Source organism: Cannabis sativa, chromosome 2 (genome assembly GCF_029168945.1).
Source record: "Cannabis sativa cultivar Pink pepper isolate KNU-18-1 chromosome 2, ASM2916894v1, whole genome shotgun sequence".
In the NCBI taxonomy this organism is placed as follows: Eukaryota; Viridiplantae; Streptophyta; class Magnoliopsida; order Rosales; family Cannabaceae; genus Cannabis; species Cannabis sativa.
Genome location: NC_083602.1, coordinates 62,773,298 through 62,845,386, shown reverse-complemented (window position 1 = coordinate 62,845,386; position 72,089 = coordinate 62,773,298). Strand labels below are relative to the sequence as shown.

At 33.7% G+C, this 72,089-nt stretch overlaps 1 protein-coding gene across 1 annotated transcript; it reads left to right on the top strand.

Moving 5' to 3' along the window:
• Positions 1–16,075: 16,075 nt before the first annotated feature.
• On the top strand, positions 16,076–34,619 carry LOC133034433 (uncharacterized). The gene is made up of 5 exons (XM_061109520.1): positions 16,076–16,153; positions 16,241–16,302; positions 31,185–31,527; positions 31,603–34,028; positions 34,364–34,619. Exons 1-5 carry the CDS (start codon positions 16,076–16,078, stop codon positions 34,617–34,619), a joined length of 3,165 nt encoding a protein of 1,054 aa, XP_060965503.1.
• Positions 34,620–72,089: the final 37,470 nt, after the last annotated feature.

Here is a 72,089-nt window from a genome sequence, read left to right as displayed (position 1 = left end):
CGTTAATTAATAATATTTTATATTATTTATTAATTTAAAAATGTATTATTTTTGACATATACCAAATTCGATATTAATTTACATTAATAATAATATAACACATTTTATAGTGGTTAAGGTATTCCTAAGCATTACTCAATTTAGTATTAGTTTAATTACTCAATTTAGTATTAGTTTAATATACATATTCTATTATTCTTTGTCAATTTTTTTATTAGTATTTACTGTTTTATTAATTGATTATACTACTCGTACATGATGACGGTAGAAAAGTATAATATAACCCCAAAAATGCTAATAGACCATAAGCTGATTAGGTGAGAACATTTGCTTAATGAAGGTTTTTTACATGGTATTTTCTACTTGTAATAAAAAGAAATTTAAAAACATTTATATAATTCTCATTGTAGAGATTGATAAGCTAAAGAGCAAGAAAGAAAAACAGAGGAAAGAAAATGAAGCCTTGACTCAACAGAGTAGGCATTGCTTTATTTATATGTATTCAGTAAGTACATTCAAGAAGAATACAGTTAAGCAAGAAAACAGAAATCAACTAACTCTAACAAACTAATTAACAGACACGTATTAGTTATTTAGGTGACATCACTAAGTAGTTTGTTAACATCCCCCCTCAAACGAAAAGGTGTAGGAGACATCTTGAGTTTGGCAACCAGGTAGTTGAATCTGTCTGTTGAAAGAGACTTAGTCAAGGCATCAGCTATTTGGTCCACGGCAGGCACGTATCTAACAGATAGTTCTTTGGCAAGAATGAGATCACGAACAAAGTGTAGGTCGATCTCTATGTGCTTGGACCTAGCATGAAATACTGGATTTGCTGCAATAGCAGCAGCACTTTGATTGTCTACCCATAATATTGGGCAGTGAGTTTGTGAAACATGAAGTTCAGATAGTAGGGAAACCAGCCACTTAATCTCTGCTGCTGCATTTGCTAGAGCTCTAAACTCACTTTCAGAGCTTGAACGGGCCACCACATTTTGCTTTTTAGCAGACCATGACACTAGATTTCCTCCAAAGAACATTACATAACCACCAGTGCTTTTCCTATCATCAATGCATGATGCCCAATCCGCATCAGAGTACCCCTGAATTGTTAAAGAAGAAGCTGGTGAGAAGTGTAAGCCGTGAGTAATGGTGCCCTTGAGATATCGCATAAGTCTTTTACATGCTTCCCAATGAATTGTAGTGGGAGCATGAATGAATTGACTTAGCTTGTTGATAATGTATGCAACATCAGGTCTTGTAAGAGTAAGATATTGAAGGGCACCAAGTGTACTTCTATATAAAGTTGTGTCAGCAAATGGTTCTCCTTCAGTTAAGGACAACTTGGTACTGGCACTTGTGGGATTCAAACATGGCTTTGCTCCTTCCATCTTTAGCTTTATAAGAAGATCAGTTATATATTTCGTTTGAGAAAGATACATCCCAGTTGTGTCTCTGAAAATCTCAACACCCAAAAAATAGTGAACATTTCCAAGATCTTTGAGCTTGAATGACTGATGTAGTTGGCTGATGAATTTGGTAATATGACTGTCATTTGGTCCTGTAACAAGGAAGTCATCAACATATACTAGCAAAATAATCAGTTGAGTACCCGAGCCATATGTGAAGAGTGAGTTGTCAGATTTTGAGACTTGAAAACCCCACTTTGTAAGAGTGTCTTTGAGAGTTTGGTTCCATGCTCGAGGAGCCTGTTTTAGACCGTAGAGAGCCTTATGCAAAAGGCATACATGATGCGGTTTGTTGGGGTCAACAAAACCTTCTGGCTGTGTCATAAAAACAGTTTCCTGTAATGTCCCATTAAGAAATGCATTGCTAATGTCCAATTGCTTGACAGACCAGTTGAGAGAGACAGCAAGTGTGAGTATTATTCTGACAGTAGCCGGTTTTACAACTGGTGAAAATGTCTCTTCATAATCAATGCCGGGTGTTTGTAAAAAACCTCTTGCTACAAGTCTAGATTTGAGTCGATCTAGGCTACCATCAGCATTGAGTTTAACTTTGTGTAGCCATTTATTGCTGATAATCGGCATGCCTGGTTTGTAAGGAACAAGAGACCAGGTACCTGCTCTTTTTAATGCAGCATATTCATCTTGCATTGTTTTGAACCATTGGGGGCTTTTGATTGCAGCAGCAATATTCTTTGGCTCAGAGGGAATGAGAGCTTCAGGAAGAGGAAATTTAGTGGCTAAGTATGATTTTGGTTTAGTTATCCCATTTTGACTTCTGGTTTTCATAGGATGAGTCCTAATATTTATGGTAGATGGTGAGGGAGGGACATTGGTGGCATTGCATGGTTGCAACACCTGTGTAGAAGGTTGAGTGGATATATCAGGTGGCATGGTTTGGTTATTTGTGATTGGTATAGGTGGCTGGGGAGAGTCATTTGTGGTTTCTATTGGTTGAATGGTTGGTGGAGTTGATATATGTGGTGGGATAGTGGTGGAACTGGTGTTGATGTTTCTGGTTTGTGGGAGGCTGTCAACCGTGTGTAGGACAGTTGTTGGATTGTGGAGAACTCGGGTTGATGGAGCAGTGGGAGCATGCACATTAGAGGAAATATTAGGATTAGATTGAGAGCCATGGGAAGTGTGAAAAGTAAATGAAGGAGATGAGTGAGAATCATGTACCTGCTGGTTGTCAGCTACTGGAGACTCAAGTTGGGCTGGATAATTTGTTTCATTGAAGGAAACATGTCGAGAAATGATGATTCTCCCATCAGGGTGTTCACACAAGTACCCTCTGTGGTGAGTTGAATAACCCAAGAACAAGCAAGGTTGAGATCTCAGTTCCAGTTTATGATGATTATATGGCCTCATGTGTGGAAAGCAACAGCAGCCAAACGGTTTCAAGATATTATAGTCAGGTTTTTTCTTGAAGAGACATTCATAAGGACTAATATTTCCTATCACAGGGGTAGGTAGTTTGTTGATAGTGAAAACTGCAGACGACATTGCATGCCACCAATATTCCATAGATAAGCCAGCTTGAGCCAATAGAGTGAGGCCGGTTTCAGTGATGTGTCTGTGCTTTCTCTCAGCACGGCCATTTTGTTCACTAGTTCTTGGACAGGGGTGTTGGAAATGGATTCCTTGATCAATTAGAAATCGAGCAAATGGTCTATATTCTCCTCCCCAATCAGCCTGAATACTTTTGATTGGAACTTGAAATTGCTTCTCCACAAGGCTCTTGAACTTTATAAACACATCAAAAGCTTGATTTCGTGTGGTTAGTGGGAATATCCAGCAGTATCTACTGTAATCGTCTAAAAAATGCACATAATATTTGAATCCTTCCTTAGATTCAATGTGGGAGGGACCCCACAAATCGGTATGAATGAGAGCCAGAGGTTGATTGGCTCGACTAGTGGATTGTGTAAAAGGGAGTTTGTGGCTCTTCCCTTGGTGACAAGCATTACAGAAGTGCAAATTTTTTAAAGAACCAGTATATGATATGAGTGGGAGAATTTTGGTAAGGGTATTTAATGCAGGATGGCCTAGTTTACAATGCCAATTGTTAATGTCATTGATCTTGGTAGTATGAAACACTTGATTCGAATACTTGGTAAAAGAATCACATGTATTTTTATTAATATCAGTGACATTACAAGAGGGTACAGGGGTACTGGTGTGACAATTACAAGTACAAACATTGTTTACATCAGAATTTTTGTCCAGAGTAGTAAGATTGCATTCAAGTGTGGTGTTGGGAACTTCACCAAGTTGATATAGGCCATCCTTAGTTCTCCCTTTGAGAAGCACTGTCCCTGTTTGTTTGTCCTTAACAAAACAACATGATTTGTGAAACTCAAGAAACACATCATTATCCGTAGTTAATTGAGAAACACTTACAAGGTTCTTAGTCATGTGAGGAACATTGAGAACAAAATTCAATTGAACTGGTTTAGAGGGTAATGCAGAGGGAAATGAAGTATGACCAATGTGAGTTATTAGTAATTGCTTACCATTTCCTACTGCAATGGTTTCTGGTCCATTGTAAGTGGCTGCCATATCCAAGTTGGAGGTGTCGACAGAGACATGGTTAGTAGCACCCGTGTCGATATACCAGCAGTCATCATCTCCAATTTCAGGGAACATAGTGGTTGTAGCAGCCTGTGGATCATATGGAAAATCAGTTTCAACCAAAAAGGCTTAAGTTGGAGGATTACCATATTTGGGAGTGACCCAATTCTTGTCAAAGCGATAGTGACACACGGCTGCGGTGTGACCAGTTCGAAGACACACTTGACAGAGAAGTCTAGCACCAGGAGGTCTGCCATTGTATCTATTTCGATTGTTGTCGTGTGCAGGGCCACGGGGATTAGCATTAGGATGCCTGTATGGACCATTTCTTGCTGCAAGATTCGCTTGCATTTTTACAGAGAGATCTGTAACAGATTGATGATGCTCAATTCGTGTCTCATGTGAGAGGAGAAGTGCCTGAACCTCTTCAAATGAAAGAAAGTCGCTTCTTGAAGTAATTCCAGAGACCACTGGATCGAATTCTGGTCCAAGGCCATTAAGTAGCTGCAAGATTAAATCTTGAGTGGATACTGGTGAACCTGCAATCAAGAGAGCATCAGCAATAGATTGAGCTTTATCAACATATTCTGATATCGTAAGGTTGTTCTTAAGGAGATGGGAGAATTGGCCTTTGAGCTGTAACAGACGGGCCTTTGTTTGGCTTGAGAAGCGTTGTTCCAACGCACGCCAGACGGAGAAGGATGTGTGGAAATTTGCTACAGATGCAAGAACAGGTTCTGTCATGGACGCACGAAGCCATGAGAGTAGAAGCTGATCCTTCTTCTTCCATTGAGTATATTCAGGGTTCAAGCCACCAGTCACAAGATTCATTGGAGGAGACACGTCGGAGAAGAGAATTTGGTCGAGGTCATGGCCGATGACCGTGGGGACAACTTGAGATTTCCAAGAAAGGAAATTGTTGCGGTCAAGTTTCAGAGTGAGAGAAGCAGTAAGTGAATTTGAGAAAGGATTCCAGTTGTGATTCAGAGTAGCAGCAGGAGCTGTATGAGGATCGGAGGTTGAAGACTCCATTGACGTAAGTCAGTTGACGATGATACCATGTAGAGATTGATAAGCTAAAGAGCAAGAGAGAAAAACAGAGGAAAGAAAATGAAGCCTTGACTCAACAGAGTAGGCATTGCTTTATTTATATGTATTCAGTAAGTACATTCAAGAAGAATACAGTTAAGCAAGAAAACAGAAATCAACTAACTCTAACAAACTAATTAACAGACACGAATTAGTTATTTAGGTGACATCACTAAGTAGTTTGTTAACACTCATGAACCATTCTTTGTTGAATATGAGAATCCCACAAATCTAACATTAATTAGTTAATTCGGTATAATGGAATTAAATCATAATAATAACAAACATAAATATGAAGTGACAATTTCAGGTGGAAACAACACCATTAAGATTCTTTAGCATATAAACAAGAATGTGCCATTTAAATAATGAAGCAAAAGAGTTAATGGAATGGAAGGCCCCATTTCATTTATGTCATTTCTGTATTTGGTGCCAAATAATGTTCTTTTTACGTCACTACCAGCCCTTTTAATTTCATTTAATTATTTCACGGATAATAACTAGAATAATTCATGGATATTTGTGGCTGCTACTAGATAGATATTGATGTTTTATTTATTTATTTATTTATTTCAGGACCATTTTTATAATTATAGAGATGACAATGACACTACGAGGATAACACAAATTTATTGGGTAGTGGTGAGATTAGATAATCCTTCTTTCAATTAATATGTTGTTCTTGGATTTAATCGGAAAGTGAATAGTGTTACACATCTTGTGGCTGAAAATTTTAACAATTTAAGTGTCCCATCTTTCTTAATTTCAACACTTTTGCCTTCTTCATATAATTGACTTGACATCATTACAAGAGATAATGGCTAGTAATTTCAATTATGATTTAATTAGTCTCTATTTTGTTTATAGTCTCAAGTGCTAATCTCTCTCTTTTAGATGATGTATTTAACGGTTGTACCTCAGTTTTTGTTAAATAATAAATTAGAACATGTATTTTTAAAATAGTACAAAATAGCACTGTGAGTTAATTTTTTTTTTGGCAAAATAAAACTAAATAATAACCTAATTTAGATGTGTTATGACAAAACTGAATACAATTTTACATCTATTCATGATAGAAATTTTTTTCAAGTTGATTATATCAAAAAAAGTATTAAAAATTGAGTTCAGGACACTATTTTGTATCATTTGAAAAATAAAGGGTCCAATTTGTCATTTAACAAGATTGAGAGTCCATTCGGTAACTCTTGCAAAATACAAGGTCTAAAATAGTAACCCGTAAGAAAATAAAGTTTTAGTGCTATATTTGTTGGGGTTTTATGCCTTAAATAATATTCATTTAATATAATCTTATTTACTCATTATATGTTGCTTGGCTCACATGTTACTTTCATGATTATATGTTTAACATATAAATTTTATTAAATACTGAACATATAGTTATTCATGATTATAGTATTGTCAACACAGCAGAAAATAATCATGACTATATGCTTCAAACTATTTAGCCCCACAATTTATTAGTGCAATGAATTCACACTGACATGATAATCAGTGATGTAGTTTGCTTACACTTGGATAAGTGAAATGTTTTTTTTTTTTTTTTTTTTTTTCCAGGTAATTAGCAAAGTAAACTTGTATCAGATGTATCGACTATACATTGGACTGGACCGATATTGACAGTGGAAAAAATATCATAGATTTACCATTGTGTCTTTCCTAAGTCAATGTCACTTAGTTGATCTTAGGTCAATTGTTCTCAATCCTGAGATGATTAAGCTTTAACTTAATTATACTATACTAGGTAACGTAGCCGCCCTTCGTGCGGCGATTTTAATTTTTTTTTTTTTTTTTGCACAGTAGTAAAAATATTTTAATATTTTTTAATTATTTATTTTATATTTATTGAGTCATTACTAATGAATAAAATTTTTTAAATTTGAAATAATAAAATAAAAACTTAAATTTAAAATGTTAAAATATCCAATTTATTAAGAATATTTAATTTAATTTTGGGGTAATGAGAATATTTAAAATTAAATACAAAACGGTTCATAGAGTAAATATTACAAAAATAAAATGATTTTTTTATTTCTCATCTATATTAATTGTTTATAAATTATTTAAATATTTTTAGCTGATATATACTATAAAATTTAGATTATTTATCATAAATATATGAATAAATATCTATTTAGTTAACTCTCACATAACTTTTTATTTTATGTATGTTAATACAAAAATTTATTTTTAGCTCTTTAAATTGAATGATAAAAAGTTAAGTCGTTGTCAACATCGTATTTTATTTACTTTCTCCATTATAAAGGTCATTCTAATCACTGTGTTTTACTTGTAGTCGTCACTACATTCAAAGCTAATATTATCACCGCTTCTCACTTATAGTTAGCAGTGTAGTTAAACACATTGTCATCATCATATCTGGCTGCATCGAAAATTGACCAAAATTAATTTAAAAAAATTAATTAATTAAACATTTGAGTCAATTTTTAATTATATGAAGAAATGTTCTTTTTATTTTCAATTATATATAGAAATTTTACATAGTATTTCAATATCTTATCTCTCAACATTATATATATATATATACATATATAATTTTTTATAATATATATTTTATTTTTCTAGTTTTTGTCAAATAAAGTTTGTTAATAGTAGGAAATAATAATAAACTATCCATCACTTGCAAACATCTAATTAATTTTTTTCTTTCAATTTAAACTTCCACAATTAAACATTTGCATAATATATTTGACCTACTGCATGCTAGTTTTTTCTTCTTCTTTTTTTTTTTTTTAAAAAAAAAAAAAGAAGACTCAAAATTAGGTCTACGATCACTTCAGTGATGCTAAAAGATTTATCGTTTTGTAGTATTGATGTTAGAAGAAAATATGTTATACATATTAAAAGTGTCATTCTTGAAAAAAAAAAAACTATATAATTATATTAAATAATTTCTTTTAGTCTGATTATAAATACATACTTAATATATATTAAATATTAGATTAATATAATTTTAATTGTATTTAAAAACAATTATATATATGTACATAGATAATGACTGTTATATCAATTTTTCTTACTCAAAAAATTATATTATTTTGTGAAGTAGTAAAGGTTAAATAATATTAATTATATGTCTCTTGAATTTTTTTATTAGAATTAAAAATGGGTACAGTAAATTTAATATAATTAATAATAAAAAAAATTTAAAAAATATATTAATTTATAGTATTTAAATTAATTTATTTACATGAGCATTTTAAAAACTTATAAATTTATAATTTACATAAATTTATATCCTATCACATTTTTATTTCTCTATTCTTATCGATCATGCAATGTATCTAATCTTAACTACAATATTAGTATGTATTTAAAAATAGTTAAGAATTCTACAAATTATTAATTTTACTTTTCATAAATTATCAAAATAAATATAAAAAATTTAGTGCTAAAGACATTAAGAATTTAAGGAATGCTAAAGACACATCAAAATTGCATTGGTAAGTATTTTTTTTAAATGTATTGTTAAGTATTAACATTTTTAATGCTTGTTTATGACAAAAATAATCAATTAAAAAATATAGAAAAATTAATAATTCAGTATCACATATTTTTATTTATTTGACATACTCTTATAGAAAAAAAAAAAAAGACAAAAAAAAGAATGCACTATAGGAACTGTAATAGATTTTTATATAGTGAACTAATCAATATGTTGATCAATTCAGACTTGGTACTCTTGTTAATAGGAAGTTTACAGGCCACATGACTAAGGCTTTAGTAAGGAAAATAAATAGAAAAACTTACATTAATCTTAACAAATTAATACGATCATCAATCAAATATAAATATATCCTTGTATCTATCTAATAATATCAATAATATATATGTATACATCATAAAAATAAAAATAATATGAACAATACTTAAATATATAAATTGAAAAAAGGAAAAAATCTAATTATAAAATAAGCATATATATATATATATATTAGTTAACGCTTTACAATATAACTCACAATAAAAATTGATATTCCTCTTTTATAATTTGTATATAATAATTAAAATTTTAGTTCTATCGAAAATTGAAAAATTTAACTTACATGATAATTGATGACAAAAAGGGAAGATCCTCTTGTTATATAAAATTGTAAAGTTTTGTCCATAAATGAGGTAGGTAAGAACAATCACATAAAAAGTGTTTGAGAGCAAAAAAATATATATATATATATATTGAAAGTTGAAAGGAAGGGGAAAGAACAATAAAAGTTATAATACACACATGTCTATATATATATTTATAATTGTCTTTTGAACTTTATAATTAACAATGAATTAATTATTGTCTTTTCAATTTTTTAATTGAACAACAATTACAGTTATCAATGAATTAATTATTGTCTTTTCAATTTTTTTAACTGAACAATTACAGTTACTAATATTATTATTATTACACGTAAATTTAGGTTTAATGGTTCTTCTATAACAGTTATGTATTGTTTTTAATAACTGAACATTCAATTTTCTATAAGGATTGGGAAAAAAACAAAAAAATACAAAAAAGGAAAAAAAATTACAAAAATACTTTGGGCCGGCCCATTAAACATTTATACAGTCCACATACAAATATTTACAAAAATACCACATGCACTAAGCCTTCAGCTGTACAGAGCGAACCGTGAAGATGAAAATACGCGCTCGTTTCAAAACCGCAAAACAACCAAAATGAAACCAAAACAAGAAAAATACAACTATTAATTCTGGCAAAATCAACTGGAAAAGAATACCTGCAATGATCTAAACTGAAAAATAACGAAAAAAAAATCAGAAAAACTGTGAAGAAACTGAAATTACACATTTGTTTTCTATTTTATTCGATCAAAATAACTCCCCCTAATATCGAAATCTATATTCATGAAATATAGATCTGTAACAAACAGATCTGGAGCTCCCACTAAATCCAAAACAATGTATGATGTGAAAATTTAAAAAAAAAAACCTCATGAATAATACATCTACGTTATATACAGTTGCATTTTGATTTATTTTTTGTTTTGGTTGCCTTATAGTTGCATTATCGTTTTATGATAGTTTATATATTATGCAAGAATTTAATTTGATGGGGACTAAGAAATAGTAGTTATACATAGTAAGTTTTGTGCAAATAGTTGCATATTAATTTTATAGTGAAATAACATATGCAAGTAGCAAAACTATAACAAAACTACAAAACAACTGTATGCAAGTGCAAATAGTTGCCTTATAGTTGCATTATCGTTTTATGATAGTTTATATATTATGCAAGAATTTAATTTGATGGGGACTAAGAAATAGTAGTTATACATAGTAAGTTTTGTGCAAATAGTTGCATATTAATTTTATAGTGAAATAACATATGCAAGTAGCAAAACTATAATAAAACTACAAAACAACTGTATGCAAGTGCAAATAGTTGCCTTATAGTTGCATTATCGTTTTATGATAGTTTATATATTATGCAAGAATTTAATTTGATGGGGACTAAGAAATAGTAGTTATACATAGTAAGTTTTGTGCAAATAGTTGCATATTAATTTTATAGTGAAATAACATATGCAAGTAGCAAAACTATAATAAAACTACAAAACAACTGTATACAAACTAAAATACAGGAAAAACTCTTTGAACATCAACATCCATGATAAATCTCATTGTTACCCATTGATGATATAAAAATGGGACCGACTGTGTTAATCTAATCTATTAGCTTTGCCACCTTTACTCATAAATCTTAATCATGTTTGTCCTAATACTTTTCTAATATTAATTTTATAACTCTACTCACGTCAATACTACTATAAGCATGAATTAGATCGTTTTCTTTTCAAGTATAGAATATCATCGGTAATATTTCTTATTATTTTATTTTGTTATCTAATTATTTCGACGTGGCTTTGAGCTAGTCCAGCGAGAATGAAAATGACACTAAAATTGTACGAATTTATTTGTACATGCTTATATCAGTTGAATGGTCTAGTCAAAGTCTTCTCTTTTGTCATGAAAGTATTTCAGAAGTTGTAAAGTTAAACTAATAAGTTAAAAAGATTTAATTAAAAACTGAAATAAAATTAAAAATAAAAAGGAAAGAAGAAAAAAAGAGAGTGAAATGATGGATTGATTGATAGAAGTCAATCCTAGACCTAAGCAACAATATATAAGAAACTAGCTTTACAATTAAAAATTAAAAATAAAAAGAAAAGAAGAATTGTTATGGAAAAAAAATTAAAAATTAAAAACTGAAAATAAAATTAAAAATAAAAAATTAAAAACTGAAATAAAATTAAAAATAAAAAGAAAAGAAGAAAAAAAGAGAGTGAAATGATGTATTGATTGATAGAAAATGAAAAAAAAGAGGGAAGAGAGTAGGATTTGATTGATGATGGATGGAATGATGACTAAGTGGTATTTGTGTAATAAAACCAACTTTGTAAGTAAAAATGTAGACATAGGCGTGTAGAGGTATTTAGGTAATAAATTGTGCAAAATGGATTTTTCATGTAAAAATTTCTTATTATTATTATTGTAAATATATATATAAAATTAAAGTAAACCACAAATTAAAGAAAATCAAACACTAAAAGGAGAAGATGCCACATCATTAGACCTAACAACAGGATTATATATATATATATAGATAGATAGATGGGTTCGTTGACTTGTTCATTACTAGCTTACACATATGACTAGCCCATACTTACATCTTGAGAACTCGGTAGTGTAATTGAGTGAGAGAGTTAATCATAAAAATAGAATCTATAGCTTCTATAACTATTTAGAAGTGAAATTATGGTTTTCATAGAGTTTGGCTAAACAATATAAATGGAAGAGCTCTTATTTTGGTATTTTTATTAGTTTACTAAAATATCATTTATAAGGAACTAAGTGTTTTAAGGATAAATTATATTGAAGGGTAACATGGTAATTTTGTCCCTACTCGATGTAAACTGTTTATAGAGGATCACTGATTATTTAAATTGAAATAATGAATAATTCATAGCGCATATAGAGCGTTTTATATAATAAATGTGTAATTCTGAATCTATAGTTGAGTCAGGAAGAATTAATAAGTTATGAAATTTACTCAATAAATTCTAGATCTACTTATTAGGAGCTTAATTTCATAGGCCCGTGGTCCCCGTATTATCTGGGATAATATTACCTTGTAGACTCAATTGATTAATTTAATAAATCAATTAGAATTTAAAAATAGACTATGTCTTATTTGAGAATTTTTAATAATTTTGAGCAAATTGGAGACACTTGGTGTGTCTAATTAAGAAATATGTTTAAATAGTATATTTTTTTTTTATATAATTATTAAAATAAAAATTAGTATTTAAATAATTAGATGTGATAAATGAAAAATTGGAAAAAGAGTTATTATTTCATCAAATGAAATAAAATGGTAAAAATCAAAGTCCATGGGCCACATATGTCAATTCGACCAAGGTTTTATTTTTGGGTCCATTATCCTTTTTTATAGCCCATTACATCTAACCCTAACACCATGAAAAACCTATATAAGGAATAAAATGACAATCTTGTTAGAAAACTCATTCCTTGACCTAGATTATTCAAAGAGACTAATTTTATTAGCCTTATTAAAAAATTCCATAGTTTTATCTCTCTCTCAAATTATATTCTATTAGTGAGTTGAGTACTAACCCACACTATACAAGGTAGTACTCAAAATTTTATGGAAGACTGTGTAGAATGGTCGCTTAACGGGTTTAAGTAAGTTATCCAAGTTCATCATTTGGCAATACCCCACTACAGAATGAGATCGAGGGTTAAAGTGATTGAATAGAATAAGTCACTAATTTTCGCTACAACTAATGTATGGATTCTATTCCATTTATGTGTTTATTTATCGTTTTATGAACTTTATATTTTAGGATATTAAATTACAATATAGAATAACCTGAGGGGTTTGTCCTACCAAACAATGAACATAAAATGTGTAAGTTGAAGAAATCCTTAAATGGACTAAAGCAATCTTCGAAACAATGGCATGTCAAATTTGAGATTGCTATTCTTTCAAATGGCTTTAGGCATAACAATGGAGACAAGTGTTGTATTCAAAAACCTGTAAAAATTATGTGATAATTGTTTGCTTATATGTGGATGACATGTTAATCCTTAGTGATAACATGAAAGGAATAGAAGAAACTGAAAAATCGAGTTTTTGCAAATGTCAGTTGTATATAAGAAAATATAAAAACTGTAAGCGTTTGCAGCAGCAGAATGTAATTCTGATACAGCAAAACAGAACAGGCAGAATATAAAATATTTGTAGAAAAATAAATAACTTGACACAAGAGATTTATACGTGGTATCAGTGTTCTCACGAACACTCCTAGTCCACGGGGCCACACCCAGAGAATGAAATCAATTAATAAAGTATCAAAAATTACAAAGACAATTGACTTAAACAAGTTTAGACTCCCTCTAAAGTATTGCCGCAATCCTTTGTAATCCACTTTATGAATCTGACTTCTTGAAACACCTTCAAGCCCGAACTCCCTTCGTCTTTGAAGTGTGAGTGCTTACTTCCTCCCGAAGTAAGGCTTCAAGAAGTCTTCTCCCGAAGACCAAATGCTTGCTTCCTCCCGAAGTAAGGCTTTACCAAGTCTTCTCCCGAAGACCAATCTCTTGTTCAGTCAAGTAGTTCTTCACAACCTCTAGGACAGAGTAAGAACAGAAATAGAACAACTAGAACCTAGATGAACAGCTAGGCTCTCACAAAACAAAGAAACACTCTTCTCTTAAAAAGATAAATGCAAAAAATGATTAATGGAAGAGCTAATTCGAATGGTTGCTCTCTAGGCTCTATTTATAGAACATAGAAACCAAAGAGGCAACCACAAGTTCGAATCTACAGCTGTACAAAAACTTTCCTAAGAAAACACGATCTGCTACATCAGAATCGGATGCTGACGCAGCAGATCATACTAGAATCGGGAAACTTGCTAAAATCGGGTCCGATCTTCTATCAATGCTTGATTCTTGCCAAAAACAGATTAGATATTCTGATTGTATCAAGATACAATCGATATCAATAAGGAAAAGGCAATAAACAAAGTTTCCCTAAAAAAGACAACTTTCCAAAAGAGAATTTCTTCTCTTTTAAGAAGTTTTCAACAAAGGAAAGTTCAGCTGAAAGTGCAACTTTCCTAACAAGGAAAAGGGCAACTAAGAACCGAATTTATAAGGCAAGAATCCGAATATGAATGCTCAACAATCTTACCATAAATGGAAAAATTATTTTTTCAACTAACTTGCCAAAAAAGGACTTTACAATCTCCCCCTTTGGCACTTTAGATGAACAGAATAATTTTTAACAAAAAGTACCTGCAAGACAAAGTTAGCAAGAGCAAAAGATACTACTCCCCCTGAGTAACACAATCGAATATCACAAAAAAACTTAAAAACAAGCTAACTTTAAAAGATATGTTCACAAGTACTAACCAACCACAACTCCCCCTGGAAAAAGGGTCCAAAGTTGGGCAAACAAACAAACAAATTAAAAATAAATATCTCTCCCCATTTTTGTTTATCGGAGTGACAAAGCAAAAGCAAAGAAAGAAAAAAAGAGATAAGTTCAATCAAAAGCAAAGAAAAAACAACTTAGTCTCAATAGAGTTTAACCAAAGAAGTCAATTGCTTGGACATCTCATGCTGAACTTCTTCCATTGCTGCAAGGCGATTATGCACATTCTGAACTTCGGACTTGACTTCCAGGAGTTCTGCTGTAGTAGAACTTGAACTTGCAAAGCAGCTGGAAGCATAAAGCAAGCAAAGACTCGCCTTTGGCCGTTTTTGAAACACACCATCAAAGTATTCAGAGGGTTGGAATGTAGGACCACTGATAGGAGGCTCAAGTGTTTCATGCGATTGGGCCACATTCTTCTGAGAAGATAAAACCTTATAGATTAGATTTGGAAACACAAGTTTAAAGGTTGGCTTTTAACCTCTTCGGAAGGAGACAATCTGGTTCAGAATGTGGGAGGCCAAATCAATTGAAGTTCCAGAAGTGATGCGGTATAAGAGTGATACCACATCTTAGGACACTACGGTCTTGTTTGAATTAGGAACCCAATTTCTTAAAGCAAATTGCATAAGAGATGCATGAGCAAAGGTGAGGTGAGTGATTCGAAGACTCTCCCCTGGTTTCAATTCTGAACGAGCACCCGTGAGTTCAGAGAGCATCAACTCACGATCCATGGACAGCACTGCATTGGAGACATTCTCGGGCAATTGCAAAGCTTGAGCAATATCCTTTTCAGAAAAAGAGAACCAATGACCCCTAACATAAACTCTTCGATATAGTCTAGAATTCTCATCAAGGAAATCATCAGTGAGATTAGCATAGAAATCCTTAACAATATTTGCAATGTATCCAATGAAACCAGTGAGAGTGTTTTCCCATTGATGAAATTGAATAAACTTTACAATCCCATAAACACGATGAGCATGCAAATCATAGTTCCTCTCGCTTTCAAACTTACGGTTTGCATATAAATTCCAGTCACGTTCATTATCACGATAATAAAATCGAGGGCAGCCAGAAAGAGATGAAGGGACATTACCAGAAGAAGGTTCTTCCATAGGCTGCTTGCCTTTGGCAGCAGCAGAGGCCTTTGCTGCAGAAGCAGATTTTGATCGAGGAGGCTCTGGCTCGAGTTCTGTGTCCTCACTGTCCTTCTCAGAATGAAGAGACACTGATTTGTCTGAAGAGACTTCCATTGGATCCTCTTCTTCTGAACTGGAACTTGAAGAGGCCGAGGGTGGATTAGACTTGAGTTTCTTCTTGGCTGGAGGGACTGTCTTATCACGAGATTGAGAGGCTCAAAGTTCCTTCTCAGCAGAGGCTTGCTGGGCTCGTGTTCGAGTAGAAGGGCCTGTTGGAGTGGAGCCAGGAATTGATGCAGCAGGAGGGGGAACTGCCAACGGAGGAGGAGATTCCTTCGAAGATTCAGATGAAGAAGACCAGGTGCGAAGAGGTCTTACCGATTTGCGAGCAACTTGCTTGAGTGGACGTTTTGGCTTCTCGGTTTGAGATTCACGCTGGGGAAGCGATGAATCTCCAGGCTTTGCAACAGCAGGAGGATGAACTGAAGCAGCAGGGGGAGCATTGGAAGGAGTTGCAACGGTTTCTTCCAACTTTTTAGAGTGCCCTAGATTCTTGGTTCTCACCATTTTGGATCTGAAAGAGAAGATGAACAGAAACAACACAAGGAAAAAGAAAATGGGTTCGGGTAGGTGGTGAGTTAAATGACAAAGATTGGTTTATATAAACTTGGAAGCAAAACAAGAAAAGGAAACCAATTTTGAAAATTTAAATGGTAACCGCCAACCCATGAACACGTAAAAGGAAACCGCCCACTCCTCAACCCCTTTCCCTTTTTTTTAAAAAAAAAATAAAAATAAAAGGAAAATAGTATTGCCAACAATATTTCCAAAAATTAGTCAATCTTTCAAGATTAAAGACACATTACCATATAAAGATTAATCTTTAATTGGAAACATATCAAAATAAATCAAAGAAGAATGAATGTTGATACTTACCATTTAAGCACAAGATTTCCTTAACCCATGAAGCAAGTCACACGCCTCTTTTTTTTATTTTTTAGAAACTGAAAATAAAATACAATGTGTACAATAAATATATGAGATTCTAAACAAGCAATGTAATCAAATATCATTGAGAGTTGACAAAATAAAATACATGTTATGCTTTTAAGGAAAATAATTAGTTAGTATTTCAAGAACAAATCATAGTTAATTGATGTTGAGGAAAAGGATATGCATGTTACTAAAAATTGTGAACCAGTATTATCAATTAAATTTAATAGAGGAGACTTACAAGATTGAACACACTTGTCAGACATAAGTGTGTGCAGTGAAAATAGGATCATTGTCCTTGGCAAGATTTTTCATTTTTGCATTTTTCAATTTGATCCCGCAACTGGATGCTATCACACCATACTAAAGGTAGCCCTTTTCTATGGTAGTGCATCATCATCATAGTTGCTAATTACAATGTTCCAGCTTACTCAAAAGATGGCTTTCACACCTCAGTATGGGTAGCTCTATTTCAGCAAGGGGCCTGACAAGACTGAAACAAAAATTGCTCAACTCTGTATAAGAACATTATTTAATCCTAGACACAAATAAAGAGTAACATGATCCTTTTAACACAACAGCACAAAGTATGATAAGAATGAGATCCTAACTAATTATAATCCAAAAGCATAAACATGATTTGTCAAAATACAATGAAAGCATATTAAAAGCTAGAGAAGAATCACATAACAATACTGTACAAAAATATGAACAAGAGAGATTTCAACAATGCAAACTCCCAAAGACTTTCTGAGGGAGTCAAACCGACTTGCATGTAGGGCCTTTGTGAAAATATCAACTAATTATTTTTTCAGTATCAACATATTCTAATTGCAAAGATTTATTTTCAACAAGTTCCCTGATAAAGTGATGCCTTATATCAATGTGCTTTGTTCTAGAATGTTGAACAGGATTTTTGGAAATATTTATGGCAATAGTGTTATCACAAAAAATAGTCAAAACACCTAATTCAAATCCATAATCAATCAACATTTGTTTCAACCATAAGAGTTGAGTACAACAACTGCCAGCAGCTATGTACTCAGCTTCGGCAGTGGACAAAGAAATGGAATTTTGTTTCTTGCTATGCCAAGATACTAGATTATTCCCAAGAAAGAAACACCCTCCACTTGTGCTCTTTCGATCATCAGCATTGCCTGCCCAATCTGCATCACTAAAACAAGCAAGATTAGAATTGGTATCTTTCGAATGCCAAAGTCCATAATCAAGGGTGCTATTAACATATCGAATAATCCTTTTTACAGCTGATACATGAGATTCCATAGGATTACTTTGATATCTAGCACAAACTCCCACACTGTAACAAATATCAGGACGACTAGCAGTTAAATACAAAAGACTTCCAATCATGCTACGATAGAGTGTAGTGTCTACCTTTACTCCATTCTCATCTTTTGTCAGTTTCAATGAGGTGCTCATTGGAGTGCTTACATGCTTAGCCGATTCAAGACCAAATTTCTTGACAAGGTTCTTAGCATACTTACATTGAGATACAAATGTACCTCCTTCCATTTGTCTCACTTGAAGACCCAAAAAGAAAGTAAGCTCACCAACCATGCTCATTTTAAATGCACTTTTCATTTGATCAACAAAAACCTGTACTTCATGGTTAGATGTAGAACCAAAAACTATATCATCAACATAAATTTGAACAATGATAAAATCAGATTTTATATGCTTGATGAAAAGAGTTTTATCCACACTACCTCTTTGATAATCATGAGAAAGTAAAAATTGAGTTAACCTTTCATACAAAGCTCGAGGAGCTTGTTTCAGACCATACAAAGCTTTTTCAAGCTTGTACACATGGTTTGGAAATTGAGGATCTTCAAATCCTTTTGGTTGCTCAACATAAACTTCCTCATTCAAAAAACCATTTAGGAAGGCAGATTTTACATCCATGTGAAACAATTTAATGTTCAAGATACAAGCAATACACAAAAGTAAACGAATTGATTCTAATCTTGCAGCAGGAGCAAAAGTTTCATCAAAATCAATACCTTCAACCTGTGTGTACCCTTGTGCCACCAAACAAGCCTTGTTTCTCACAATTGTACCGAACTCATCACTTTTATTTTTAAATAACAATTTTGTTCCAATTATATTTATACCTTTTGGTCTTCGGACCAAAATCCATACCTTGTTGCGAACAAATTGGTTGAGTTCCTCTTGCATTGCATTGAGCCATTCCTCAAAGGTCATGGCTTCCTTCACATTTTTCGGTTCATATTGAGAAACAAAACAAAGAAAGCTGATCAGATTAACATACCTTCTGCGAGTTACCATGCTTTCTTCAGGAATTCCAAGAATGAGATCTTTTGGATGATTCAATTTGACTTTGGTGCTTGGTTCTTTCTGAATAGAATCAGTGATGATGTTTGGGTGAGTCAAGATAGACGGTTCTGGTTCTCCAGTCTCAGTTGCAGCAGCAGATTCGTCATTTGCAGCATCAGAAATGGGTTCTGCTGCATCAGGATCTGCTTTTGCTGCTTCTGGAGGAGCATCCATGAGACTATCTATCTTGGCTTCTGTGGAAAACTCTAAAAAATCTTTAAAATCATCAACAACCACATTAGCTGATTCCAAAACAGTTTGAGTTCTCATGTTATAAACACGATAGGCTCTACTGTTTAAGGAATATCCAATAAATACACCAACATCACTTTTAGCATCAAATTTACCAATATGTTCACGATCTCTATAAACATAACACGCACATCCAAAAACATGAAAGTGACTTACATTGGGGCGCTTACCTTTCCAGATTTCATAAGATGTTTTTGAGGTACCTGGACGAATAAACACTCTGTTTATTATATAGCAAGCTGTGTTAATAGCTTCAGCCCATAAGCGCTTTGTCAACTTCTTGCTATTTAACATCACTCTTGCCATTTCCTGCAATGTTCGATTCTTCCTCTCAACAACTCCATTTTGTTGAGGAGTTTTGGGAGCTGAAAATTCATGAGTTATACCTGTAGACTTGCAAAAATTATCATACACAAAATTTTCAAACTCCTTACCATGATCACTTCGAATTCGAACAATTTTCCCAATATTACAACCTTTCTCAACTCTTAATCTCAAACAACGAGTTTTAAAGGCATCAAAAGTGTCAGACTTTTCTCTTAAGAAATCTGCCCAAGTAAAACGAGAGAAATCATCAACACAAGCAAAGATATATCGTTTACCATTCAAACTTTCAACTTGGATTGGACCCATAAGATCCATGTGAAGCAATTCCAATACTTTTGAGGTATTGATATCAGACACGTGCTTGTGAGTGATTTTTAATTGCTTCCCAAGTTGACACGGTTCACACTTACCAACACTTTCCTTACCAAGCTTGGGAAGTCCTCGAACAATACCTGGATTTGACAATTTTTTCAGGTTTTTATAATTAATATGCCCAAGCTTGGCATGCCACAAATCTGTGGTGTTGTTGATAGCTGAATGACAAGTAAACACAGGGGTTAGAGTGTAACAGTTATCATTGGATCGAAATCCTTGCAAGATACATTCATTATCATCATTAAGAACATAGCAATGATCACTATCAAACGAAACAGTAAACCCTTGGTCACAAATTTGACTAATGCTAAGTAAATTAGCCCTCAGTCCTTCAACTAACATCACATTTTTCAGTCTAGGTAACCCTTTAAAATTTAGAGTTCCCATACCAACAACTTTTCCACATAAGCCATTACCAAAAGTGACTTCTCCACATTGCATAGGCTGAATTTTAGTCAAAAAGTCCTTGTCACTTGTCATATGTCTAGAACAACCACTGTCAAAATACCACATTTGAGAAGTAGCAGCTTTATCAGAAAAACCAGCTAGACAATTCTTTTTCACCCATATTTGTTTCAAACTTTTATGTTTCTTTTGAGATTTTTCCAAATTATCAAAATAATTTATTTTAACTAGATTTTTCAACGTGAAACATTTAGGTCTGATATGTCCTTTTCTACCACAAAAATGACAAGTGCGAACAAATCTTTTTACCTGAGATCTTACTCTTTTCAAAAATTCTGGAGATTTTGCAGCATCAGAAGCAGCTCTTGCTGCAACAGGCTGTGAAACTGTTACAGCAGACTTTGTAGCTTCAGATGATTCGTTGGAACACTTGATTTTACAAACTTCGTGACTCCAGAACTTTCCATTCCATTTGAACCAAGGCCTGCGAAACCTCTTTGACCTGCATTCTGAGCTTTTTCAAAAATAGAAGATCCAGGGTTAAGCATTTGAACATTTTTCTTAAAATTTTCAAGTTCCTTTTTGAAGAGAGTGATTTTTTCATCTTTATCACAAACACTTGTCTCATACTCTTTTATTTTCAATTCACACATTTCAATTTGATGAGACAATTTTTTATTTAATTTATTCAACTCTCTATTTTCAGAAGCAACCTGAATCCATTTTTCATACATGACTTTGTATGATTCAGCAAGAGACTCTTCACAGATTTCAGACTCATCTGAATATGATTTCTCTTGTTCGGTGGTATTATTCAGACATACCAATTTAGCTTTCACCTGTGAATCACACAACATATTAGTCATAAAATAAGTTAGAACAACATTTTCGAAATTATTTTCATCACTTTCGGTTTCATCATCACTCCAAGTGACATTGAAACTTTTCTTATTCTTTTTCAAGGTGTTTGCACACTCAGCTTGAATATGCCCAAAACCTTCACATTCCCTGCACTGAATTCCCTTTTTGTTAGAGACAAATGGTTTAATAAAAGTATTACCTTTTGAACCTTTAGAAATATTCTTTTTATTTCCCATCTTTTTCATATATTTCTGAAAATTCTTAGTTAATAAAGCAATCTCATCATCACATTCACTATCAGAATTTTCATTGTCAGCAACTTTGAAAGCAATACTTTTACCTTTATCAGCAATGGATTTGGGTTTGTCCTTTTGTTTAATCTGTTGATTTAATACAAAAGTACGTAAGGAACCCATCAATTCTTCCACCTTCATAGTGCTAAAATCTTTAGCTTCCTCCATTGCCAAAAGTTTAGTATCGAACCTTTCTAGAAGTACTTTAACACTTTTTCTCACAAGAACAGAGTCATCAAGCTTTTCACCAAGAGCAAAATATTCATTAGCAATGTCAGATAATTTTTCATAGAATTCAGTTAAGGTTTCATTATCAGACATTCTAAGCTCATCAAATTTAGTTTGAAGCATGATAAATCTAGATCTTTTCACATCAGAAGTTCCCTCAAACTGAGTTTAAAGGATCTCCCAAGCTTCCTTAGCAGAAACACAAGATGATATAAGTTTAATGTAACCCTCACCTACACCGTTAAAGATAGCATGCAAGGCTTTACTATTGTAGGCAGAAAGTTTATCATCTTCAATAGACCATTCAAGTTCACATTTTATAGTAGTATTACCTGAAGAATCTGTCTCAACTGGAAGAGACCAACCTGATAGAACCATTCTCCAAGCTTTCTCATCTTGAGATTTGATGAAGGCCCTCATTCTAACTTTCCAATAAGGATAGTTAGAGTCATTAAGTAACGGTGGTCTAGAAATAGAACTTCCTTCTGCAAAAAATGACATATTAACACAAAAACGTTATAGGACCACACTAAGAGTTTAGGTCCCGCTCTGATACCAAATGAAAAACCGAGTTTCTGCAAATGTCAGTTGTATATAATAAAATATAAAAACTGTAAGCGTTTGCAGCAGCAGAATGTAATTCTGCTACAGCAAAACAGAACAGGCAGAATATAAAATATTTGCAGAAAAATAAATAACTTGACACAAGAGATTTATAAGTGGTATCAGTGTTCTCACGAACACTCCTAGTCCACGGGGCCACGCCCAGAGAATGAAATCAATTAATAACGTATCAAAAATTACAAAGACATTTGACTTAAACAAGTTTAGACTCCCTTTAAAGTATTGCCGCAATCCTTTGTAATCCACTTTATGAATCTGACTTCTTGAAAAACCTTCAAGCCCGAACTCCCTTCGTCTTTGAAGTGTGAGTGCTTACTTCCTCCCGAAGTAAGGCTTCAACAAGTCTTCTCCCGAAGACCAAATGCTTACTTCCTCCGGAAGTAAGGCTTTACCAAGTCTTCTCCCAAAGACCAATCTCTTGTTCAGTCAAGTAGTTCTTCACAACCTCTAGGACAGAGTAAGAACAGAAATAGAACAACTAGAACCTAGATGAACAACTAGGCTCTCACAAAACAAAGAAACACTCTTCTCTTAAAAAGATAAAGGCAAAAAATGATTAATGGAAGAGCTAATTCGAATGGTTGCTCTCTAGGCTCTATTTATAGAACATAGAAACCAAAGAGGCAACCACAAGTTCGAATCTACAGCTGTACAAAAACTTTCCTAAGAAAACACGATCTGCTACATCAGAATCGGATGCTGACGCAACAGATCATACCAGAATCGGGAAACTTGCTAAAATCGGGTCCGATCTTCTATCAATGCTTGATTCCTGCCAAAAACAGATTAGATATTCTGATTGTATCAAGATACAATCGAAATCAATAAGGAAAAGGCAATAAACAAAGTTTTCCTAAAAAAGACAACTTTCCAAAAGAGAATTTCTTCTCTTTTAAGAAGTTTTCAACAAAGGAAAATTCAGCTGAAAGTGCAACTTTCCTAACAAGGAAAAGGGCAACTAAGAACCGAATTTATAAGGCAAGAATATGAATATGAATGCTCAACAATCTTACCATAAATGGAAAAATTATTTTGTCAACTAACTTGCCAAAAAAGGACTTTACAGAAACTAAGAGGTTTCTTTCTTCAACCGTTAAAATGAAAGACCTTGGAGAAGTGGATACTATTTTGAGGATCAAAGTTACAAGGCATAGTGGGGGTTTTGCTTTAGGACAAGCACACTATATTGAGAAAGTGTTGAATAAGTTTAGCCATCTAAAGGCTAAAGAGGCCAACACACCATTCGATCATAGTAAGCCACTAGTTAAAAATAGTGGTAGAACGGTGGCTCAGTTGGAGTATGCAAGTGCTATAGGAAGCTTTATGTATAGTGCCCAATGTACAAGGCCCGATATATAATTTGCAGTGAGTAAACTTAATAGGTGTACTAGTAATCCAACTGTAGATCATTGGAAGAAAGGAGAGTTTTGGGTTATCTAAAGAAAACTAAAAACCTATGCCTTCACTACTCCAAATTTCCTTCAATTTTGGAAGGATATACTGACGAAAGTTGGATAGCCAACCTTAGGGATAATTTTTCCACAACGGGTTGGGTATATACCCTAAGTAGAGGGGCAGTTTCTTCAGAGTCCAAGAAATAAACTTGTATTTTTCATTCCACAATGGAAGCGGAGTTTATAGCTTTAGCTGCCACTGGGAAAGAGGCCGAATGGTTAAGAAATCTCTTGATTGAGATTTCAATTGTTAAAGAGAATGTATCTACAATATCGATACATTGTGATAGCCAAGCAACATTAGCTAGAGCATATAGTGGAGTATACAATTGGAAGTCTAGACATATCAGTCTAAGACATGGATATGTAAGTGAGATGATTCAAAGAAGAGTCATCTCAATATCCTATGTGAGATCAAGTGAAAACTTGGCGGATCCATTTACGAAGCCACTAACTAGAGATTTAGTGGAAAAGACCTCTAAAGGGATGGGACTAAAAGTCCCTAAATGGGTTCACAATTGAGAGTAATTTATCTTAATACTAGTAACTTTACTAGTGTTAGGTTCAATAGGTAAGAACAAATCAATGTGTGAACAAATATGATAAGTAGTATAAGTCCCATCCTACAAAGTTGCAAAGTACTTAAGTGAGTTACCTATTTGAGGGTTAGACTTCTAAAAGTCTTTAATAGAACTCAGTTTAGAAAACAAGTATTTTGGTAACAAATACTGTAAGAATACTACCTATATTGACCTAAGGGTGGTGCCACCCCAAATGAGAAATAGGGAGTATATTTTCTCAAAAAGGTCAATGAATGGAATGTTCACAAGGCCATTAATGGTGCAAAGCGAGACATGAGGTCTTGAGTGAATCTAGCAAAGGTGTGCGTGTCATTACCGTTTTATTAAAGAAAAATTGGTTCAATACTTTGTCAACTAAATTTTCAATAAAATTTGTGATGATTACACTATGGTTAAGTTCAAGTTGAAAAACACTTAATTTTATGCACTTGAGCAAAGACTCTATAGAGAGTGTTGATTTATTCAATCAAAGTGGGGGATATATGAGATATTTGATGGATTAAATAAAGTGTTACAATGAGGTATCACAAATTTTAATCTAGTGGGGGAATGTTATATTATTTATTAAATAATATAATATTTAAGATTAAAATTATGATATATTATACATATTATTATGAGTATAATATATAATATGATTGAGAGTTATATACATGTAATAATCACTATATAATGTGATTGGGAGTTACATACATGTAATATTCATATAAGTTGTAACATAAGAAGTGGAGTTATTCATATTTTGTAACTTCCACATGATCACCAATTAAGTGTGTAAATAGTGGTTACACAACTTAATTTTTTGAAATTCAAAGCTATAATTCAAATATAGCTATTGGGGATTTAATTTTGTCATTTATAATGTGTATAAGTGATACAAAATAAAGTGGGAATGGTTTGGAATACTTTGGAGAGTTATTTGTAAAAGCTGAAAATTTAGTAACTAGTAACTAGTTACTAGTTACTGTTTTTTTTTTCAAGTTTTAATATTAGAACATTTTTTTACTATGGGGATGCCTTTTAACAACTCCCATAACTTCCAAATCATCAATTTAATCTTATTTACACCCAATTAAGAGATGGTAACAGACATTGGGTGTAAGATGTTTGAATTTCAAAGTGAGTGATCCTAAACACTATAAATAGAGACCTTGGTTAAATCTTTGAGATACACTCTTCTCTTCTATCTTTCAAACACAAAGCTAGAGAGTTCTAAAGCTTGATAATTCCTAGAAGTATTTCCACAAAGCCCTAAGTATTTCATAGAGGGGGAAGTAATCTCTCATTCATTTCTAACAATATATACGTGATTCAAGCTTAGTTATACCCAAATATAAAAAATTAGAAAAAAAATCTCAATTCTTAATTTTTTTTTTGTTTTTTATTCAGTATTTCACATTATAATAATACTAATAATATACTAGAAAGTCATTTTTTTTTTTAAAGAAAATATTTTTCAACAAATTTGTATGTACATATTACTTTTTTTTTTATATATATAATATAATATATTGAAAGGTATATTCAATTTAATAAGAAAACATTTATATCAAATAAATTTTTTAAGAATTATTTTTTTTTTCAAAAAAATTATCAATTAAAATATTAAAATTAGAAATTTTACTATAAACATATTTAATATACTTTTTTTTAGTTATTCATGAAATTTATTTTATGTCACTCATATAGTTTACGTTTAAGATACATTGTGGTAACTTTCAAGTTTATTTTAATCACCAAATATATGTTCAATAAATAAATCAAATGCAATATATATATATATATATATATATATAGAAAAATTCTATAGTAGGTACTCTTGTTCTGTCTATATAGTATAGTGACATTTTTTTGACCATTGATAAAGATGACTTTTGAAAGTACAAGATAATTGTTGTATAACTCAATGCATTGAATCAAATATCTTGATGTCAAAAAAAAAAAAAAAACTTTACAAATATAAAAAAATCACGGAACCTAATAAAATCACAATAATTTATGTCTCTAAAATTTTAATTATTGATAACAAATTAAGAAATATAAAATTAGATGTTCTTGTATTTTTTTTTTTGTTTTTGTTTTATTAAATTTTATTAAAAGATTTTATATATAGAAATTTCACTAAAAAGTTATTACTTACATATTTTACTTATATTTTTATTATTATTTTGAAATAATTTAATTAATTTATTTATTTATTATTACATAAGCAATATATTTTTTTTTTTTACATAAACAATGTTCTTTCAATGGAACGTGATTTTTTTTCTCCAATTTTTTTTATAATTAATTTATTGCAACTAAAATGTAAGTTTTTTACTTAAAAAAAAATCGAAAAGAATCATACTATTAATTATTTTTCTTAAATGTGTCTTTTTTTTTTTCGTAAAAAAAGACTGAAAAAATAAAAAGCAAAAATGTGGTGATATTCATATTTTTTTCTAATTAAACATAAATATTATAGTAAAAGATAATTATTTGAAAAAAATGTAGTATCTACAAATTTTTATTTTGTTTTTTTAGTTTTTTATAACTCAAAATAAGTATATAAGTATCATTAAATTTTATGTCAAATATAACAGATAAATTAAATAAATAAACAAATAAAATCTATTTTTACGAGCTGTCTTACGAATATTTAGAGATATTTCATACTCATTTGAAATGGTTATTTTGTTAGACTCACAATCTGTTTCGGTATCAAAGAGAGTTTTTCAATCTATTTATTTTTCATGATCATGTACGTTGTATATTTTAAGAGCACCTGTAAATTTTTAGAAAATTTCGAGTAGTTTATAATGTCAAAAATAAGATCTAAATATTTTATTGCACGCACGACTGTTCGTTCTTACACACATATTAAATAACTTTTTGAACCTTATTTTCCGCATTGTAAAATATTCAATTTTTTTTTTTTTTAAATTTACAAGTAATCCTATATAGCTATAACATATATACACGATCATGAAAAAAAAATGAACTAAAAATCTTTTCTGGATGCCAAAACAGATATAGAGTTACTAGAAAACCCTTTTAGGAGTGTACAGTAGATTTTAGTAGAATTCATCATAAAAAATTAATGTAGAAAAAGAAAAATATTTTGAAAATAATTGTACCCCCTTAAAATATTATTTTGATAGACCCCCTTCTCTGTTTTGGCATCTATGAGAGTTTTTAAATTATTATTTTCTTAATCATGTACATTGTAGTTACTTAGAACTACTAGTAAATTTTCATGAAATTTTGAATAGTCTACAGTGCCGTAAATAAAATTCAAACAGTTGATTGCCACATCTATAAGAAAAAATAGTCGCTCGTGCAATAAAATATTTGAACCTTATTTTTCACATTGTAAACTATTTATAATTTTTTAAAAATTTACAAGTGGTCTATTGAAAAATCAAAAATATTTTTGGATGCCGAAATAAGGGGTCTACTGAGAGGGGTACACTAATTTTTATTAGATCAACTTATCTTTTTTTAAACTATTATGAAAATATTTTTATTTTAAAAGAAAAAAAAATCAACTAACTATTTGAAATAAAAATAAATTTACTAATTATTTTTTAATTAAAAAGGAAAAAGAAAAAGATTTAGGAAAAAAAATTGACTAAAGTAAAAAAAAAATTAAAGAAAAGAATAAGTATTAAAATATTATTAAAATTTGAAGAGATATGTAACCATACAGTAAAGTCCATATTCACTATCATACTCCTTACATTCTTCTCACCATTGGATCATTAATCAATGTCTAATAAAGTATCCCTATCATAGAGACAAAAGAGACATCCCTACTATAGAAATGTCCTATATATATATATACATATATAGTATGCAGTATACAATCCTATAACATACAAATAAATAAATAAAATCCTAAGGTATACAATATAAAAAACGCATTCGAACAAACATTAATAAAATCGTAAAAAATAAAAATTAAAAAATCATTAAGCATACAAATCAAAATCACATTAAAATTTCAAAACAAATACAGATACAAAAATATACTCCAACAATTTTTTTTTTCAAAAAATACACTGAAAAATAAAAATATATCCTAATCATATGAAAAACGCACATATATAACAGTCTTATGTAATATACAACCACTTTAAAAAAAAAAAAAAAACCCTAAAGTATACTGTATCAAAATAACATCCGCTCAAATAAAATTCCCAAAAAAATATATATATATATAATTTTTTTTTTACAAAAATCACATCATAAAAAATGATATGTATATTAGTGGCAAACAAAATTATATTAATACCAAAATATATGATCAATAAAATAAATTAAATGCAAAAAATTATAGTACACCATTCAGTATACAACCCTATCATATACAAAAAAAAAACCTAAAGTATACAGTATCAAAAATACATTTATACATACATCTATAAAATCCTAAAAAATGAAAAATAAACCTTAAATTATAAATTATCAATGTTACATTTGAACAAATTGCAATAAAATCCTAAAAAAGTGAAAAAGAAAACTATTAAGTTTACAAACTATAAACTATTAAATTCACCATATTCTATCTTGGGTCCAAACAAACTTTAAAAAAGAAAATCAATATTCAAAATTATAAAACTTTTCATCAGGTGCTCACTCTGTCCCATATCATGATGTGAGAAGTCAATATGACGTCATCAAAAGTAGTTCATTGTGTCCAACACACAATCAATAATAAGAATAGAAAATGGGAAGAAAAATACAGTAATATTAATATTTAAAAAAGCCACGTTAATACTGATATTAAATACTGAAAAACGTGCATACATGTAAATTATCATTTTTTAAGGGGATAAGTTGAGGAATATTTTTTTTTTTGTATCTATTAATTAAAAAGGGATTTTTCATTTTTACACTTCAATTTTTTTTTTTTTTTTTTTTTTGCATTTTTACGAAATTTCACATAGAAACCCCTATTACAACTAATGGAGCAGCCTAAATTGCAATCAAAATATGTATAATAAACCACATAGAAACCACCGAATAAACCACCTTAGAAATCCAAGCCGTAATTTTTTTTAAAAAAGTTAAAAAATAGTATATGAGGTAATTTTTCTAATTAAAAATACTCTCATATTATATTTCATTAAAATATACCCACTTTTATGAGTGGTTGCCCAATATACCTTCACCCTATACTTAAATCTAGCACAATTTACATTGACCTAATGGGTATAATGGAAACATCATATAATCTTAAAGAATATAGAAATAAAAGTAAAAATTAAAACATATAAGATAAAGTAGGTATACAATGTTATTTTTTCTTATTTAAGGCAATAAGATTTCGATACCTTACAACGTCATTTCTTAAGAATATATTATATTGAGGGCCAACCCAAGGCAATTAAGATTACAAAAATACTGTTGTATGAAATTCTAAATATTTGAATGATTTTATTTACAAAAATACGGTCTTTTAATATATTTTTATATTGTACTCTTGTTAATTTTTTGTTGTTGTTTTGATGCTATTTGGATGTTTTTCTGCGTTATTTTTATGTAGTTTTCTTGTTTTTTTTTTTGATAGAACACTGTAAAAATGTAAAAAAATAAAATTATTTAAAATATAAAAATTTTACAAAAAATAATGTTTTATGTAATTATCGCTTCTTTATATATAGGTTAAAATTTAAAATATGGTATTTAGGAATTTTTTTTATTAAAATATAAATTATAGCATTTATAAAGAATTAATTTTTTTTTAAAAAAAATAATTAAAATTTTAAGTAAATAGTGAAAATATAAAATAATATGTTAAAAAAAATAAATTTGAGCATTTGTTGCCTTGGGCGAGGGCGCAAGGCTCGTTACATTTTACAATTTTTTTTTCTTCAATTTTACAGTTTTTTTATGTTATTAATTACAATTTTACAATGTGTTATAAAAACAATGTGAAAATAACCAAAAAAGAAAAAACAATAATGAAAATAGTAATAATGATAAACAACAACAAAATAAACAACATTAAAATATTAGTCTGTATTTTTGTAAAAGAAAAACTTCTAAACCGTAAAAGATGTTTAAGATTTTGTACAGCTATATTATTGTAATATTATTGACTTTTTTTTGTTAAATATGAAATAATCCCTTAATTTTATTATGGGACTGTAGAGAATCGCTGCTTTTTTTTTTTTTTTTTTTTTTCTCTAAACATGAACACACATCACATCAATATTCATTTTAATTTTTAAATATTTTAACGAATGTGAACTTAGTCATAATAAAAATTATTTGGTGGACAAAAACAGCGATGATAGTGACTTTTATCGTGAAAAAATTATTTTGTGATTTTTGTGCAACATGACATTACTTAATATCTCTTTAAGCCATAGTTAGTTATCACTTTTGGAAAGCCATAAATAAGTTTTTACCATCAACAGACAAAGGAGGATCCATTTTCTAGAAAGAATAGACTAAAAGAAATTGTCTATGAAAAAAAGTGATACAAATCAAAGATATAAGAAACTAATGTTACCAAGATTGAAAAAAAAGTGGAAGGCAGCCCAGCTATTATTAAGAACGACCCAACTCGAAATAGTTAGCCCCAATGTCAGTGGCAAAAAAGTATCTCAATATGGAAAGGTTAGCCCAGTCCAACTACTTCTGTAATCTGTAGTTTGGTTTGTGAAGCACAACTTTTCTCAAGCTTAAAGAATTTATTGATTTCTTTAAGGGTATCTTTGTTGGAACTGATAATGGTGTGGAATATAATTGTGCTCACTTATTTCCTCAAAAAATCTCTCAAGAGGACTCGGAGATCCTTCTTAGCTGCCCTAGTGCAGATGAAATCAAAAGAGCTCTCTTTGCCATGAATAACCATAAGGCTCCGGGTCCCGATGGAATGTCTGTTCTTTTCTATAAACATTATTGGGAGTCTGTTGGAGTTGACTTTTGTGAGGCGGTCTCAGATTTTTTCATTTCTGGGAATATGCATAGAGGGATAAATGCCACCAATGTTGTCCTTATTCCTAAGGTTCAAAACCCTACCTGAACCAATCATTTCAGGCCCATCTCTCTGTGTAATGTGGTGTACAAAGTAATCTCTAAGATTCTAGCGAACAAGATAAAACCCCTTCTCCCTTCACTTATCTGTCCAACCCAAGCGGCCTTTGTTCCGGGGCGGAATATCCATGACAACAATGTTATAGTCCAAGAAATCATTCACTCGTTCAATAGAAAGAAAGGCAAGGAGGGTCTCTTCGCTATAAAAATTGATCTAGTCAAAGCTTATGATAAGTTGAGCTGGAGATTTATTGATCATGTCTTGGGTTGCTACGGAATCCCCCAAAAATTCCGGCTTTGGATTTCTCAGTGCGTCTCCACTTCTTCTTTAAATATCTGCCTTAATGGGGGTCAGGTTGGAAGGATTAACCCGTCTTGTGGTATTCGACAGGGCGATCCCCTTTCCCCTTATCTTTTCATTTGGGCAGCTGAAGTCCTTTCACGATTATTTAATGATGCCCTTGATCAGGGGTCTATTAAGGGAGTTAAGCTAAGTAGAGGTGGACCCGTTCTCTCTCATATTTTCTTTGCGGATGACCTAATTCTGGTTGGTCGAGCTAATTTACGTGAGGTGAATGGATTCTGGAGATGCTTAGAGAATTTTTGCTCGTGGTCTGGTCAACAGGTGAATAAGCTCAAAACGTCTATTTTCTTTAGTAAAAATACCCCTTTAAGACGGCGAGAAGAAATCAAGGAAGCTTTGGGAATTGATTATCCTGAAGGATGCATTAAATACTTGGGCCTGCCCCTGTTTAGATCCAGACAAAAGGATGGTGATTTCAACTTTATCCTTGACAACCTTACCGCAAAGCTTCAGGGTTGGAAGGCTAAAACTCTATCCAAAGCAGGCCGAGCTACTCTGATTAAGTCAGTGGGCTTGGCCATGCCTATGTATGCGATGCAAACTTCGAAACTCTCTACTAGAATGGTAAACAAAATTGATGGAATGGTTAGAGATTTTTGGTGGGGTTTTGAGAAACGAAATCACGGTATTCATCTTAAGGCTTGGGATAAACTTTGTCTTCCTAAATCTTTGGGTGGTCTTGGATTCAGGAAAACTAAGGAGATGAATCAGGCATTTCTGGCAAAATGGGGTTGGAATATCTTGAATGGAAGCCAATCTTTGTGTTGTCGAGTTCTTAAAGCCAAATACCTCAAAGGGAAAGATTTCCTTAGCTGCAGATACAAAGATTCAGATTCTTGGTTTTGGAAGAGTGTGGTGAAGGCAACATCCATTCTGAGGAAAGGAGCTTGTAAGTTGGTTGCTAATGGGGAGAACACGAAGATCTGGGGTGATCCCTGGATTCCGCATAGAAAAGGGTTCCACCCGAAACCACTCCAGGGTAACCCTTCCAACCTGAACTGTGTGGCTGACCTTATGCTAAGTAATGGGAAGTGGGATATTCAAAAGCTGCGAAGCATATTTGACTGTGAAACGGTCTCAGACATTCTTAAAGGAGGCAATCCCTCTGGGATTGGTACCGATAGATGGGTTTGGACGCTTGAAAGGAAGGGGTGTTTCTCCACTAAATCGGCGTATCTGGCCCAAGCTTTGGAAAGAGCTCCTCACTGTGAGGTTGCTCCGAAACTCTGGAATAAGCTTTGGAATAGCAAAATTCTAGAGCGTCACAAGGTTCTGTGGTGGAGCATCCTTTCGAATGCCCTCCCTGTTCGAGCGGTTATTGGAAATAGATTCCACATAGAGGATACTAGCTGCCCTTTATGTGGAATGGGGGAGGAATCCTTTGAACATCTTTTCCTATCCTGTGATTTAGCTTTTCATCTTTGGCGATCTTCTCCCTGGGGCATTTTCCCAGTGTGTGATATTGGCATCCGTGTTTGGGACTGGGTCAAGTTTATCTGGGATTTAAATAAAAGAGGGATCGAAGCTAACGATGTTTTCTTGTATGCCTCGATTGTGGTGGATACTATTTGGAGAGTGCGAAATGAGAAGGTCCATAATAACTGTTCTCCTGACATAATAAAATGTATTGATAATATTTGTACTTCTTATGCAGATTATCATGCTTCTTTGCTGCCTAGTCCCAGTCTTGATCTAACAGAAGCTTGGTCCCCTCCTCCTCCGGAGTGGATTAAGTTGAATTGCGATGTCAAAGTGGGACTCAATAGTATGTGCATTGCTGTTGTGGCAAGGAATCATCTTGGCAGTGTGATTAGAGTTCAGACGGCTCGGGAAGACTTCTCGGATGCTCTGTGCGGAGAAGCTGCGGCCTGCTGCTTAGCTGTGTCTGTTGCTTTAGATATCAGATCCAAATTTGCTATAGTGGAGAATGACTCGAGGATGGTTATCAACGCACTTAATGGGATTGACTCTCATTGGGCTATTGAAAACTATGTCTCTTTTTGTACTAATTCTTCTCCTTTATTTATTAGTTGTAATTTTTCTTATGTTCGCAGAACTTGTAACTTTGCCGCTCATAATGTGGCTAGATGGGCATATGCTCATAAGGTGTTTGGGACTATCCCGATTGCCTCTCTACCTGACAATATATTTTGTAACGACCGAGAGGTCTAACTTATTTGAATTTATGAACTAAACGCTTTTTCTCAAAAAAAAAAAGATTGTTTTAATTAAGTAGAAATTATAAAAATTATGGAAAAATTTATATTTTATGGCTTATTTTTTTTTTTAACACATTTAGGTTATGAATTTTTAGAAATGTTTACATTTTTATGGTTTAAAAAATACTATATTTTGTAATATATTTATGTAATTCCCGTACTTTATCTTTTAGCTCCAGTTACATTTCTACCTTCTCTATCCGTATGAGTTGAAATCTTTGAAGGTCTCTTTCGAGTCTCCTGCTTGAAGCTCCAAGCCGCGATCGGCAGTCCATCACCAGTGTTCTTGGTGTGGTTGGGTCCGTCGTTAGAGATGGAGTTGGTCGCAGCGACAGTAGTGGTGTCGGTGGTGGTGATGACCGATATAACCGATTTGGGTCGAGAGATTGTAACACGAATTTCAAGTCATTGCCACTGAGACAGTACGACTACGATTATGGGGATTCTAGGGGTGAGGGGTTTTGTCTGGGAACTACATAATGAGGCGAGGTCATTTGGGGATCTGAGCGAGTCGACAGGACAAAAATGGAGAGAGAGAGAGAGTGAGAGAGAGAGAGAGAGAGAGAGAGAGAGAGAGAGAGAGAGAGAGAGAGAGAGAGAGAGAGAGAGAGAGAGAGAGAGAGAGAGAGAGAGAGAGAGAGAGAGAGAGAGAGAGAGAGAGAGAGAGAGAGAGAGAGAGAGAGAGAGAGAGAGAGAGAGAGAGAGAGAGAGAGAGGAGAAACGGGCTTTGACCCTATTAAGGGAGATGAAACCTGAGAAGATTTTTGTTAAGATGGGACATATGCAGAGACTATTAGAGTTAGTCCTACATTGCTAATGTGTGAAAATAAATTGTGATATATATGATGAATGAGTTATTCCTCCCATTGCCAATTGGTTTCGAGATGGAATCTCATTCATCTTATCCTCAAATTCTAACATGGTATCAGAGCCACTTGTGATCCGTTGTGAGCCCAAATGCCACCGGTCCAAAAAAGCCGTTTGTGATCTGTTGAGAGCCAAAGGATCCTGTGGTCTCTTAAAGGTCGTTCGGAACCTCATTCATTTTATTCCAAAATTCTAACAGAGACTGTTTGATTTTTTTAGCTTGTCGACCCACGAGTTTGGCCAAGATCAATGCACCCTGTTGTTAGGGAAAGCTTTCAGCTTTACCCCGATGTTTGTGAGGTCTTAGTTGTTTTACTTGATAAATTCTTTGACATGGAGTACCCAGATTGTGTTAATGGATTTCAACAACATGTTTTCTATTGAATTTAGAAATGGAGCAGATGTGAGATGTTACTTTTCTTGGTCTTTGGTCAACAATTTTAAGTGGAAATATAGATATACAGTAAGGTTTCGACTTCACCATGTTAATTATGCTATGATGAAGAGAAGTAAATAATTATTAGTAACTTGGTACAAGAAATTCATTGAAAAGAAAGGGGAAAATTACACTTATTATGAGATTTTAAAAGTTCTTATGTTAAATATGATACTTTTAAGTTTGACCAATTTATATGGTATTTTTTTTTTGTTTTTAGGTCTTTTTAGGAGACATCTCTATTTTTCCCCCAGGGAATCCTTAGAATTACCACTACTTAGCTTTCAATTCGCCTCTGACCATCAAATGAAATGTAAATAACCCATCCTGCTCTCTTTGAAACAAGGGGTGCTTCTGGTTGGTTCTGTCGGTGCTTGAAACAATTTTGTCTTCTCCATATTTCTATATCTCTAGAGTCAATATATGTAAATTTGGTGTATTTGATATGCCATATATATGTAAATTAGGTTTTCGAATCTCATATTTAATGTTTTTATTGGTTTAGGTAGTTTTATTTGTCACTGGTGCAAGAAAAGTCGTCGGAGTTTGCTACCGGTGCCGGAAAAATCACCGGAGTAGCTATCAATGCCAAAAAAGTTGTCGGAGTTACTGCCAACCCCAAAAAATTTATCAGAATTGGCATTGTTTCTGGAAAAATCACTAAAAAATACCGAGAAACTGGTTTCTTGATGAATAAGCTGGTTTCTTCATCAAAAAACCAATTTCTTGCTAATTTTTCTAGTGACAATGCCAATTCTGACGAATTTTCTAACACTGGCAGCTACTCTGACGACTTTTCCGGCACTGACAACAAACTTTGGAAAAGTCATCGGAATTCGCATAGTCACCAGAAGAATCACCAAGAAACTGGTTTCTTCATCAAGAAACTAGTTTCTGGATGAAGAAAACGAGTTTCTTGATGAAGAAAACCAGTTTCTTGATGAAGAAACTGTTGGGTTTTATGCCCTAAATAAAACTCATTTCAATATAATCAGATTTACTTATTAATATAGATCAGAAATAACATTTAATGTTGCATGGTTCACATGATTTATTTCATGATTATATGTACATAATGTATGAATTCTATTTAAGTCCAGAACATATCAATTTGTTAATGATTATAGTGTTGTCAACACAATGGAATATAATATTAATTATATGTTCGAAAGTTTATTCCCTGATTTGTCAGAACACTGGATTTAGACTGACATGGTATAATCAGCGATAGGTATTCTTACACCTTGGATAAGTGTTATGTCCTTTCAAGGACATTGGCAAAGTTTACCAGCATCGGATGTATGGAGTATACATCGGAAGGGACCGATATTGAACTTTGATTAGATATATTAGAATTTACCATAATATCTATTCAATTCAATATCACCTGTTGATCCTAGATCAAATGATCTTAATCCTGATATGATTAGGTTCAATCTCAAGAGTGTTATTCGTGTTCTTTGATTTGTTAGTTAAGCCTACTTTTGGGTGAGGGTGATACGTACATTTTGGGAACACGGTAGTGTAATTGAGTGGGAGCGCTAACATAAATATGGAATCTATAGCTTCTATCTGGCGAATAGAAAGTAAAGGATGATTTCCTTCGAGCTTAACCAAACGAAAATAAATGGTGGAGATCTCATTTCACTTAGCTGAAATATCATTTATACAGGGTTAAGTGTTTTAAGGATAAAACACATTGTAGGGTGTTATGGAAATTTAATCCCTTTACAGTGTAAATCATCTATATAGAGGATCATTGATCACATTAGGGTTATAACAATGGATAACTAATGACGTGTCTATATCGTAGAACATATAGAGCGTTCTATATACTGAGAGTGCACTTCTAAGTTCTATGCGTGGATTCAACGAAGAATTAATAAGTCAGTGAATTTAAGATATAAATTCTTGATCTACTTATTGGAAGCTCGGATATATAGACCCATGGTCCCCATACTAGTTGAGACCATACTGCTTGTAAGACTCAGTTAATTGATTTTGATTAATCAATTATAATTCTAAAGTTAGACTATGTTTACTTTGTGAATTTTCACTAAGCAAGGGCGAAATTGTAAAGAAAAGAGATTCTAGGTTTATTTATTAATTAAGAGACCTCATATGTCTAATTAATAAATATATTAAATGACAATATTATTTAATAATTAATTATTAGTTATTAAATAATTAGAATTGGCATTTAAATGGTTGAATTTGAAAATTGGCGTTTTTGAGAAAATCAGATGCAAAAATGATAAACAGCAAAATTGCATAAGTGAGGCCCATTATCCAAGGCCCATGGCCGGCCACACTTATAGGCTTTTATCATTTATTTTTTCATTATTTTAATGACAAATAATTCTAACCTAAACCTAGGTGGTTACCTATAAATAGATAGTGATGGCTCTCATTCACACTTGAACTTTGTCAGATGAAATTGAGCCTCCTATTCTCTATAGCCGAAATCACCTTCTCTCTTCTTTTCTTCTTCAATATTTCGAAATCCTTGAGTGAATGAGTGAGTGTCCACACACATCAAGTGGTATCTCAATCATAGTGTGTAAGACTGTGGAAAACCATCCAACAAGAAGGAGAATCAACATCAAAGGAAGGAGAGAAAGAGATCCAGGTTCAGATATTGATAATGCTCTGCTACAGAAAGGAATCAAGGGCCAGATATCTGAACGGAAGGAGTCATTATATTCTGCTACACCCAATGTAAGGTTTTCTTAAACTCTTATGTGTTTATTTCATTGTTTTAGAATACATATTAGGGTGTTAATGAAACATACTTGTTAGTAAATCTAGATCCTGGTAAAATATATCCAACAACTGGCCTCAGAGCCACGGTAATGATTTGATTTCATGAAATATGAATTAAAACGATGTTATATGTTGATTTGGATGGTTTCATGTGGTTTATGTGCTTATTTGATGATAGTTTAGAAATTACAATATATGTTACTGAAATATTTTTTATTTCGATCTGGGATTACTTTTTCTGGAAAGTAGACAAAAAATTAATAAATTTAGGCTCTTACAGAACCTAATTTGGATTTTTTATGAATTAGTTATAATTTTTTGAAGTTGGATGAAAATATCAGGATTTGAATCCACACACCGCGCGTGCGGACGCTCGGACAGCTCCTTGTCTGAAGGGCAGCTCGCGCCCACGTCCCACGTCCCACGTCCCACGGTCAAATAAGGCTGCTTGCAGCCTCTTTGCTCGGCCAGACACCCCATTCCGCGTGCGCAGGGGTATGCAATGCATACCCCTGTGCCTCAAACTTGTTTTCGTCATAACTTTTGATTCAAAAATCGTTTTTCATTGAAACAAAAGCCAATTTTTGGTAGAATTTTGTGTAGAATCTGAATTTTCAATTAAAAATCTAAGTCAGAATAAAATTAATTTTTATTAATTTTTTAATTAATTAAAATTAGTTTCTGATATTAGTAGGCTTTGAATTTTGAAAATTTGATTTCTCACAAAGGAGCCTTATGGTTAATTTTGAAATTTTAGATTATTTTATTTATTTTAATTATAAGATCAGATATTATTTTTAATTAAATTTTAAATGATCTTACTTTGATATTAAAATATTATCTTTTTAAAATAATCTTTTTTTAAATTTCAAAGTTTGCTAACCATATCATATCTTTTTCAAATTTGTTATTTTCAAAATATATTTTATTAATTAAAATTATAAGATTAGGAATATGTTAGGTTTAACATTTTATCTTATTAGATATTTTTTTATTAAAATTATATTTTGGCAAAAATAACATGAAGATTTGAAAAATTGGTTAGTTTAGTTTGAATAGATATTTTAGGGTTTCAAACCATAAATTTTTCAAACTTATTATTTTATTATTATTTTTAAATATTCTAACCATATAAAATATCTTATTTTTCAATTAGTTTATTTATGTAATATTTAAATTTATTAAATTATAAGACTCATAATATAATAAAATATCTAAATTTAAAATTCAAGATATTATATTATATTATCTTATTAGAAATTTTAAATAAATTTAAATTTTGAATAAACTTGATATTTGAAAAATTGGTTAGATATTTTTGATTTTTTGTAAGAATTTAAGAAATTTAGGAGTTTGTTGAATTTTGAATTTTTTCAAATATTCTCTAACAACCTAAATTTGAATTCTAGTTAAGATGTTTATTTTAAAATTTAATTTCATTTTAAATTTTAAAATTGAGATATTTTAGCTTACTTTCCAGATATTCCAGATCAGTTATTTGTTTGTATTGTTTGATTATATTATTATGTATTCAAATTTTTTTTACAAACCTATTATTTATTTGATCTAAATTTCTATGATTAACTTGTTGACAGATCCAATGATCTGATTTTAATCATAGTACAATAGATCTTATAAATAATTTGTAACAGGTAAATTTTGCAATTTCTTTCATCTGTGTAAACCTAGTAACATGATAGGGCCCATCCAAATCTTTTGACCCGTGTGAGCCTATATGTTTGCCATTGGGCTTAGATGCATATAGGAAGCCTATTTATGTTTAGCTAAGTAAATGGACTAGGTTGCTAAAATAAATTTTGACATAAGTAAATTTATTTAGGCCCAATTAGATTTGAGCTTATTCAATGAATAACAATTGTTTATTTAAAGGTTAAATTCCTCTCTTTTGGGCCTTGTGTGAGAGTTGGGGGCCAATAGAAGTGGGTACGACATACTGAACCCAGCTCCCCCTCACATGAACTACCCCAATTGTGAAGGCCCATTTGCCTTATTTAAATAATTGTATTAGGTTAATTATATTAGTCTAACCTAATTAAAATTGAATTAGCAACATAATTAACTTTTAAAATATATGAAATTTATTTTTTCATTTAATATTTTAAAGTTAATTTTAGAAAAACACTTAGTAAATGAAATTATTCTAGATAGTTATTTCTAGAACTAGTTATTTTTTCTAATATTTAATTAGGAAAATATCATAGATTGTGAAGTTAATTGTTTAATAATTAATTTTGGTACAATCTAAGTTAAGTATATTTTTCCTAGTATTAAACTAGAATTAATAATTAAGTCTCCTCTATACTTAATTATTTATTTCTTGAATTTAATACATTTAATTAAATTAAAAATTTAAATATTTAAGTTGATTTTCATCATGATACTTAAATATTATTATTTTCATGTTATTTAATTAAAATTGAAAATTATTTTAAGTTTGAAATCTTATTTCATATAACTTAAATTTGAATAATTTCCAAAATATATTTTATTTTATTTTATTAATCTTTTTCCACAATTTCGAAATAGCATTTCTTAAATGCAAAATTTTGAATTTTATTTGAAAAATAGATTAAAGTTGTAAATTATTTATTTTAATTTTGGACCAACTTAAATCAATGATTTTTTCATTTAATGATTAATTAAAATAAATGAAGTAAAATATATTTAATTAGAAAATGAATTAATTAGTCAATGAAAGTCTAGATAGATATTATCTGTTTTGCTTGAAGTATTTTTCTAGTGTATTTAATTAAATAGAAAATTAATATTTAAGTTGATTTTCATCATGATACTTAAATATTTTAAATTTTTCTTATATATTTAATTAAATAGGAAAATTATATTTTTTGTTGTAAATTAATTTTATTAATTAATTTTGGGCCAACATTAAATTAGAATAATTTTTCTAGGATTTATTTTTATTTTATTTTAACAAGCAATTTCGAAAATTGTATTCTTAAATACTTCAATTTTTCGAAATGCAATGTATATTTATAGAAAATTAAATTTGAGTTGTAAATTAATTTAAATTAATTTTGTAACAACTTAAATTGAATATTTTTCTAAATATTTATTGGAAATTATTACTAAGATGGAAATAATTCATGTTATTTTCATATCCATCTAAGTAAATTTTATAAATATTAAATTAAAATTTATATTTAGAATTTTTCATTCTAAGTTGGAAATTTTAATTAAATAAATATACATATTTAAAATAAATTGATTAAAATAAATATTAGAAGAAAATACACTTTAAATAATGAGCTTTATTATTAGGACATTCGATCTCCATTGTTGGTTTTACATAGCTTTTGTTTTAGTGAGTAATCCTCCCTAATGGAGGAACGTTCATTAGCAAGTTAGCACCGTTTAATCTCGAAAGATAAGTAGCTTTGTAAGTGTTTTATATGGTATGGATCACCCTAATGGTGGCGACTGTATTTGACTTACAAAATATGAAACAATGGTGGAAGCTCATAAGATAGAATAGCCTTGACTCTCGCCTAAACGGGACAACGTTGGATTCCAATCTTGATCGAATAAAAGGTTGCTAGAATGTTTATCATTTTAGATGAGCTAACAACTCTATTCAATGGACGGTAGCTTTGACTCTCGCCTAAACGGGACACTGATATCAGTTTGTTGAAAACCTTAGAAATTATTTAGGATTGTATGTTTTAGTATTTTCACTTGTCATTCCTACTTGCTATATGTTTAATAATTTCTGAATTGTGTATGAATTTATATTGAACCATGTTATTTTCTGTTATTAAATTGTAGTTTAATTTCGAATCTTCATTGTTGGTCTAACTTGGTTTGTTTATCTAATGAGATAAATCCCTAATGGATTTTCACCATTAGACATACATAATAGTGTTAGATCTCGAAAGATAAATATTGTATATGCAACATCTAGCTGTTCATCAATTGATGACACCTTAGACTAGTATTTTTACAATATGAAACAAGAAGATTGTATAAATAAGATTACTTTGACTCTCGCTAATCGAAGCATCGTTGGATTCTTATTTATAAACGAAATTATCCTAATTCCTCTTAGATTATTCATTTCGAATTAGCTCAATAACATATCATTGGATGAATGGTTTATATATCATTTCATGTCATTCTATTTTCTCTTAAGAAATTAAATGACGTATATGATTATAATCTCGAAATTCTATTCCACAATGATATAAGTCCTCAATCTTAGAAATCTCCAACTTGTATGGGCAAATTTGACTTAGAATTTAAATTAGTAGTGGTGGTCAATTACTCATTATATTTGGTATAAATTTAAGTCTTTGACTTTAATTTTAGATTCCAAACATAAATTTTCTTATATTTCTAATTCCAGAATACAGTACAGTTACACTTTCACAAGTGTTTAATAACCATTTTCTATCAATGGTTTCAAACTGTATGGAATATGAGTTTAATATTCTGTGACCAGGATCCACTTGCGCTATTCTATGAACTCATTGAAGTAACTAAACCTAAGTCATAAAAAATACACAACCACATTTTTATTAATCTATGGCATTTGTATCTTGTTCATAGTGGTTTTGACAAGATCAATCTCTGCAAAGAGTTAATATGCCTATATCCACTGAAAGTTATTCATCTCATTCGCAGATGGATGTACATTAAGAGGTGGATATGAGTTTTTCGTTGTATTCTTAAAACGATCACTCTAGATTTACCTTATACAAAGAAATTTGAAATGTTTGAAAAATTTCTTGAATTTCTAGCAATGGTGAAAACCATTAAGGTACGTGGTTAAAGATCTTGCGAACTAATAGGGGTGGAGAAATAGTTAGTAGATATGCAGTTCAAAGATCATTAAATTGATTTTTGAATTATATCCAAACTTACCTCCCCAGAAATTTCGATTTGCATATTGATGATTAGTTCTTAGTCGTTGCCTAAGTCCTTCTATGGTAATACAATTTCAGAATGATGCAATGGTTGTATACTTAAAGTAAATCATTACTAGATTCATGGATGACCTAATCAAAATCTTAAGAAAAGCTAGGACTGTTAACCATGGTTTGCATGTTTGTTAGCTATTTTAAGTGATTAGGGGTGGACCATCCCATAGTCAATAGATAAGAAAGTGTTTGTTTAAACAAATACTACTTTTCTAAGAAAATGACTAAGTCTGAAAATAAAGTAGAAAATAAAGGAGATATTTTTCTTGATTCCAAAAGTGTTCTATCATCTTATTTGACATATGATGATCTCATTGCCTCTGTTGTCTTGTCACAACCGAAGAGGTTAATACTATTTAGTTTTCTTAGACATAATTCACGGTACCTTGTCGTAGTGGGAGAGTTTCTAGGAACTCACCTTCTTATGACTTGGAAGACACTAGTGATTAAAATCCATTGTGAGTTTAAATAAATAATGGATTGTCAAGATAAGAAACTAAGAAGAAAGCCAATAGAACTATGGTTTGATCCATTCACATGGAATAGCCTAAAGTTTTCTATTACAAGGACATAAAAGGAAATTTTCGTTAATAAGTCTATTCAATGGACTTAACAAAACTTCCTGTTCCTAGTATTATAGGTTTGAGTTTATCTAAACCTATGGCCTATGGTATACCTGGTAATTACTTACTCTAATGCAAGCAACTTACTTTAGTAAGATGCTGAAGCATTTTCTTTCTAATGGCAATCTATAGAAGCTTCACAACTTCTTAGACATAGATTTTATTTGTCTAAGGAAAAGTCTCAACTATTCCAGAAAAGATAAAGCCATGAAAGAATTTCTTAAATCAACAGTGAGAGGTCTTAGATATGCTTATGTATGCCTTAGACCAGACACCTACTGTTGAGTGGGAGTAATGAGTAGGTATAAGATTAATCCAGGAGAAGAACATTGGAAGACAATCAAGTAAATCTTAAGATTAAGAAGAGGAACTATATGTTAGTCTATAAGGGTGTGTTTAAAACTCTTAGACTACACCACATCAGATTTCAAGACTTGCCTTTGTGTTAGAAAGTCTGCTGATAAGATGGTGATTACTCTGGGGGTGGAATAGTGATTTTGGAGAAGTGTAAAAACCTATCTGAAGTCTCTAGGTCTACCAGAAAGGGACTGAATGTTAAAGTTGCAGGAAAGGTACTTATTCAGTCTAAGAAAAGTTCTATACAACTGTGGCACCATTCCAAATTGCCTTAACTACTAGTGTTACTTCCTGAATAACCAAGAAGTAGTTGCCAAAGGTGTAGAATCCAGAATCCCAAAAGAGTAGACATATAGAGAGGAATTTTACATGATCAATGATATTGTGATTAAGGAAGAGTAATGGTGGAGAAAAGGTTGTGTTTAATTCAACCTTTCAGATCCTATTACGAGGAGTTTACTACTACTACACTTGATTTGTATATCAAAGTGTTGAGATTATTTGAAATGCACATTTTGTTTTATATTAGTGCAAGTAGGAGTTTGTTGGGTTTTATGCCCTAAATAAAACTCATTTCAATATAATCAGATTTACTTATTAATATAGATCAGAAATAACATTTAATGTTGCATGGTTCACATGATTTATTTCATGATTATATGTACATAATGTATGAATTCTATTTAAGTCCAGAACATATCAATTTGTTAATGATTATAGTATTGTCAACACAGTGGAATATAATCTTAATTATATGTTCGAAAGTTTATTCCCTGATTTGTCAGAACACTGGATTTAGACTGACATGGTATAATCAGCGATAGGTACTCTTACACCTTGGATAAGTGTTATGTCCTTTCCAGGATATTGGCAAAGTTTACCAGCATCGGATGTATGGAGTATACATCGGAAGGGACCGATATTGAACTTTGATTAGATATATTAGAATTTTCCATAATATCTATTCAATTCAATATCACCTGTTGATCCTAGATCAAATGATCTTAATCCTGATATGATTAGGTTCAATCTCAAGAGTGTTATTCGTGTTCTTTGATTTGTTAGTTAAGCCTACTTTTGGGTTAGGGTGATACGTACATTTTGGGAACACAGTAGTGCAATTGAGTGGGAGCGCTAACATAAATATGGAATCTATAGCTTCTATCTGGCGAATAGAAAGTAAAGGATGATTTCCTTCGAGCTTAACCAAACAAAAATAAATGGTGGAGATCTCATTTCACTTAGCTGAAATATCATTTATACAGGGTTAAGTGTTTTAAGGATAAAATACATTGTAGGGTGTTACGGTAATTTAATCCCTTTACAGTGTAAAACATCTATATAGAGGATCATTGATCACATTAGGGTTATAACAATGGATAACTAATGACGTGTCTATATCGTGGAACATATAGAGCGTTCTATATACTGAGAGTGCAATTCTAAGTTCTATGCGTGGATTCAACGAAGAATTAATAAGTCAGTGAATTTAAGATATAAATTCTTGATCTACTTATTGGAAGCTCGGATATATAGACCCATGGTCCCCATACTAGTTGAGACCATACTGCTTGTAAGACTCAGTTAATTGATTTTGATTAATCAATTATAATTCTAAAGTTAGACTATGTCTACTTTGTGAATTTTCACTAAGCAAGGGCGAAATTGTAAAGAAAAGAGATTGTAGGTTTATTTATTAATTAAGAGACCTTATATGCCTAATTAATAAATATATTAAATGACAATATTATTTAATAATTAATTTTTAGTTATTAAATAATTAGAATTGGCATTTAAATGGTTAAATTTGAAAATTGACGTTTTTGAGAAAATCAGATGCAAAAATGATAAACAGCAAAATTGCATAAGTGAGGCCCATTATCCAAGGCCCATGGCCGGCCACACTTATAGGCTTTTATCATTTATTTTTTCATTATTTAATGACAAATAATTCTAACCTAAACCTAGGTGGTTACCTATAAATAGATAGTGATGGCTCTCATTCACACTTGAACTTTGTCAGATGAAATTGAGCCTCCTATTCTCTATAGCCGAAATCACCTTCTCTCTTCTTTTCTTCTTCAATATTTCGAAATCCTTGAGTGAATGAGTGAGTGCCCACACACATCAAGTGGTATCTCAATCATAGTGTGCAAGACTGTGGAAAACCATCCAACAAGAAGGAGAATCAGCATCAAAGGAAGGAGAGAAAGAGATCCAGGTTCAGATATTGATAATGCTCTGCTACAGAAAGGAATCAAGGGCTAGATATCTGAACGGAAGGAGTCATTATATTCCGCTGCACCCAATGTAAGGTTTTCTTAAACTCTTATGTGTTTATTTCATTGTTTTAGAATTCATATTAGGGTGTTAATGAAACATACTTGTTAGTAAATCTAGATCCTGGTAAAATATATCCAATAGAAACCAGTTTCTTGATGATTCTTCCGGTAATTTTTCTGACGACAATGCCAATTCTAACGACTTTTATAGCGTCGACAGCAACTCCGACGACTTTTTCGACACCGACAGCTACTTCGACGAATTTTCCGGTATCGACAACAAACTTTTGAAAATTCGTCGGAATTGGCATTATCGCCAGAAAAATTATCAGAAAAATTACCAAGAAACTAGTTTCTCCAGTTTCTTGGTGATTTTTTAGTGATTTTTCCAGCGATAATTCCAATTTCGATGACTTTTGCTGCGCCGGCAGCAACTCCAATGACTTTCCTGCGCCTATAGCAACTCCGATGAATTTTTCGGTGCCGACAGCAAACTCCGATGCCTTTTTCGGCACCGGTGACAACTCAGGTGATCACTGTAGTTTCATTTGTTTTATTTTTTTTTAAAAAAATATGAAATGAATTTTAATATCTTCTATGGTAATTCAATCCCATATATGTTAAGTTTTTATTTTAAATACGTTAAGTTTTATTATCACATTTACCAAAACTAGCTTTATTTTTCCTATATTTATGGAATTAGCCCCAAAAGAAAAAGGGAAAATCATTTTCCTAACCTGTTCAAATTGCTTCTCTCTCTCTCTCTATTTTTTTTTTTTTTTTCATTTTTCTCAAATTTTTGTTCCAGTCCACACCACACAGAGAGGTATTGGCACATAGTAAGAAAGAAGAGAAATTCCAATACCTTTATTTCCTAAAAGGAAATGATGCCCGCGTGATGAAAGTACTGGTATGATTTTGATCCTGTCTCAGTTGACATTTAACTTAATGGCATGTTTACTAAAGGGGAATGAGAATCAATTATATGTGATTGATTCTCATTCATTTGTTTACTAAATTTTAGAATGGAAGAAATTAGTGGGGCCCACACAAATTAAGGAGAAAACAAAGGGAAAGGTTCTCCCCCCATTTTCATAAGGTATACATTTCCCTTTCCTTAATTTACTTTATATTAATTATATTTTTATTAATCAAAAATAAAAAAGACAAATATGCCCTTCAAAAATATATAAATAAAAAATAATTACATGTTCTAACAATGACACTTTAGTCAAATTAAGTCATTCCGATTATCTTTCCTGATTATGTAAACAAAATAAAATGATTCTGATTTCCATTTCGGTCAGTTTAGTAAACAACAAAATAAAATATTGTTTTCGATTATTTTATATTTTAACCCGATTTATTTTTTCCATTGATTATTCTAATTCTAATTACAGTTTAGTAAACGTGTCATAAGTGTCTCTAATGTTACTAGCCCAATAGAAATTCTTTTCTAATATTATTGTTCTATTTCATGTAGATTTTCGGTAAATATAAATGCACAAATATTATATGGTTTCTAAAATGACAGTATATCTAAGGTGTTAACTAAATTTGAGTAACCTATGACTGTTTAATTTGTATAGATAGATGCCTTTATTAAAATATTAAATTTTCATGTGGTAGACAAATAATATGTTGATGAAGTGAAATATAATAGTGGAAAATGGATTATTGTTAGTTGTGGAACCGTAACTATTTAATTTTATCTAAGTTTTGTTGGAACTGATTCCTTCTTATTTTTTAATTAAAAATAATTTTTTAAATTATTATGTATTATTTGATTTTACTCATTTTATTGTAGATTTAGTTCTATTTTAATTTATGTATCAGTATTTTAGGAACTGATTCTTTTTTAATTATAATTGGTTTCTGAGTTATTGTATGTTATTTATTTTAGTCATTTAATTGTAGAACCGATTCTATTTTAATTTATGTCTCAAATGTTTTATTTTTTTTTTATTTCAGTCATTTCAGAAAGCAATTCTTGAATTATTATTTTAGAAATCGATTTTTGATTTAATTGATTCAAGTAGCTGATTTTCAATTTAGTTATTTCGAGAACCGATATTTGATTTAGTTAATTCAAGGAACCGATTTTAATTAATTTATTTTATTTAATTGGTTTTTGTGTGTAATTTTTTATCTTGGTTGTTTTATGGAACCAGCTTCTTTGTTTTAAATTTTTAACTAGTTGATAAATATAGTTGGTATTTTTTATCTTATATTTTGAGTTATTATGTGTAATTTATTTTTGTATATTTTGTTATGGAATCGATTCAGTTTAGATTTATGCTTCAGTAGTTTTGTAATTGATCCCCACCTTTTTCTTTTAAATTATACTCGGTTATAGGGTATTATGTATTATTTGTTTTTACTCATTTTATTGTAGAACTAGTTTTTTTTTTTTTTTTTTTTTTTTATAATTTATGTTTCAGTGTTTTAGGAATTGATTTCCTCTTTATTTTTTAATTGTAACCGGTTTGAGTTATTGCGTGTTACTTGTTTTTATTCATTATATTATAGAACCGGTTTGAGTTATTTCGTGTCATTTATTTTTATTCATTATAACATTGTTATAGAACTAATTTTTTTTTTTTAATTATAACTAGTTTGAGTTATTTTTTATTATTTGTTTTTATTCATTATGTTGTAGAACAAGTTCCATTTCAATTGTAACTGGTTTGAATTATTCTATATTATTCGTTTTTATTCATTATGTTATAGATTCAGTTTTATTTTAATTTATATTTGAAACATCAGTGAGAATATACTTGATGAACTTATATAAGAGGAGACATATTGGCAACAAAGAGTAAAAGTGGAATAGCTACAATGTGGTGATTGAAATATAAAATTCTTTCATGCTCATGCTTCATCTTGCAAATCCAATAATGCAATCAAATCTTTGACAAACATTGTTAGTGTCTGTTGATGCAGAAATCTGACCAACACACGCTCGTTAGATTTTCGAGTTGATAAATATATGGTTATGTATGTAAATAGAGAGACAAAAATTTTATAGCATTTCACTTCTCAAGTCGCAATGGTAATAGAGCTACGTCTATTTTGAGTTTATATTTCTCACGAGAATTACATGAAAACTGGCTAAGCAAGAACTCCAAATACTAGAAAGAGAAAGTAAAGAGATATAATGACTGCATACTTAGAATATGAATTAGTAATGTAATTAGCATTGATAACTTTAATTTTATGATTATACATGATTATGTATGTTGTGGGTCTTATTTTTAAGAAACATGCATTAGAGTTATAATTTCTGAAGTTCGAAAATTTTATTAAATTCTAAGGGTATTTTATATATCATATGTGAAATTTACTATGTTTATAATTTTTACTCAGTAACAATGAAAAATGCGACGGATGACCGTTAAAGTCACATGGGTTAGTTTAGAACATTTATCTAGCGGGACAATCATTTATGATGTTTAGAATATTACGATTAGGCAAGATTATGATTTTAGACTATTTTACCCCTAAATCTTTAAATTTCTTACACTTGAAGTAAGGGTAAAATAGAAAATTTGCCTAGCCTTGTCTTTAGTGAGTTGCTGGCATTTTTTATTCATTTCTAGCTGAATCTTTTTTAATTAAAAACTCTTATTTTTATTAAGTAATTAATCAAGAAAGAAAAGACAAAAAAAAAAGAAAAAACAAACAAACATCACCTCTTGCTTCTCTTTCTCTTTCAATCGGCCTAAAAAGAAACTAGAGAAAAACCAGTCTCTTTTCATCAATTTTTTGAGTAATCTACCGGGATTCAAGGTTGTTTGGTGAATCAAAGTCTAAGGTAAGCCTTTTGTAACGCCCTGACTTACAGAGATGCTACGTGTGTACTTTTACAAACTTATTATTAACTAATCTATTAGTTTAGGAAAAAGTGTGGTTTAATTGAAAACCTTTGATTAAATTAAAATAAGACTTTCATACAAAATACTGTCATAATACGGGGATCTCCTGTTTATAAAATTCTTTTATATCCAGTTACTAAAATTGTTATTACAAAAGTAAAGTTACATTTTCAAACATAGGAAAAGGGTTGATCCTGCTTCTCGGAAGCCAAGACACCACAACTAATATGTACATCGCTGGGAGAGCTCTGACTCATGGTCGAACACAACTTCTATCCTCCTTACCTGCACCATAAAGCACCCGGGAGTCACAATGACTCAGCAAGAAAAGCTACTAAATCGAATGCATTGAAAGTGCAACTATTCTCATCACAACATAGTATACATACTCGTGGTTCATTACATATTCAGCATGCATATATATTTTGACGCCTATACAAACACATTCATTACACATTATAAGAAATTCATAGCAACTCATAATCATCAATTTCATCTTTTCACTAAACATACATTCATTCAATACATAATCACATAATTCCAGTGCTTTATAAAGCACCCTTACCACTCGCTATCCATGAGCTATGTATGTCACTATCGTTGCCTGATAAAGCGAACTATATGTAAGAAACCTATCCGCGATTTCAACAAGTAATTACTCATAATGGTAATGACCGTATCTTTATTCATTTACAATAACGGTAATGAGCGTGTCTTTCCCTCGATCATAATCGGATCACAAACGATAATAATCGTTTCTCACTATTTCCTCGATTATAGTCGATTCACAACAAATACAAATCATTAATCTCAATCTTAATCGAGATACTAACGATTATAATCACTTCTTATTTAACCACTTAGAGGTGCATAAAACTTTTCTTACCTCAAACTAATATCGGGTGTGCGGGCAGACCTGAGTGGAACCATGCTCGAAAGTTCGGGGTCCTATGTCACGATAACGAAACTCGATCAATAACTTATCCAATCCCCGAAACAAACCTAATTAACAACTAGATAAAATTCTAACTCCCCACTGGTTCAAAATAAACTAGGTTCTGGAAAATGCCCCGAGCCAAAAATTTAGTTCGAGAAATACCCATAATTTTCTCCCTGTTGGCCAACTGGTTAACCAGTTCACCAGTAACCTGTAGAACCGGTTGACCGGTTCTGGCAGGTTGGGGATTTTCTGGTTTTACACCTTGAAACCAATCCCAAGCTCCTCCAATCCTACTCAAACTTCTCAGAACACTCCAACAACATAAAATCAAAGTACTTAAACATTGAAAACTCAGAAACAACCTAAATTAACCAAATCACCATGTTTGACTCAAAATTAGGTTCTTAAACTCAATTCTTTAATTTCCAACATTAACAGCCATGAAAACCATCCAATTCACAATTAAACAAACCCAATTTAACTTTAAAATCATACTTTGAACCCCAACAACTGCACAGACTCGAAACCATAAGAAAAAACCAAATTTAACCATAAACCTAGAAAATCAAAGGGATGGAATAACAGACTTACCTCCAAGCTTGGGTTACTTCTACACCTCACTACCACAATCAAATCCTGCCTGAAATGGAGTTTAAAACCCTAGTCCAAGTTGGTTTTCTAGGGCTGTCGAGAGAGAGAGAGAGAGGAGAAAGCAATATATGTGTATCCTTAGTTATTTATTTTTCTTTCTTTGGCTTTATCTTAATTTCCTAACCTTATTTTACAAATTAATAAACTTAAATATATTTCTAATTCAGCCATCAATAAAACTGAAATCCATATAAGACAAAACTAGGGTAATACTTAGTAAAATGACTATTTTACCCCTCCCACTAAACTTAAACTAAACACAACCTAGGGGTATTTTGGTCATTTCTAATTTCCTCGATCAAACCTACTTCTCAACATTCTAACCTAGTCTAATATAATTCTAATGTAAAGCAACTTCAATCGCCGTGATATTTCTGATCACTCAGTCGAGTTTCCACGGTCACCGAACCCAAAAATCTTTTATTTTGAAAATGGTATCTACAATACTCTTATAATCAAATAAAATCTCTGTAATTAATAAATTACGCTTTATTTATTCCTTTACTCATATTTCACTAATTAACTCGTAATTAACTTATGTAAGATTATAATCCTACTCTGATACCCACATAATCACATATTTAATAAAATATGTTTAATTAAATATCATTATATTTTTTAGAATATTACAACTATCCCCTCCTTATAGAAATTTTGTCCTCAAAATTTATCTAAACAATTCGGGATACAACTCCCGCAACTGCGACTCTAACTCCCCAGTTGCATTTCAATCTCGATGTTCTTCCACATCACCTTCTCTTTTCTATTCAAATTTTTTGTATCGACTGTTCCTTATACGATAAGTCTGTTTGAAATTCAATATTCTCGTAACTCCATATATGGATCGTATGTACCTCGTACTTCTAAAACGTTGAAATACATGCTGTAAACTCCAGATAAAGTAGGGAGTATGGCTAGCTGATAAGCTACCTCACCTACCTTTTCCAAAATTTCAAATGGGCCAAAGAATCTGGGACTCAATTTTCCCTTCATTCCAAACCTGTAATTCCCTTCATTGGGGACACCCAAAGGAGGACAAAAGCCTGAATTTGAAATTCAATATCTTTACGCTTTGGATCAGCGTAGCTCTTTTATCTACTCTGTGAGGCAAGCATACGAGCTCAAATCTTCTCAATGGCCTCACTCACTCTTTGGACTCCCTCAAGTCCAACGTATCTCCGTTCACCGACTTCATCCCAATAAATGGGTGAACGACACTTTCTACCATAAAGCATCTCATACGGTACTGTGCCAACAATACCCTGAATAGTTCTCTCAAAATGAACTCTAATTTGGTATACATTGCTTGTTGTAGACTCTCCTAGTAATTGGATGTAAACTTCGAATCTTGATCCTAAACGATTGACCTTGGGCACCATGAAGTCGAAATATCTCCTTGACAAAATCCCTTGTTTGAAGTAATCATTTGTGATATTTAGAATATTAGGACTTGGTAGGGCGATAGTTTTTTATCCATTTTATTCCTAAGTCCTTAAATTGCTTAAGTTTGAAGTAAGGGTAAAATAAGAATTTTACCTAGCCTTGTCTTTAGTGAGTTGGTGTCATTTTCTATCCATTTCTAGCTAAATCTTTGTTAATTAAAAACCCTTATTTTTGTTAAGTAATTAATCAAGAAAGAAAAGACAAAAAAAAAAAAATCTTGCTTCTCTCTCTCTCTCTCTCTCTCTCTCTCTCTCTCTCTCTCTCTCTCTCTCTCTCTCTCTCTCTCTCTCTCTCTCTCTCTCTCTCTCTCTCTCTCTCTCTCTCTCTCTCTCTCTCTCTGTAGGCCGTAAAAGAAACCAGGGAAAAACCAGTCTCTTTTCATCAATTTGCTGAGTAATCTATTGGGATTCAAGGTTTTTTGGTGAATCAAAGTCTAAGGTAAGCCCTAGTCTCTTTTTATGCAGTTTATGGAGATTTTTTCTTTGGTTTTAAGCTTGCAATAGTTGGGATTTAGCTCTGTCAGAATCCTAGAAGTTATGGGATGTTTTATGTGGTTATTTTAAGTTGTTTTAGGTTGAATTGAGCTGGTTTTGGAGGGTACATAAGTGGTTCAACAAGTTTGAGTTTAAGAACTCAAACATGTCTCAACAATGAAAGTTTTCATTTTGTGTATGTTTGCTGTTGTTACTGCTTGGAAATTGTTCATTGATGTTATCATAGGTATTCCAGAAAGTTTGGCTAAGTTTGGGGAAATTTTGAGCAAGATTCAAAGTTCTTTGGGTTTTCTACAAAAAAATAGTTAATAGTTTTTTTGAGAAACAGTTAACCATTTTCCTAGGCAGGACCCCAAAAATGGTTTACATTTTGGAATTTTGGTTTACCAGTTTTAGCATTTTTGGGAACCATAGTTTTGGTGTTTCCTTGATATTTATGACATTTCCATGCTATCTATCGATAGGAAGATTTCTAGTTTTGAGTTTAGGTCCCTTACTCGGATGTCTTCCAAGACGACCGAGATGGCAGAGGGAACTCGTCGGCCTTTACCTCTAGGCCCTGTGTTAGACCTTCCTGTAGTGAGCCAACATCTGAAACCTGTGGTGGGTAGAGAAATCGCTCCCTATGCTGTGAAAATGATAGACAACATTGGATATAGTGTGAGCAAGCTTACTTCGGAGCAGTGGGCAGTGAGTAGCAGTGCTGATCTGTACACTCTGTCGACATCTGCCAAACAGCAGACTGTAGGGGTAAGTCCTAACCTCCCAGTTATTCCTTTACTTGTGATATGATCTTTGCTGTTAGACAACTTTATTAATTTTTTCTTATCTTCTTTTCTTCAAATGGCGCTGTTTGCGGAGAGGGTCGCCAAAGATGCGGGGAACGTGATCATAGAGCTAAATTAACTCCGCGCCAAGGTACAGTCCTTGACTACTGAGAACGAGGCTTTGCGTGCCAAAGCTGAGCAGGCTGAGGCCCAGATTGCTTCCGGCATCCATATGACTCATGAAGAGTGGGAAGCCATATATTTTGAAAATTAATTATGTTTCTAATTAATTTTATTAGGTTAAACTAGTGTAATTAACCTATTACAGTTATTCAAGTAAAACAAATGGGCCTTCACAATTGGGGTTTGTCATGTGAGGGAGGGATGGATTCAGTATGTTGTACCCACTACTATGACCCCCTAACTCTCACACAAGGCCCAAAAGGAGAAGAATTTAACCCTAATTAAACAATTGTTATTCATTGAATAAGCCCAATACTAATTAGACCTAAATAAAATCTATCAAAAGTGACAATTTTATTTTAGCAACCTAGTCCATTTTAATTAACAAAATTAAATGGGCTCCCTATATGCATCTAGGCCCCAAGCAAACATATAGGCACAGGCACACACTGATTTGGATGGATCCTATCATGTTACTAGATTTATACACAGAAGAAAGAAGATTACAAAATTTACCTGTTACAAATTATTTATTTGACCTATTGACAATTGGACTATGGTTAAAATAAGATCAATGGATCTGTCAACAAGTTAACCATAGCAATTTAGATCAAATAATAATACGTTGTATAAAATAAGTTTTAATAACAAACAATTATAAAACACACACATGCAACAAATTGGATAGTTGGAAATAGAATTTATTTAATTTAAATTAATTAAATAATTAAATTATTTTTGAAAAAAAAATAAATAATTAAATATTATATTCGAAAATAATTAAATTAAATTATATAATTAATTTTAAAATTAGACCTATAAATTTAAAAAATCAGGTTTTTAACAAACCTAAATATCTATTCAAAAATATCAACTAACTTTTCTAAATTTATGTTATTTTTAAAAGAAAATAAAATTAAATATCTAATAAAATAAAATGATAAATAAATATCATTTATCTAATTTTATAAATTAATTTAAATAAAATAACAAAAATTTGAAAGTTGACAAACTATTTAGTTAGATTTTCAAAATTTTCTAGATTATTTTATTAAAATATATCTTATTTTTAAATTTCAAATAAGGTCATTTTATAAAATTAATTAAATAATGTAAAATATAAGATTAAAATAATCAAATTTTAAAAATAATTATTTAATATATTTTATTATTTTCGAATATAAGTTATTCGTTGAAGCATTTAACACCGTAGTGATCTCATATGATAAGTATTTTGTAGGTTTTCGTCTCTGTTAGACTCTCCCCTACGGTGACTACTTAGAGATAAATTTTAAAAATATGAAACAATAGTGGAAGCTAATAAAATAAGAATAACCTTGACTCTCGCCTACTGGGACAACGTTGGATTCTTATTTTGATCGAATAAAAAGTTGCTAGAATAATGTCCATTTTAGATGAGTTGACTGCTCTATTCAATGATGATATCTTTGACTCTCGCCTATCGGGACATTGTATCAGTTTGTTGGAAATCTTAGAAATTATTTAAGATGTGCTTGTTTTGTGTTCTTACATGTCTTTCTTACTTGCTAATGTATGATAATTTTTGAATGTGTATGAATTTTAATTGAACCATGTGATTTTCTGTTATTAATGTTGTAGTATGATTTTGAATCTTCATTGTTGGTCTAACTTAGCTTGTTGTTTTTAATGGGACGAATCTCAAAGGATTGTCATCCATTAGACAAACATAATAGTGTTTGATCATGACAAATTAGTATTTGTAAAGGCAATATCTAGTTGTACATCAAAAGATGACATCTTAGACTAGTATTTACAATATAAAACAATGAAGACATTTACTAAAATAAGAATAACTTTGACTCTCACCTAAACGGGACATCGTTAGATTCTTATTTTAATCAAAATTATCCTTTAGTTTTTCCTCTTAGCTTTTGCATTTAGAATTTGTTTAAATAGTATATCATTGGATGAATGGCTTATAAATTATCTGCTTAAGATCACTCTAATTTCTCTTATGAAATTGAATGGCGCAAATGACTATATTCCCGACATTCTATCCTAAAATGATATAAATCCCCGATCTTAGAAATCTCCTACTTGTATATGTTTACTTTAGGCAACCTAAACTGTAAAGAACGCTTAGTTTAATTTGGAAATTAGCAATTAATTATGTTTAATTATGAAAATTATTTATAGATATTTAAATAATTATTTATGCTGTTATTATTGAATTCTGAAATGCATTTTATGTCATATAGTGAATTTCATAATTTTGCTTTTCCGGTGCCCGGTAACATGGAACTTGGTGTTTGGCTCAATAAGATCACAACTTAGTATGTTAGTATTGTGGGACGGTTATTTAGATATTGGGAATGTCGCGATTGGCCGGGAATTTAGAATTTCTCAAAATACCCTTTCAGTACCCTTTATGTTATTGTAGTGTGGAGGGGCAAAATGGTCATTTTGCCCTAATGATATTTTGTCCTTTAGTGGACTTTGTAATTGGAAATTATGTGATTATATTAGTATGTGTTGGCTGAATAATATGTTTTAAAGTGGCATTCCTTTTATTTTATTAAAAGTTAGAAAATAAGTGAGAAAAACCAATTTTTCCTCTCTCTCTCTCTCTCTCTCTCTCTCTCTCTCTCTCTCTCTCTCTCTCTCTCTCTCTATTCGGCCCTCTTGGAGCAGCAAGAAGCTGACCATTTTTCTTAGATTTCAAGCTCATTTTAGCAAGATTTGGTGATCATCAAGTTGTTGGTATGGTTCTTGAAACTTGTCTTGTTATTTTCTTGAATTTTTGAGGAAAGGGGATAGGTTGCATGCTAGTTTTTGGTGTTGTTGCTGCTATTGTTTTTGTGATTAAAATGTTGAATTAAATGAGATTAGATAGGTTGAAATGCATGCTAGTTACCCTTGTTCTAGTTTGAGAATTTTTGGTTCAAAAGCTATGATTTTTCAAAGTGAAAATGTGAGTTTTGTTGCTGTGTAAATGTGTTTTCTGGTGTTTTATTATGTTGAAATAGGTTGAGATATGCATGATTTAGTGGCTTTTTGGAGGGTTAGTCAAGTTTTGAGTTTTTGAACTCAATCTTGAACCTCCAATGGTAAAATGAGTTTCTGTGATTGAAGCTTGGTTCTTTTGCTTTGGATTTGTTCTTAGGGGTAATTAAAATAGGTCTGGAAGGTTTGGTATGCATTGGGTTTGATTTGATTGAGTTATGGAATTTTGGGTGTTTCCTGCGAGGAACCAAAATTCCGGTAACCGATTCGGATGGGGTTCGGGAATTTAACCGAATTCCGGCCAGGTAACCATCACGTTGGGAAATTTTTAGGAACCCCAGTTTTTCCCGTTTTTATGTTATTTAGGGTATTGCCATGCTTTTTATCGATAGGGAAACTTTTAGTTTCTAGTTTAATTCCCCGGGAAGTGATTTAGCGTATCACTTAATAAAGTTGTGATTGTTATGGTTTAAGAGCCTGTAAACCGCTGTGCAGTTCGTTCCACTCAGGTTGACCGGCACACCTGAATTCGGAATTGAGGTAAGATTAGTATAACAGTATGCATATATATATATTACATGTTTAGCGTGCATGTTAGGAAGCCTGTTAGATTACATTAGATATGTATATTGGCTTCGTACCATCCAACCATATCACCTCGGTTAGGCTAGAGTATGACTAGCAACTGGAGTATGACCAGTATACCGAGTTTATGCTAATTCTAGGGTTGGTGGTACTGTGCTATTTGACCGTATCACATCGGTTGGGCTAGAGTATGACTAGCAGCTGGGGTATGACCAGTGAACCGAGTATAGGCTGATATTGTAACTTATCGGTTAGGCTAGAGTATGACTAGCAGCTGGAGTATGACCAGTGAACCGAGTATAGGCTGTTACTTGTCAATAGTACCGTCGTACGAACGTTCGGGACTCAGTATCGTGCGGGACACGGGAGTTAGGGTTATGGTCAGCGGTATGGGCGTCTGATCATAACCCGAGATTAATGTATGATTATGATTTATGCTTTTCTTACTGAGTCTGTCGACTCACAGTGCTATGTTTATGTGTAGGTAAGGGCAAGGCCAAAGCCGAGGAACCGTGAGAACGAGCCGATGAAAATTGTACATATCGGGGCGGTTAGGCCTGGAGCGTACGATCCTCGGGACGACATTGCTTTTGTAATTAGTCGTTAGGCGACAAGTATTTTGTATTAGACAGTAAACTTTTGTAAAGCTTTTTGTAAATGGGATCCCACAGTGTTTTGTATGAAATATTTTATAAGTTTAATTTAAAAGCAAAATTTTTAATTAATCACGATTTCCATAAACCTCGTTGATTAGCAACGAGCTGCACATTACGTTTAAAAATCACGTAATACGACTATTCTAGTTAGGGTGTTACAATTTGGTATCAGAGCCGCCAGGTTTTCTTCTGAAGATCGTCACGACATGTACAATCATCATCAGCAGTTAGCTTGTTCTACGGTTCAGTAAGATTTTTTTGCTTTAGTAGTTTATTTAATTATTATGAAATAAGAAAAGCCTGATAGGAAGCATGTTAGTAGCCTGATAGTAGAATAGGCGCATGTTTTTAATTTCCAAATTAAGCGGCATTAGTAAGCTCTTGTTGATCATGACCTGATGTGCCAACTCTTGGTTTCGCAGGCTGTTCAGACTAGATGGACGCCAGGCGGAACACCAGGAGTCAGGGCAACTCGGTCGGGTCAAATCAGGGCTAAGGAGCTCAGTTTCCCCCGAATGTTAGGGGCCGTGGTAGAGGTCCCAGGGGCAGGGCCCGCGGTCGGGGTGATGATAACCCGCCACAGGCTGCCCAAGCCGATCAGGAAGCCTAGAATTGGGAAACTAGGTTTGTTGAAATGCAAGCCAGAATAGAGGAGCAAGATCATGAGATTCAGAGATTGAGGTAGCAGGGTGCTCCTGCAGTGCCGGTGCCGAAAGTTCCTGTGGCACCTGCCCCTGTTGCTCAGGCCGAGATAGTGGTAGCGGCAAACAGAATGGAACCCTTGTATGAAAGGTTCCAAAAGCAGGCACCTCCAGTTTTTCTGGGAGGTCCTGATGTCATGAAAGCCGAGCAGTGGCTAACGGTGGTTACAAGGATACTGAACTTTATGGGTGTCACCGGGAATGACAGGGTGGTGTGTGCTACCTTCCTGTTTCAAGAAGACGCCTTAGTCTGGTGGGACATGGTGTCTCAGATTCATGATGTCACCATTATGACCTGGGAAAGGTTCCAGGAACTCTTCAACGCGAAGTACTATAATGAGGCCGTTAGAAGTGCCAAGAGGAAAGAGTTCACCCACCTGACCCAGAAGGAGAATATGAGTGTGACAGAGTACACTACCCAGTTTGATCGGTTGGTGAGGTTGGCCTCGATTGTGCCAACCAATTTCAGTAAGAAGGAAAAATATCTGGACGGATTAAATGTGAAGATCAAGCATGACCTAATGATCACTATTATAGTGAGATTTCTCTCACCTAGAAACTCGAGACCAGACTCCTGTTTAGAGGACACGTGTACTCAGATTTCCAATGAAAGCTGAGATGTCCATGAGAGACTCCTCGAAGTTTTAAACCTCGCTTAAAGATAGAATCAGCGAGATGCGGCGAGCATGACCAAAGTCTGATCGCATGGTTATAACTCGTATTATGTGAGACAAGAGAGTAACTCGCATATATCGAACTATGTGCGAGTATCCTCTCCATGTCCTTGTATAAACTTGGAGACTGACTTTCTATAAATGTGAGTTGGTCCTAAGAACCCTACGGCCTTGATAAACCAATATAGACTCGCATGTATAGGTTCTGTCAGCTCGTCATGCGATGCTCACAAAGGCGATTATATAAGAACGCAGACATCTTAGACGTAATTAAATGATAGGCCTGTGAGTTTAATATCGGAATATGAACAGTCAACTCGCATATTTGGAGGACGCATACGTTGATGAACTTAGTAACTGCCGTTCATTTATTAATGTTAACGTTGTTTAGTTTAATTATTGTAATTCAATGTGTAAAAACGGATTGACAATGAATGCAATCCTTGTATAACTAATTGGACACCTGCTTTGTATATAAAGGGGTGATCCACCGTGAAATGGCACCTACGAAACTCTTGCTACAGTGGACTAAGCAGACCGTGATCTGACCGAACCACTATAATCCTCTATCTTATTTGTTATTTCTAGTTTTCTGTTAAGCATTTCTCATTCCCAGTTTGAGTACTCGCCGCTCTAGGTTGAATACTCCCAGTTGTTCTTCATATAGTTTTCTTCCTGGTTTTAATAATATCATATACATTTGGTGTTGCGAAATTTGCACGACAACATTTGGTACCGTTTGTGGGAAATTGAGAATTAAAATTTTATTCATTTCAAATAAGAATACCATCATGGCTGGAAACCAAACAAACGGAGGTGCTAACAACGGGTCCATCAACATCGGAATGATGAACGTGCTGTTATCTGGAGCTAGAACACCGCTTGTGGACGTCGTTAATGGCAAAGTAGGGAGGAGCAACATCAGACCTCTCAATCTGTTCCGTGAAACAGCTGGTCCTCAAGTCGGGGAAATGTCCACACCACCAGCAACCATGCACTTTCCACCTGTCACTCCGGCGGTGGTATCTGAGGGAATCATCTAGCTCACCACCGATCAATATACTGCGATCCAAGATGAACTGCGTGCACTACAGGCTGAAGTGGATGGACAAAACCGGGCCTGACGCCCCCCTCGAGCCCCTACTACTCGCACAGACAACCCTCAGGTAACAAACTTTAGACATTGTAATAACCGTCTTCGTAAGGAACGAAGAGCCAACCTTGAGGGTCTGGACCTGAATCAGCCAACCTCGAGAGACCAATCTGCGAGATATCCTAACCAAGGAACACAGGCTGATGAAGATCCTGAGCGATGCAATCCTCGCAGTCGACCATCGAGAGACAGTAACGCAAAATCTGCCTCTTCATCTTGGCATGGTCGTACACCAAGCAGATACACGAGGTCCGGCTCTATAGAGACACAGCAGGGAGGACACTATCAAGTACACCGAGGTGATCTATGTGATCACCTCAACGCATTTTTTAAAGCGCGCTCTCGCGCCCCCCATAACGAGGAAACACCCCGTGATCCCCTTGTGGGCGATCAAGGTGTAAACACTCACACCAACCCGCCTAGCGCACCGGTAGCGACTACTGGGGTCACTATCCCAGTGAACCTCGCCGCAGTAGTCGCGACTCCTGCAGTCGCAGCAGTCTCGACTCCTGTGGCTGGAGGAATCGATCAAAGCATGCTTTTGCAAGCTTTGAAAATGCTCGAGCAGCAGAGAAAGCCCATATACAAGCTGCATGGGACCTCTCCTTTCACTACAGAAGTGCGACAAGCTCAACTTCCCAAGGGATTTTGACTATCCGAATCCCTAAAATATAAAGGTACCTCTAATCCCATAGATTATCTTGAAAAATTTAATACTATAATGGAAGTGGATCAGGTACCACAGCTTGCAAAATGCCGCATTCTCGTGGCAACGCTCGAGAAAAACGCCCACGATTGGTTTACCCAATTGCCTGAGGCTTCGATATCGACATGGGAAACATTTGTCGATTTATTCCTCACGCATTTTAAGGCCACGATTACCTATAGGCCTCCTTATACAACTCTGGCGAACATCAAACAAGAGCCCGGTGAGTCTTTACAAGACTATTTTAAACGGTTTAACGCGGAAGTAACAAAAGTCGAGAAGGCTCCCGAGTCTTCGCTTGTGTGTATGTTAATAACAGGTATTTTACCGAGGACCGATTTCTAGAAAGAGTTACAAGCTCAAAGGCCAGAATCGCTAGTCGAATTCTTCGCTATGGCCGAACCCCATAAGAGAATTGAGAATTCTCTGGCAGAGTTGGAGAAGGGAAAGGTGTTAGGTTTTATGACCTAAATAAAACTCTTTACAATCTGATTAGTTATCAATATAAGAAATTTGAAGTGATTGATGTTTGCATGAATTTTACATGCTAATGGTTTAATATGTTTAATATGTTTAATATGTTTATTACATTCATACACACAAAATCAGTTAAATCCAGATCATATGTTTATTCACAATTACAGCATCGTCAACACAGTGGAATGTGATTGTGATCATATGAATCAAAAGTTTTGGTCCCTGTTTCATCAGTGTTATTGGATTTACACTAATGTGATAATCAGCGATGATGTGTACTTACACTTGGAGTAAGTGTTATGTTCTTTCCAGGACATTAGTAAAGTATACTAGTTTCGAATGTATGGAGTATACATTGGACTGGACCGATATTGCAACTAAGTTAAGATATTACAAACTTACCGTTATACATATCTTTCCAAGTCAATATCAGTAGTTGATCTTAAGATTAAAAGAATCTAAATCCTGATATGCTTGGGCTCAACTCAGGAGTGCTATTCATGTTCTTTGATTTATTAGTTAAGCCTACTTTTGGGTCAGGGTGATACGTATATTTTGGGAACATGATAGTATGATTGAGTGGGAGTGCTGAACATAAATATGGAATCTATAGCTTCTACTGGTGTATAGAAGTTAAGTGATGATTCCCTTCGAGCTTAGCAAATAGAAGTAAATGGATGAGCTCTTGTTTAACTGACTAATTATTAGATCACTAAACACCATTTACAGGTAGCTAAGTGTTTTAAGGGGCAAAATACATTGAGGGGTGAGAACGGTAAAGAAATCCCATCTCGATGTAAATCATCTATATAAAGGATCTTTAAATCACAATAAGATTATAACAATGGTTAAATGAGATAGTATATTGGTATCATGAAACATACAATATGCTCTATATAAGTCTGAGAGTGCAATTCTAAGTTCTAAGAGTGGATTCAACGAAGAATTAATAAGTAGGAATTTACTTGGTAAATTTGGTTCACTTATTGGAAGCTCAGCATATAGATCCATGGTCCCCATTCTAGTTGAGAACATTCTGCTTGTAAGACTCATTAATTGATTCGTGATTGATCAATTATAATTCTAAAGTTAGACTATGTCTAATTTTATGAATTTTCACTAAGCAGGGGTGAAATTGTAAGGAAAAGAGTTTTCTAGGTTTATTTATTTATTAATGGACTTTATATGTCTAATTAATAATTAAATTAAATAATATTATTTAATAATGTATTTTAATTATTAAATAATTAGTTTTGGCATTTAAAAGGTTAGAATTGGAAAATTGGCATTTTTGAGAAAATAGAGATAAAATTTGATAAAATTGCAAAATTAAGTGAGGCCCATTAACACCATATGGCCGGCCACTTAAGAGGCTTTTTCAAATTAATATTTTCATTATTTTAATGCCAAATAAATCCTAACCTAAACCTAGTAAGTTGCCTATAAATAGAAAGTGATGGCTCATTCACAACACATGCTTTCATTAGTAATCTGACAGAAATTTCTCTCTTCAGAAACACTGAGCCTTCCCTCACTCTCTACCTTGGCCGAAATACTTCTCCCTCTTTTCCTTCATCTTTTTCGTGACCCTAGTGAAAGAGTAAGTGCCCACACACAGCAAGCAGTAACTCAATCATAGATTGGAAGACTGTGAAGGATCAAAGCTTGAAGAAGAAGGAGATTCGGGCTCAGATCTTGATTATACTCTGCTACAGAAAGGAATCAAGGGTTAGAGATCTGAGTGGAAGGAGACATTTATTCCGCTGCATCAATGTAAGGTTTTCTTAACTTTATATGTGTTTATTTTATCGTTTTAGAAAGTTCATATTTAGGATGTTAATTAACATACTTGTGAGTAGATCTAAGATCCTGGTAAAATAATTCCCAACAAAAGGATAAGCGTAAATCACCAATACCGCGATCAAGATCTCGCAGTCCCCGAGGGAAGAATTCCAGAGACCGAAGCCCGAGAATACGCAGCCCACGGAGACAGCGAAGTCCAAAGTTGGCCAAATCTCCTCCCAAGAAGGAGTCCTCGCCGAAGAGGAAGGGTGGACGCATTTTGTTAACTATACCAAACTCGCGGTGCCCTGAGACCACATCTATGCCATTGAAGAAAGGAATGGAGTCTTCAAGAAGCCGGCCCCCATCAGGGGAAACCGCGACAGAAGAGATCCCAAAAAGTTCTGTAAGTACCATAAAGATATTGGTCATACCACTTTAGAATGTTGGGTCTTGCAGGATGAAATCGAGGAGCTAATTCGAAGAGGAAAATTCGACAAGTATAAGAAGAACGAGGAAGGTCATCCCCGAGCGGATGACAAAGAAGAAAATCAAAACGCGAGTGGTTCGAGAACACCTCGCAATATCTTAACGATCATTGGAGGGCCCCATATCGCAGGAGACTCCCGCAAGTCGCAGGAGCGCTATGCCAAAGAAGCTAAGGAGAAGCCGCTCACCAATGTAAACAATCTTAGTGAGCGGCCAGAGAAATTGTTTAAAAAAGAATGCGACGACATCACCTTTATGGAGAGTGATGCGAGATGGGTCCATCATCCGCATTTTGAGGCATTAGTCATCATTTCCAATATTGGCGGAGATAATGTCCACCGTATACTCGTAGACAATGGAAGTTTAGTGAATCTTTTGAATTTCCAAGCTTTCAAACAAATGGGGTTGCAAGAGAAGGACCTGCGACCCGTGACGTCGAGCATATACGGTTTTAACGGCGATGTCATCGCATTGAAAAGGATGATCAAACTCTCGATCACCCTGGGAACCGCCCCAGTAACAGCCAAATCAATGGCTGACTTCGCAGTAATCGACCAGTATTCGGCATACAATGCCGTGATTGGTCGACCAATCTTGAAGGAGATGAAGATCATAAACTCGATCTATCATCTGACAATGAAGTTCCCTACTCCCGCCGGAGTAGGTTCTGTGCGAGGAGTCCAGTCAGACTCACGAGAATGCTACAATGCAGCAGTCAAGCTCGCGGAGAAAAAGTTAGTAAATGTTATCTACTTATTGGAGGCACCTCCCCTCGCCAGGAGGTCCTCAGAATCAAAGAGGTACCATACATGGACGAACCAGATCTAGATCCAAGGATCCTTGATCATGCCGCAGCAGCCCAAGCCGCGGAAGACACCATTGATGTACCTATAGATCCCATAGATAATAGCAAAAAGTTTTGAAAATTAGTTCTAAGTTGAATTTTCAGCAGCGAGAACAACTAACGACTTTTTTTGAAACAAAATCTTGATGTTTTTGCTTGGAAACATTCAGATATGGTCAGAATATCTTCGCAGGTCATGTGTCATCGCTTGAACATTGACCTTGAGGTGCGAGGTGTCCGACAGAAGCATCGTAAAATGGACCCCGCGAGGTACCAAGCGCTAAAAGAAGAAGTCGACTGCCTCCTAGCCTGCGGCTTTATACGGGAGTCGTTTTACCCCAACTGGTTAGTGAATCCTGTACTCAAGCCCAAGCCTAACGGCTCATGGCGCACGTGCGTTGACTTTACAGATTTAAATAAAGCCTGTCCCAAAGACAGCTTCCCCCTTCCTAGCATTGACCAACTTGTTGATGCCATTGCAGGTCATGAACTTCTGAGCTTCATGGACGCATACTCGGGATATAATCAAATCCCTATGTATGAGCCCGACCAGGAGCATACCTCGTTCATTACTGATCGAGAATTATACTGTTACAAAATAATGCCTTTCGGTTTGATAAACGCAGGTGCGACTTATCAAAGACTTGTAAACATGATATTCGCAGATCTTATTGGGAACACCATGGAAGTATATGTTGATGATATGCTCGTAAAATCTCAGCATGCGAAGGATCATATTGCCCATTTACGGGCAATGTTCGATATATTGCGTCGATATAAGATGCAACTAAACCCTCTAAAGTGCGTCTTTGGAGTTGGCTCCGAGAAATTCCTTGGATTCATGGTTAACCAACGAGGAATAGAAGCCAACCCTGCGAAGATCAGAGCGTTGGTGGAAATGCCATCACCAACTAAGCCAAAAGAGGTCCAAAGCCTCATAGGTAAAGTCGCTGCCTTAAATCGCTTTATATCGCGATCTTCTGATAAGTGCAAAGATTTTTTTTCAGATTTTAAAAGGCAATAAGAAGTTCCAATGGACCGAAAAATGCGAGGAGGCCTTTCAAGCCTTAAAGACGCATTTAGGGCAACCTCCAATCTTGTCAAAGCCCATGACCGGCGAAGTCCTATCCATCTACTTAGCAGTGTCAGAATATGCGATTAGTTCGGTACTAATACGCGAAGACCAAGGACGACAATACCCGGTGTATTATGTCAGTAAACGACTACTAGATGCTGAGACCCGCTATCCCCAAATGGAAAAGTTGGCGTTCGCTCTGGTAATATCGTCGAGAAAATTGCGACCCTATTTCCAAGCTCACAGTATCGAAGTCTTAACAGACTATCCTTTGAGCCAAGTCTTAGCAAAACCAGAGACGTCGGGGAGGTTGTTGAAATAGGCGATGGAATTAAGCCAATTCGACATCAAGTATAAACCAAGAACTGCGATAAAGGGGCAAGCCTTGGCAGATTTTATCCTTGAATTCCCCAGCACCGAAGTGGCACTCATAGATGACAAAGTCGACACTTCTATAACCAATGGAGAGGCGTGGACGTTGTAGGTTGATGGAGGCTCAAATAGCGAAGGCTCTGGTAGCGGGATCCTATTAATCAGTCCCGGTAATTTTAAGGTACACGCTGCTTTACGTTTTGAATTTTCTGCATCTAACAATGAAGCCGAGTATGAGGCTTTAATCGCAGGGTTAAAGCTAGCTCTCGAGATGAAAATCGAGTATCCACAGGCTTTTAGCGATTCCCAAATCGTGGTGTGCCAGGTGAATGGAGAATATCTAGCCAGAGGCGGGAGGTTGGTTAAATATTTAGCCATTGTATGCGAGCTGATGCAGAAATTCAGGAAAGTAATCGTGTCTCGAGTACCTCGTGCTCGAAATTCACACGCAGACGCACTGGCCCGTTTGGCCTCAACTAGAGAAGCCGGATTGCTCGACGTGATTCCAATAGATGTATTGACTCACCAAACGATAAATCAAGAAGTGATCATGGAAATAGATACAACTCAAGAAGTCACATGGATGACTCCAATAGTCGCATACCTAGAAAAGGGCGTCTTACCTGATAACAAAGTGGAAGCAAGAAAGCTGCGACAACGAGCTGCGTGATATGTCATGTACGATAAAAGGTTATATCGCAGAAGTTTTAGTCAACCGCTACTCAAGTGTATCGACGGTGAAGATTGCGATTACATACTACGTGAGGTACATGGGGGAATTTGTGGCAATCATATAGGAGGTAACTCCCTTGCATTAAAAATCATGCGACAGGGGTACTACTTGCCAACCTTGCGACAAGATGCTTTCACTTTTGCGAAGAAATGCGACAAGTGTCAGCGAATAGCTACATATACCCATCAACCTCCGAGCAACCTACATTCCATCACAAGTCCTTGGCCTTTCGCAGTATGGGGGATCGACTTAATAGGCAAATTACCCAAAGGAAAAGGCGGGGTCAAATATGCGGTAGTCGCAGTAGATTATTTTACAAAATGGGCCGAAGCCAAAGCACTCGCAACTATTAAGGCGACTAAGTTGCGCGAATTTGTCTACAACTCCATAATTTGTTGATTCGGTATCCCTTACAAACTCATCTCAGACAATGGAAGGCAGTTCGATTGTAAAGAGATGCGACAATTATGTGACGATCTGGGAATTAAGAAAGCATTCTCCGCAGTTGCTTACCCACAAAGCAACGGACAGACTGAAGCTGTTAACAAAATAATAAAGCACTCCATCAAAGGCAAACTCGAAGAACGTAAGGGGACCTGGCCAGACGAGCTCTCACAAGTTCTATGGTCTTACAATACAACTCCTCGATCCACGACTGGTGAAACACCCTTCTCGCTTTCCTATGGGTGCGAGGCCATGGTACCAGTCGAGATTGGGGCAGGTTCCCTACGAAGAGATGTTTTCAACATCTCGCAAAATGAGGAAAAACAGTCGCTCTACCTTGATCTTCTGGAAGAAAAATGCGATCAGGCGTACTTAAAAAATGCGGCTTACCAGCGGCGAACCGCAAGATATTTTCAATTCCAAGGTCAAGGCAACAGTTCTGCGAACACGTGACTTGGTCCTTCGAAGAGTAATGCCGAATACCAAGAACCCAGCGCATTGGGTCTTCGGGGATAGTTGGGAGGGACCATAACTCATCGCAGAAAAGATTGGTGACGCTACATACCGACTCGCAAAACTCGATGGTACTGCGAGTCCACGGGCTTGGAAGGGTGAAAGCCTAAAATTCTATTATCAATAGTACTCGCATTGTCTAATTTGTATTCGCCTTGTATTTATACTTAGTAAATTATATTTAAAAAAAAAAAATCCTAAGTATAAGGGGTATATACCATGATGTACTATTGATTATATAAAGGAAATTCTTCAAACTGCGAGTATTTTTCAAGTTTTATGAAATTTTCTACTCATTACACCAAGTTGTAATTAAAGTCAAAATATTAAAGATAATAAAGCGCGAGTACCCGTGTACTGCGAAAATACTGAAAACAGATATCCCCGCGAGGATATAAAGTTGTTCAAAGTAAAATATAAATTTGTCTAAGTACAAGGTGCGAGTACCCCTGTACCGCATAAACAAAAAAAAAGAGATAAAAGTTTAATACAAGCGAATATTAGAGGAAAAGTCAAGCAGTGGGAGCAGCAGGAACAGATCCATCCGCGACTTTGCTGACAGCCTCATTCTCGACTTCTTCCACCTCTGCAACCTCAACCTCCTCGAGAAGATTCCCCCCACCACCTTGAGTTGGCGTGGGAGACATGGGACGAAAAGCCTCGGCCATTTCAGCGGCTTCTGCTCCAAGGATTAAAAAGTTGAAGTCTGGAATCTTAGAGAGAGTGGTGTAGATATAGTCCGAGACCGCCTGGTCATACTGCCTTTTTCCATTGTCCTTCCCAACCTCCAAGTCGCGAGACATCTCCTCGATCTTTGTCTGAGCATTCTTGGCCTCGAGCTCGACTTGCTCCTTGGCCTTGCGGAGTTCCTCGAGCTCCTTGTCCTTAGAAGACGCATCTTGCTTCAGCTTCTTATTGTCTTCTTGAAGCTGAGCAATGTGTCTCTTCGCGAGTTCAACCTCCTTGGACCCGGTAGCAAAAGCCCTCGAGAACATGGCCATAAACTGCGAAGCTAACTCCGCGGGGCGAGGCAGTATCTCCTCAGTAGGAGTCTTGTCAATCTTCGACTGGAACTCGTCACTGACAAATTTCTCCTGAAGAGACAATACGTGGCGAGCTCGAACCGCTGGGTCGATCACAACTTTCTTCCCTTTCTCTTGAATGCCCTTAGCTGGCCTGTTTGAAGAATCTGCGACAGGAGTAACCACCACATTGCTTTTCTTCTTCTAAGGAGCGACAGGGGAAGTTGCTGCTGTTCCAGATTTCAGCTTGCAGTTAAGAGTAGGTCCGGACTTCAAGAAAGTCATTTCTGCAATTACAGCAAAAAATAAGGACTAATACTAATAAGGGTGAAATTCTAACGCCCTAGTTTATGTATGCGATAAACTACCTAATGATGGTCGAGAAGTTTGCTTAGAAAGACGTTTATCAATTCGCTCTTGTTGCTTTTAAGAAGGTTCCTTGTATACCGGCTCTTTCCAGAGACTTGCGTTCTCAGGGATCAGTTTGTGTTCTCGCAGCTTGGCAGTCGTACACAATAATCGCCAGTCGTGATCTTGTACAGGAAGGCTCCCGAGAACTTCAGCTGAATCTCTGCGAGTCGCGTCGAGTGCAGGGCGAGCTGGTCTATCTGCGAAAACAAAAAAGGGCAAGTTAGCTTAGAATCTCAAAGTAACTCTAAAATGACTAAGTCAGGAAACATGCGACATACTAGATCGACGGTTAAAGTCAGTTCTAATCCCCGAGACTTTGAATATGTAAAACCACTTTGATTTCCAATCTCCCATATTGGAAACCATGCCTTCTACCCCGTTAATCTTAGAAGTGGCCCACTTGCTGAAGCAGTAGAAACCGTTTTGAAGGCCTACGCATTTTATGTCATAGAAATAACTAAACTCTTCTACTGTGGGAGCCCTATGTACATACTCCATGTACATCGCATAAAAAGCAAGAGTTGTGCGATAACTGTTGGGGGTTACTTGGAAAGGAGACACATCGTAACGTTTGAGGATGGCCGCGATAAAGGGATGAAAAAGGACCGATACTCCACACCGAAGAATGGGTATTGAGACTACCACATCCTCTGTGGGATTAATCGCTGGATTGGTAAAAGAAAGATGCGCCCTCTGAGTGGGTTTAGGTCGCAAAGAGGCGAGTCGCAGCAGGTTCAGCCTGGTAAAAGTAGTAAGATCCGATTTGGTGACCCTCGAGACCAAGTCCTCGCATGAGAAGGGTTCGTTCAGCTGAGTGTTGTCCACCAAATTAGTCCCACTCCCCTCTGCCTCTTCTTCTTCTTCGCTTGACTCTCGAGCTGGGGCCGCCCAATCGTCATCCATCTCTTCGACCTCGAAGTCAGGGGCATGCCTGGAGTGGACGAGATAATCGCGTGCTGACACCGTAGACTCACTTTCTTGAATCTCAATGGCCCCTGATTCAGCGAGCTCTTGCACCATTCTCTCGATGTCTGCGGAAGACATCAGACCTAATTCTATACCTCCAGTAGGCGCGATCTCCTCTTCTGAGATCGAGGTCAGGATAAAGCTGTCTTCCCTTTGGTCCTCGTCACCATCAAACTCATCGTCTCCCTAGCCAAGCAGCTGACTATCCGACAGGTCGCTCATTTTTTCTACAATACACGGTTATGCCAATTTTAGGTCATTTTTTCTGAAATTACTCAGTTTCTTGCCTAGAAAACGTAGCCTCATATGTATTCCCTACAAACATATATTCCTGAACCCCATTTCGTAAATTTTAAAACCCAGAAAATAGTGTTTTTTCTCAAACAGAAAACAAAATGCAGTGAACTTTTAAAACTAACCTTTAGTTCTAAAAATCTGTTCCTACGATTGCTCTCGACAGCACTGGAGATTGATAAAGATCCCACAAAAGAAGAGCGAAAGTCTGGGCAATTTATGGAAGTTTTCGATGGAGTCTCTGAAAGAGAGGGAACAAGGAAGTTAAGGGAGTTAAGGAAAATGAGGGAAAATGGGGGATTTTTGATTCGAATCAAAGGGTTTAAATACCCAAATCCCTCATTAATTGGGATCACGACATGTGGCAATCGAAATGCCTAGAGTCGCCCAATCCAACGGCCAACGATGACCACACCTACACGAAAACCGAAG

Bases quoted from the DNA above. Each gene is read 5' to 3' on its own strand.
- LOC133034433 (XM_061109520.1), top strand. From the start codon at position 16,076: ATGCAGCAGGAGGGGGAACTGCCAACGGAGGAGGAGATTCCTTCGAAG. The intron at 16,154-16,240 runs GTCTTACCGATT...ATGAATCTCCAG, and splicing joins AGAAGACCAGGTGCGAAGAG to GCTTTGCAACAGCAGGAGGA. The intron at 31,528-31,602 runs GTTCAAAACCCT...GTAATCTCTAAG, and splicing joins ATGTTGTCCTTATTCCTAAG to ATTCTAGCGAACAAGATAAA.